General features: G+C 39.5%; 2 protein-coding genes across 14 annotated transcripts in view; one reads left to right on the plus strand and one right to left on the minus strand.

Moving 5' to 3' along the window:
- AFF1 (ALF transcription elongation factor 1) overlaps positions 1–2,111 on the plus strand; it is a 175,758-nt gene extending 173,647 nt beyond the window's left edge. For all 11 annotated transcript variants that reach the window (XM_069093531.1, XM_069093564.1, XM_069093521.1 and 8 more), the window contains one exon: positions 1–2,111. This exon is cut by the window's left edge and continues 2,942 nt beyond it. The gene's annotated coding sequence lies outside the window, so the exon portion shown is untranslated.
- Positions 2,112–11,650: 9,539 nt separating this feature from the next.
- KLHL8 (kelch like family member 8) lies at positions 11,651–54,398 on the minus strand. Of its 3 annotated transcripts, none has more exons than XM_069093622.1 (10): positions 54,198–54,398; positions 36,827–37,172; positions 32,997–33,545; positions 29,469–29,655; positions 28,156–28,299; positions 26,633–26,744; positions 24,084–24,252; positions 23,454–23,613; positions 14,365–14,566; positions 11,651–13,840 (listed from the first exon to the last, which is right to left on the minus strand). In XM_069093622.1, exons 2-10 carry the CDS (start codon positions 37,076–37,078, stop codon positions 13,717–13,719), a joined length of 1,899 nt encoding a protein of 632 aa, XP_068949723.1. In that variant the 5' UTR covers positions 37,079–37,172; positions 54,198–54,398; the 3' UTR covers positions 11,651–13,716. The 3 variants fall into 3 exon arrangements, with proteins under 3 accessions (XP_068949723.1, XP_068949732.1, XP_068949741.1); XM_069093631.1 differs by lacking the exon at positions 54,198–54,398 and adding an exon at positions 53,715–53,855; XM_069093640.1 differs by lacking the exon at positions 32,997–33,545.
- Positions 54,399–61,096: the final 6,698 nt, after the last annotated feature.

The raw sequence follows: 61,096 nt of genomic DNA on the forward strand, positions 1-61,096 counted from the left end.
GAAAAGATGATAGTCTGAGATGGAGCGTGTATGCATGCGTGTGCGTGTGTGTGTGTGTGTGTAGAGACAGGCAAAGGGAATTGAGTAGCATTCAGATACCTTTTGGCAATCATTGGGTTTGTTTGCTTTTTTCCCTAGAACATTCAACCTGCAAAATGTCTGATTTTAGGAGTAGCAAGACTTTAATTTTACTAATCTTTGGAATCTATAATGTATAATCAATTTTTCTTGTAGACATTGGGAACACTATCTTAACGACCACTCATCCAGATCCTCTGGGGCAAAAATGTCAAACTCACAGCTTGAACCTGATTAAAATATAATTGAGAAGTTTACCAAAAACAAATTGAAATATAGTTGAACGTAGATAATCTTAATTTGTGGTTTTCTAGGTCAACAGGTGACCAATAGGAATGTTTCTCTGAGTTTGACACCGTTGCTCTAGGGTATTTAACAATTGTATATAGATTTCCTATTCACCAATACGGGTTTAGTATTATGATTAAATGTAAATTTTTTAAAGAACGAATCAGATAATTTCTTTCCTTCTCTCTTCTCACCCCCACCCCAAAGAGTGAAGAAAGGTTATATCTTTGACAGCTAAGATTATGTGTCAGGAAAAAAGTGGGTCCAATGAAATTGGCCTGATTTTTATAATGAAGGGCTTTCCTGATAAGGGTTTCTTTTTGTTTTTGTGTTTGTCTTTTTCTTTCTGAGAATTTTCCCCACTCAGTGGATATATTTATTGAACCTTTATTGACCAAACTTAATTTTAAAATAGTATATTATTTATTTAGAGTTTGTTTGCTTTGGACCTTTCTCTCCATAAGTCTCATATTTCTGTAGGTGATGAATATGATAAGTTGAAATCTTAGATTAAGGAGAAGAAGCATAAAGCTTATAATACTGAGTTTCTACCTTTTCTACCTTCTCCTCCAACATACCCTTCCTTTCTCCTTTTCACCGTTCCTTGTTCCAGACACTAAATGGTCCCATTGGCAAAACTTGCCTTATTATCTGTTGTACTTCCAATAGCCACTTTCACTCTAGATTAGCAGTACTTAAAGCCTTGCAAGAATGGGGGTCCCCCCCTGCTTTTTTTAAATCATTAATTTTCTCATTGGGAAGTAAAATCATCTGAAAAAGAATTATGCTATTATTTAGATTGTGGTAGCTATGGCTCTGTCTCTGGTAATACTTTTTCCTCTAAGTAATTTCTCCCCCCTTCTCCTTTTACTTTTCTCATCATTCTAATTAAGTGGAAGCAGAGGGCTCCTCCTCGCTCCCAAATGTGTTTTTTATTGTTTTGGAGGGATGAAGTGAGTAGAAATGGGATTGGGAGATTCAGTGGTTCATCTCTGAAAGCCTCTTGTGGTATTTCGGGTCACCAAGCCACAAATACATAGCCCAGTGTGGGAGTATTTTCTCTTTGGTATATTTATCGATTAATTTAGTACACTGGCAATATCTTTAGTTCCTCTTTATAACTAAAAGACAGGCACTGCCTATCACTTTCTAAAAATGTATTCTTGCAATATTGGTGGTTTCTATGTTCTCTTTGGTCTCCATAGGGAATTCCGCCCCATTATGAGCTGTCAACAGGAAATTAGTTATATTGAGAAATGTCTATACAAGGAAATAAGATTGCAAACAACTAAGCCGCATTCGTTAGATCCAGGCCTTTTATTATGAAGCCATATGGTGGCTGACCTAAAGAAATAAAACTTATTTTGCTTAAAAGTTAGCTTTTAAGTGATTAACACAGGCAGTATTAACTTTGCCAATTGTCCAGGCCATCAAGATGTATTAATTAAAAAAAAAAAATTACTGCACATCCCCCTCAAATTAAGTACCTACTATTCATATTTTTTTTATCTTTATTTTTTAGAATTTTTGAATGTGATCGTGTTTTGGGTATTTTGAAGCAAGTTTGCCTTTTTATTTATTACCATTATATCGTTTATGTCTTTGCGCCTTTTTTTGTAACCTTAGCAAATAAATCAAATCTTGGTATTATAATCTGAAGAGGTTTATTTTTAAATAAATAAATTTCCACTTGATGAATGGGGAATCACTGGTCTCTCTTGAAATAATAAAATTTTCATTTAATCTTTATTGTCAAAGTGTCAGCAACCTATTCGGCAGTACTGATTTTGTATGTAGCCTATATTTATGTAGTGATTTCAAGGGGAAGATGTGCAAAAAAAAAAAATTAACAACAGAAATAAATGTACTTTATTTTCTTTAGTGATGAGACTGTCTTCTGGAACTTGTGTTCATATGATTTAGCTGCCATATATTGTCCTGCAAAGGGACACACCAGAACTGTGAGGAAATTTTACTTTTTCTTTTATGGGAGATAATTCCAAAGATGGCATACCATAGATCTTTTGCTCATAACTGCAGTTTTCAAAATTTTTGAATTTACTTGTTATTTTTAAATTCTTTTCTTTTTACAAGAGGATTGTTATAAAATAAAATATTTAGAAAAAAAATACTGGATTTTGGTCCATGTCGTTTTTTTTTTATTCCTTTGTCTGAAGACCCTTTCATAATTGGTAATTTGTTATCTCTTTATTAGAGTACCACCAAAATGGTCCACCATGATCTGGAGACTCAATGTGCCCTTAGAGTTTGCAACTCTCAGGCCAGTTTAGTTTTACTTTGACTTGACGTATGATCCCAGAAGTTGACTATTACATGTTATTTGAGGACCAGTTCAGAATGGCATATCATTATTTGAACTTTAGAAATTGTGGGGGTGGGGGTAGGCGGGGAGAAGAAAAGGATTGTTCGCATGTCAGAGCAACCTAAAATGAAATATATGTCTTTGAAATATGCTATAACTGAGAAGTTACATGTGTATGGGACTTAAAGTGTGTATTGACAGTAACCCTCTGACATTTTGTCTCGGGGTTAACATCAGAGATGTATAGCAACATTCTATAAATTGAAAGAGAAATGTGTATCAAAACCACTTTCAACTCACACCTAGCCTGTAGACAAAGATGACAAAAAATTGCAATAGTCAGTGTTAAAGGGGTTGCCAAAGACAGAAACATTAATGCATTGATAGTGGAGCTATGACTTAGTATAAAGCAATTGGGAACATGCATACCCTTTGACATGGAAATTCCATCACTAGACATTTGCCCCATGGTGGAGGTCATGGACAAAAAAAGAGAGGCCTCATATATACCAAAATATCAATAACAGCCATTTTTTGGGTACCAAAGAACATTGATCATAAAATGGCTAAATTTTGTTATATCAACATAATTGAATATTATTGTGCCGTAAGTAACAATGGATATGAGAACAAAACGCATAAAAACATTTACATGAACTGATGCAAAAAGAAGTAGAGCCAGGAAAACAGTATCATGAAAGTATTCATGAAAGTGCATGAAGGAGCAACTAGGTGATTCAACAGATAGAGTGCTGATCCTGGAGTCAGGGGGATCAGAGTTTAAATCTGGCCTCAGACACATACTAGTTGTGTTATTGGAGGGAATGAAATGAGGCCAGTTTCACAATATATTGAGGGATTAGAGTAGTTAGATGTAAGAGTAATGGAAAGGTAAGAAGGGACCAGGTTTGAAGGGTTTTAAAGGACAAGGAACCACCGGAATTTATTGAGTGATTGTATGTGTGTCAGATAGAGAGAGAACAGATCTGTGTTTTCAGAAGAGTAATTTGACAGCTGTCTGACTTGAAGCAAAGAGACCAATCAGTAGGCTATTGAAATATTCCAGGAATGAGATGAGAGCTTACACCATGGAGGTAGATGTGCCAAAAGAGAGAAGGGGATATGAGAGATGTTACAAATATGCTATCAATAATACTTGGCAATAGATTGCATATGGTAGTTTGCGGGGGGAGGGGGTCTCTTCTAGACTTGCTTCTCCAACTGCCTGAGTGGACATTTCAAAATATATACAATTTAACATGCCCAATACTGAACTCAATGATTTTTGCTGCTAAATCCCCTTTCCTAATTTCCCTATTAACGTAGAGGACACCCATCATAAAGCCTGTACCTTTCTTGACCAGGGCCCCCCTCCCCCCGCCTATTACTAGTGATCATGACCAGGATAAGATCTAGTAGTCACAGGGAGAAGGAAACTCAGAATAGGGTCATGTCATGGAAATCTGGAGAAGAGTATCCAGGGAAAGAGGGTGATTTACAGTCTCACAGTTATGAAGAGAAAAACTGAGAAAAGGCTGTTAAACTTCGTAATTAAGAATTCATTGTCAGGGCAGCCAGGTGGCTCAGTGAGTAAGAGCCCCAGCTCCAGTGTCAGGATGACCTGGGGATCAAATCCCAGCTCAGATACTTAGCACCACATCCAAAAATAACTGGCTGTGTAACCTTGAGCAAGTTACTTAACCCCGATTGCTTTAAAAAAAAAAAAAGAATTCATTGGCAACTTTGGGGAGAGTAGTTTTAGTTGAGGCTGGAAGCCAGACTTTGAGGAGTGATGGAAACATTTGGGAGAGCTGCTGTGATGAGCAGGGCTAATTGAAGACGCATAAATAAATTGCCTTGTCACAAGTGAGGGCCCATTTTAGATTATGTAACATAAACTTGTGGATTGAATCAGCAGCTTTGTGATTTTTCTACAGTTTGGTTCAAATAGTGTGTGAGTAGGAATGAAGGTAGCAGATGCTTTAAATCCAAGGCTAAGGGTTGGCAGGTCCAGATTAATGACAGGATAAAAGACTGGAAACTCAAGAGAAGAGTAAATTCATAGTTTAACTGGTTTCTCAAGGGGCCAAGATGGGGAGAAGTGAGTGTAGTCAGAGTGATGACCTGGGAAAGCACTGGGGTGTTAAGAAATTGGAGGTCACAGTGAGGAGGAGGAATAGGGTTTCAGGGGGAAAAGCAGAATAATATTAGATTGTGATCAGATAAAAGGAATTTCAGAGTGTATGAAAGCAGAAATGGAACACTTGTGGTTGGTTGAGAGCAAAATCAATTTATGGTCTTTCTGTGTAGCTAAGTTGGGGGGAGACATAGGTTGTATCAGATAAATAAGTTGAGGAACTGTGAGATTACACACACACCCATATATACACATACATGTGCATATATACATAGACCATACACACACAAACATACATCTGTATTGGTATCTCCTATGAGAGCAGATAGTGGTGAGAGGAAAATTTTTGAACTAGGAACTGAACTCATTGAGGAAGGAAGAGGCAGGGGGGAGTGTCCTAGAAAATTTTGTGATTGGAGATCAGGCTTGATGAAATGGTCTTCTCTTCCTAAGGCAGGCTAGGAATAGTGGACTAGGGGTGGAAATAGTTGCAGCCAAGCCCCTGAGAGGATATTGCCTTCTGTTACTGTTTTTTCTGTTGATTTAACTGTTTATGTTCAAGGTCTGTTGAGTTTTCTTCTTCCTGAAATCTTTGGTACTTTCAATCTCCCTCTACCTTCTGCCTTCTACAACTCTGCTCTGCCCCTTACTTTATCTTTCACTTTCTGATTCTCCTCTGATTATGGTTTCCCCCGGGGGCTGGATCACAAAGCCCCTCAGTTTCCTCCCACACTGGGTTATTTAGTCTCAGCCCCAAGTGGTTGGTTGGTGAGAACTGGTCCCAGCTGGACGCTGTGCTCTTTCCCTTAGGTTGTGTGGAGTGTGGTGTGGCTTCCCACATGCAGTGTCCTGTTCTGGTGACCTGCCCAGTTCCCTCTGTTCCTTACTTCTCAGATTTGGCATCAGCAGGTCAGGGCTTGTTCCCCCTGCACTGACAGATCAAAGCTTTGCAGCACTGGTACTCCTGGGTTACAGCCCCAAGTAGCCTTTTGCTGTGGAGGCCCATGGAAACTTCCATAGCCTGGGGGGGGGGTATCCATAGTACTGGAAAAAAAGGAGGTGGGACCCCAGAGGTGGGCTTTGTTGTAAGCCTTTTGGGGAAGAGGTGCTGAATGCACTCAAGGTCAGTGTCAGTTCCTGTTATTTTTTTCAACCTTCTTTTAGATTCTGGGTGTCCTAGACCATGGAGACAGCTTAAGTTGCTTCATCTTTGGCATATAATTTGTTTTGGAGAGATTTTGGGGGGATTATCTAGTCTGCCATCTTAATGCTTTGTACCTGGTCTGCATGACCAATTCATACATACAAACACACACACACATATATATACATGCACACACATACATATACACATACCTATAGTCGTGCACACACATATACATCTACATAAACACAGATGTATATGTATGTGTTTCAAAGTGTTGGAGAACTAGGTTTCCCTTAAGAACTCTTTTGGCTGTATCCTCAAACTTTTGGTATGCTTTTTCATTGTACTAATTTGATGAATCAATTATCTGTTGTTCCTGTGATTTTTTTCGACCCAGTAATTCTTTAGGCTTACATCTCCCTTTAAGTTTGACTCTCTCCTTCAAAAGCTATGTACTAATGATGATTTTTATTGTGCTGTAGTCACAGTAATAGGTGGGCTTACTGGTTGTGAAAGTAAAACTTAGAAACCTGAAACCAGACTACAAGTCTGTCAGAGATAATTTCTTAATATTATTAATACATTCAAACTTGGGAGATTCAAATGATAGCTTTGTTTGCTAATTCATTGTTCCTTCTCCTGGAAATATGTATTTTAGCATTCAGAAACTAAAATTCCATAATTTAGTATTGAGAAATTAAATTTCTTTAGAGAAATAAAATACATGAAGTTTAACTTTGGGGTTTCTTTGATTTAAACAGAACTAGAGAACTACTAAGCATAGGTATGACCATCTCACCCTTCCAGTTAAACTTCCAAAGATTAAGTCATCTGGCTTCTAAAGCATTTCCTACCCTGATGCCTTCCTACTTAACATCTTCTTATACTTTGCTCCCCATTGTGTACTCTGCAATCCAGTAACAGTGGCTTGTTGGCTAAGATACTAGACACTCCATTTCCCAATTCCAGGCATTTAAAAAAAAAAGAAATAAAAAGGACTGTCTCCTATTCTGGAATCTCTCTCTTCATCTCTGCCTCCTGACTCCCCTCAAGTCTCAGCCACAATCACACCTCCTTCAAGAAGCCTTTCCTAACACTCCTTAATTTGAACCCCTTCCATTATCACCAATTGTATTATCTGTATATTTATCTGTTCACAGTTGCTTGCATGTTGTCCAGACCTCAAAGGCAGGGACTTTTGTATCCTGTTTTGCATCCCCAAAGCTCAGCACAGGGCAGTAGGCTCTCAATGGGTGCCTTTTGAGTGATATTAACATCACTGATGTACTCTTTGGGGAAACACCTGATTTCCTGGAAAACTAAGGCTAAGATAGAAACAAAAAGGGTCAACATTTAAAGTCCAGGATATAAAAGGGACATTTTATTTAGTAACAGGCATTCTGTCTTTTATCACTACCCTCTAAGACTTTCCCTTTTATTATGGTCAAAGGTGAATGAGGCAGTAATTAATTGGATTAATTATTACTGCCCTGAGTTTGGAAAATTACTGATTCCAGACTAAGACATTGTTTTCTTGGAATGTGACTAAGTACAGATAAGGTTTTGGGACCAAGGACACAAATAACATTCTAAATTAACATTCCTTGGAGAAGAGGCTTTGTGTGCTTCCAAACTGCATTTCCTGCCCAGGGTTTCAGGCCCTTCACGGTCTGAAAATTGACATGGTCAATTTTTGTAAGGTAAAGAGGTAAAAGTAAGCTAAAAGTTTACAGCTTTCCATTACAATTCTCTAACTATGGGCGACTATCATATCGAACTTTTCTAAAATTTTATTCAGATTCTTCTTATGTTTTTAGTAATTTAGTCTAGGTCTGAAAGGGGCAAATTTAAGATTCAAAATTTCAATTATGTTAATTATCAATTAACTGAAATCATTGTGAAAGCTAGATGAGTGGTGGCAACAAGATAGGAGAATCGAGATAAGTGCTCCTGTGTATGTCGTTTTTCTTACGTGACTAGAATATACTCAGAGCCCAGCATCTCCCTTTCTCCCCAGTCGTCTACTCTTGGTTGGATGCAGACCCATTATCCTTACCTGGATACCAAAGATATCCCAGAATCCCATTCCCCTCTGTTCTTCTTGGTCAGGGACCATGGCCTCAGCACTGACCCTTCAAGTCCTTCAGACCCCAGGCACCATCTGGCTTTTCCTTCTGCCATCATGAAACTGAGTCCTCCTTCACATTCTGCCCCATCCGATTAGAATGGGAGCTCTTTTGAGTAAGAACTGCCTTGGCTTTTAATTTGTATCCCCAGAATTTAGCTAAAAAGTGCTTGACATTTAAATACTTTTCCATTCTTTGACAAATGACTGCATGACTGAGTTGTGAAAGCTTTCCTGGCTAATCGCTAGGCCCTTGAGTATTTGAACAGAAAAAAAGGGGGATATTTATAGAAAGATTCTGTCTCAAGTTAGAGGAGTCAAGATGAAGTTACTAGCTAGACTAATGAGCAAATGATGGGATAAGCTGTGAGTCTAGAGCTGTCTGAAGTAGAGAAATAATGGTCTGAAGTATTTGTGATTCATCCGAGGAAATCTTGACTTTCAAATGCTCTTAGTTTCAAAAAGGAGACCGAAGAGCCAACCGATTGAGGTAACTGACGGTGTCACTTAACAAGTTTGAAGCATGGATCACAGCAAAACATTTTTATTACGATGATTTGCATTGTCCGGACACATTTTTTTTAACATAATATTTTCATTAGCATCTTTCAGTTAAGAAATTTACAAAGAATTGTATCTAACCTGTCACATATATGGTATCTATTCAAGGAATAACATCAATAAGGCATTGAAATGATTAACAGTTACTCCTACAGGTTAGGCACAATATTAGGTCCTAGAATAAGCAAGACAAAAATAAAACAATCCCTGTCCTCAGGATTTTATATCCCATCAGTGAAAACATGTACACCCATAATCATACATGAAGTAAATACAAAAAGCTGGGGAGGCACCAGCAGTTTTCCAGGGAAGGGTCATAGGGAAAGGCTTCCTATTAAAGGTGTCACTTGGATTTTGACGAAAGCTAAGAATTCTAAGAGGTAGAAGAAAGGTGTGTGTGTGTGGGGGGGGAGGGAATAGCAGCCTGTGCATAAGTTCTAAGAGGGGAGATGGAGGGAACTTTAACATTGCATGAAAGAAAGTACTATGTATTAAGCCTAGAAAAGGGGGCTAGACCCAGAATGTAACAGGGGTTTAAAATTCCAAATGGCAGAATTTTATTCTAGAAGCAACACCTCTGAAAGATCTCCCAGATCACAATTTTAACAATATCATTTTAGAAGGTATAATACAAGGAAAGAAAAACTACATTAGCCATAGAAACTAGGTTTGAATTCAAACTCTGTGTGACTTTGAGCGAGTCTCAACTTCCTCATCTGTAAAATGAGACCCTCTAGGGTCCATTCTGGTTCTAAATTTAGGATCCTATGATTTTTGATAATGTAGCCGATTCTTTGAGTAGCTCCAGAACCATCAAACACTGGTGAATTGTTAACTTTCTTTCTTGAGATTTGAGTACTTTATGCCTCTCCTATATTTTTGTTTTACTTAATATCGTTATTTCTATTATCTATCTCTGCTATGCTGCAAGGTTTTTTGTGTCCTTCTTGGAGCCCTGATCATGACAGGCACTTTGTAAACATTTGGTGAAGTGGGTTAAATATACCATCATTCTAGGCCTCAAGTAAGATGGGCCCTCAGCAGCATATCTCACTAGGGCAGCTGCTAGGAGTGGGGAGAGGGAGGGGAATGATTGCTGAAAATGAGAACAGAGATGCCACCAATTATACCTGAAATGACTGCACAGGAACACTGGCAATGCTGATTTTCCCATTTGTCAGCTGCGCACACACTGTGCCGCCAGAGGGCAGTGTTTCCCAGAACAAAATACTATCCAGACATTTGTTATTAACCCATGCTATGTGATAAGGGGACCAAAAAATGAAGCTTATAAAAGAAAAGTGGAGGCCTAGGCCTGGGATGTCACTATAACCAAGCAAGATGGAGTCAGGTAAGAATTTTATCGGTCTGGGCCCGAGGCCATCAGAAAACAGAAAGGGCAGGGCCAAGGCTTTCAGAAAAGCTTGTTTTTGTCAGAAGAGAATTCAAGCCTTGAGTTGGCTTTACAAGAAGTACAAGGGCAGTGGACCGTCTCCTGTGTTTGTGGAGTTGCTTATGACTAATGTGAACAGGTATGTGGGTCCTTCTTGGTTCTTCAGGGTAGGGCAGACAAACTCATAATGACCGAATTTCACTGCTCACTGACCAAACAATCAGCATGTTCCCTCTTTGAAGCCTTTCTTGACCAATGTCCAAATTCAATGAACACTTAAAAAGTGCAGGGCTCTGTAACGAATGAGGATAGAAAGGGTGCAGACAGACCCTGCTCTCAAGGAGCTGGTAATTTAATGGAAGATGTGATACAGTCGTGAGAGACCGGCAAAGTGCTACAGGAAATCTGAAGAGGATTTACATCTTTTTTTTTTTTTAAACAATCGGGGTTAAGTAACTTGCTCAGGGTTACACGGCCAGTTATTTCTGGGTGTGGTGCTAAGTGAGCCCAGATTTGATCCCAGGTCATCTGGACTCTGGGGCCGGTGCTCTTACTCACTGAGCCACCTGGCCACCCCTAAGCAATCGGGGTTAAGTAACTTACTCAAGGTTACACGGCCAGGTGTTTCTGGGTGGGTGCTAAGTGTCTGAGCCCGGATTCGATCCCCAGGTCGTCCCGACACTGGAGCCTGTGCTCTTACTCACTGCGCCACCTGGCTGCCCCTATGGATTACATCTTTTTTTGGGGGGAGGCAGGTGTGAAAGGTGAGGATCTATCCAGGAAAGGCAGATTTTCTGATGGAAATGACATTTAAGATTGATTTAAAGGAAAGTAAGGACTTGAAAACCAACACAGAGATGGCAAGTCCGTTCTAGACAGAAGTGATGGTGAAAGCAAAGATTCACAAGGACAGCGTGGTGTGTGCAGGTCAGTTTGGCTGGAAATGTAGAAGGTATAAAGGCAGTCAGGCATGCATAGTGGAGGGGCTCTGTCAGCAGTCTGATTTCTTCCCAGGCCATCACTCCTATACGAACAGCCTCTCCTCCGTTCCCCATCTCGTCCTCTTGGGAAACCAGTACAATTCTATAATGTTCTCGAGGTCCTTGCCCCCTTTAGAAGGCATTAAAAAAAAAGACATCTGAGGTGAAAATAATTAGGCTTTCCAACAAAGTGACCATAGCCCTTGTATACCTCGTCTTTGGGGTACACCCTTTAAATGAGACTTCCAGCCTTTTCAATCTCAAGGTCTTGCTTCATACATGTAGCACAGAGTACACTTCTACACATTTAAGGAGACGTGGATTCACCACCACCCCCTTTTTTCATTGCAACCTTGTTTTGGGTGGTTTTGGTAATTTTGGGGGGATAATCTGAACTTCAGCACATACTACTGAGTTAGTTCACATTAACATTCTTCAGATGTTCAGAAGAATTTTAAATCAAAGAGCTGTGGTTACAGTACCAAAAGTTGAATGGAAAAGACTATATATTCTAGATGACTCTCATGGTTAAAAATCAGAAATGTTACGGCTCACAACGGCCCGACTCCATGCTTCATACAGACAAAAGACAAAACCAGCAAAAACTTCAAAGAAAAGAACAATTAAAAATCCAGGTTTAATAAGAAATACACACAAAAAATCAAGAGTTATGACATGTGGTTAGCACTACATAAAAAAAAAAAGTACTAGATAATATAACAAATAACTATTTGAAGTGAGATCGGGGCTGTCTGGTGACAGTTTTTGCGTCTGCCTCAAATGTTGAATTTTGCCCCCAAAGTAGTGTGTCTACAACCAAGTCCAGTATGCAAGATAGCCTGTAGTGTGACAGCAGTGTATGAAGACAAGCCTGTCGATGTGTTTTCAAGGTCTGCCTGTGAATGTGCTTTGAGTCGTCCTGAGTACTGCAGTCTGAGCATGGGTTCACAGAGACTTGCTTACTAGCTTTCCTCCCCTATGGGATATGGGATTCCTCATACACTTTTTCAAAACTTACCATGCTGGGAAGTGCTGAGAGTCATTTCTCCATGGGCAAAGGAAAATGAGGAATTCCTTGATTCTATGACTTTGGGGAGAAATAACCTTCACCTTATGCTACTGAAAATGATTCTCTTTGGTGTTCTATCACAACGAAATGCTGAATCTTCTGCTTTAAGCAGAATGAGGAAAGTTCTAAACATTCCTCCTAAGAACATGCAGGGAACTTCTATGCTTAATTCAAAGTGGGGTCTCAGTATCTAGCTACTAACCTGCAGATAGAAAATAGAATCTTTAATAAATATCTGTGAACAAATAAATACACATTATTCAATGGTTAAGCCACTTTATGACACAGATGATTTTCATGAAAAGTTGTCAAATCAGTGGGCTCATGCTCCAGCAAAGTTCTCTATTTAAGAGAATGAAACATAACTGGCAGGAAAATGGTGAAACTCTTTATGTTTATTAACACTTGCCTTGTACTGGTTTTATGACAGATTGAACTTAGCAAACTAGAGCCAATGATGAAAATTTGTTCAAAAGTGTTTCATTCCCTAACATGGATGTTTGTTTTGCACATATATAATCTATGCCAAACTGTGTGCCTTCCCAATGAGGAGGACAAGGGAAGGGAGGGAGGAAAAGAATTTGTAACTCAGAAATTTAAAAAAACAAATGTTAAATAAAAACTGTTTTTAAATGTAATTGGGGGAAAAAATAAAATTTTTTAAAAAAAGTATTTCATTTCCTTAAGAACTAAAACCAGATGTTATACCCAGGAAAGAGACAGGTCAGGAGCAGTTTGATGGACAGGAAATACTAAACCTGGGCTTTTAGTCAAGAGCCTGTCAAAGAAGGACAGGAAAAAATGGTTTTCCTGATTCTCTGTCTTTGAACACCATCTGATGATTCCTGGCTCATTCCTAAGATTTCCAACTGGGTGAAATATCAAATAAGACAAATGTTCTAACCACAAACCAGCCCCCTTTTCATTTACTATAAAATAAATCCATCAGTCAAATTTTAAAATCAGAAATATGCATCTTTAGCTTAGTATGACTGAGCTTTAAACTAGCTTTGTACAACATTATACAAGTATTCTTTAAATGCAGCCTAGTGCACCCAGAATAGTGCAAACATGTTTTACTTTTGTAAACATCTGAGAAATTTAAATCATCCAGTAAAAAAAAAAAGGAAAATAAACCTTTTCTGTATAAAGTGGAAATATCCTTCATTAAGAAAAACATGAATACCAAAAGTATTCCAATTTTCTCCTTACTCAGACTGAAAATTCAGTGGGATAATCTCGCTGTCTAACTTTGAAAAAGAAATGACTGCAAAGTACTCTAATGTAACTTTAAAAATTACTCAGATTTAAAAAAAACAACAACAGATTTCAGGTGTTTTGGCACTTGTTCTAAAATAAACTCTCTTATGGAAACGAACGTGGAACAAGACTCTGATATTGCTTGCAACTGTCAAAATGCCAGCATCAGCATTCACCTCAGGACTGATCGTTCCTCACGGTGCACATGTGAGCACCTGCTTATTCAGAGCATCGTACAGTAAATATTTAAATGAGATGTCAGCTGGAATTATAGCCCGTTCCAAGATGATCATACCAAAACTCTAGTTGTCTTTACTTTTGGGAAGGACACAACCATGGATAGCAGGCATTCAAGTCACATACAGTCAACCACATTGCTGGATCCTTGGCCCACATCACGGATCTGAGTACTTAAACAGGAACACACAGCTACACCCGCTCCAGCCCTACAGTGAGACACTGATCCCACAAGCTCCCACCTGGGGATGTAAAAAAGAAATGGCATTATCTTAACAAGCCTCGTTTGCCCCACTCTGAAGTAAGAACGATTTTATCAGAGAAGTCTTAGAGATACTGTCATCCAACACCTTCATTTTATAGAGTAAAAAACTCTAAAGAAATAATCAGTTTCCAAAGGTCACATAAAATATCTGAACTAGAGTAAGTCTGACTCCAAATACATCGTTCCTCCCATCACACCCCAGAAAGAATCCTTTTTGAGCAGTTGTTTTTTATCCATAGTAAATTCTGATGGCAAGAGATAGTTATAATTTAAATTCTTTTTATGCCCCAATAACCCTATGCAATACTGAAATACAAAAAATAACTGCTGAATTAACTGTTATTAGTGAAAAAATGAAATCATATGAATGAGCAGGAAGGAGGATTAAAACAAAATAAAAATCTTCAACATTCAGTTGGGAGGAACAAATCAAGCTGAGATTCTGAAACTAGAGAACACACACATCACACACACACGCACAAAAGAAATAAAGTAAGTTACCTGTTCACCACTGGATCAAAAGCTTCCACAGTATTGAGGTATGCATTGCCATTATGACCACCAACGGCAAAAATTTTGCCCATCACTGTAGCAATCCCCACACCCCCCCTGGGAGTGGTGAGCTCTGCTACATACTCCCATTTGTTGTTTCTAGGGTCAAAACGTTCAACTGAACTAAGAGGAGAATTATCATCAAAGCCACCTATAAAGAGAAAACATTCAAATGCTTAAATGAGCTCAATAACATTTATAGCTTGATTTTTACTAGAGTTAATCAGTGGTCTCACACTAATAACTGATAATAGTACTGCTAATAAGTGATAGTTAACTTTAGCAGCAATCAACTAATAGCTATTGGGTGTAAGTTTAATTACTGCTAATCAAAAACACTGCATTAACAGTCTCGTCTTTCCTGAAACTACAAAGTTTATGGCCTGCAAGTATAAATAATGCTACAATGATAGAGGGACAGTGTGATATGGAGGAAGAAACTCTGGGATTAGAGGCAGGAAAACTGTAGCCCAGTGCTGGGTCCACTATGTAGCATCTGTGTGTCCTTGGGTAAGTCATTTTTCTGTTTTTATCATTTATAGTAGGTTAAAAATAACACTTGCACCATCTAAAGTTCATAAGGGTCTTCTGAAAATCAAATGCAATAATATGTGTAAAGTGATACATGAACTTAAGTTTTGAAAAATAAAATTTTAATGTAATTGTTATTTCACTTACATTTCCTAATGTATCTCCTGCCTGTGCTCATCCTTCCTGTCACCCTCCCCCCCAAGCCATCCCTTTTTTAAAAAGAACAAAAAGTTCAGCAAAACCAATCAACACACCAACAAAGTTTGTTGCTGCAGTAAAGAAACAGGAACACTTGAGTTTGTATTATCTATTATGTAAGGAGTCTAAGAGTTTCAATGGAAATGTAACAGTAGAGAGAACAAGAGGCTGACTTCTTCTTAAGACAGGTAAGGTTTGCTGGGAACAGAAGGAAGATTAGATTAAAAAAGTGAGGAATGAAACTACAGAATATACATAGCAGGAGGATATGGTCAAAGGCTGACTTTAAAGAATAATGGTGAGAAGAAAAATACTCTGGCAATAGTACCATTTCTTTGAATTTTTGGTCATAACTAATAAGATCTTTCAAATTTTTTCTAATCTGCTCAATCTCCATGGGCTTCTTTGAAAAGATTTTTTTTTTTAAGACACATCTAGTTCTAAAATAGAAACAAATTCTCTTAGAATGATTATTTTCTCCTACAATCTGTCTTTTTTGCAATTCAATTTTATAATATCCCTCTTGGTGCACCTATACTTAATGATGTTAGTTTACTGTCTATGGGGCCTTTAACTATGATCTTACTTTGCTGATCTCATTAAATCACTTATTTTCACTTTTGCCCTACATGAAATTATGGGGGCAACTTCTGCCATCAAATTTTAACCCAACCTTTCATTTTTTTTAGAATATTTTCTTATTTATTTATTTAAATTAGTTTGTTTATTTACTTTTAGTTTACAACATTCAATCCCATAGTCCCTTCGGTTTCAAATTTTCTCCCCCTTCCTCTCCTCCCCCCTCCCCATCATGGCGGCATGCACTCGAATATAGGATCTACAAATATCTTCACATTAATCATCAGTCAGGTTGTAAAGAAGGACTATAACTGATGGATAATCAGTGGGAAAGAGGAAACAAAACAAGACAAGACAAAGAAACACAGCAAGTAGTTTGCTTCAATCTGCATCCAGACTCTGGATGCGTCTCTTCTCTGGATGTGCACGTCCCCTTCCTTTCCATCATGAGTCTTTTGGAGCTGTCTCATAGCCTTACATTGCTGAGAGGAGCCCAGTCTACTGAAGTTAGTCCTCACACACACGTTGTGTCTCCAACCTTTCTTTTTTAAGCTGTTTTAAACATATTTCTGGCATACAACAAATAGTGGAGTTTTATTTTCTAATCCACTCTGCCATTAACTTTCGTTTATGAATTAAATCCATTTATATTTAAGGTTATAATAGTTCATAATCTTGACCTCAGTTTCTCCTCCGTTCCGCTTTTCTTTGCCCTATCCCAGGTCAGGTGAGTTTACTTCAAATATTCATTTTTCTTTTCTTTACCTTGTTCATTCTTCCCTCTCTGAGCCCTGATAAAAACACCGTTCAGCATCCTCTCTGCCTCGGTCCTACTGACTAGCGCTCACTGCCTTTTTAAAGAAGTGTTCATCTACCAAATCGTTCCTTGTTTCCTTCCCACTCTAAAGCCTAGTCACCCATTCATGGACTCACCCATCCTTTCTTGGTTGTCTGTATCATTCATACAAAGTAACATTTCTGGGGGAACAAAAGCCTCGCTGTCTCTATTCATCTATTAACATGAGAACAAGTCAAACACCTTCCTATTTTTCCACTTTTTTTGGTTTTATATCTATTTTAGGAGCCTTTTTCTAATAAGCCCAACTTCTCGAACTCTCACCTAAAGAAGGAACAGTAAGTCATTGTGGAAAAGGCGTGCTCCCAAGTTACAGAGCTTGGCCCTACTCCTTGCCCTCACATTTACTGCTTGTCACAGGCCAATACGTGCTTCTTCGGACTTGTTTCTGACCACCCCGGAGCCCCAGTTAACTCCTTCTGATGAGGCAGGTGTATCCAATTTTTGTGGCATGAATATATCGTGGTATAATAGATCTTAGATTGTGCCATAAAAAATAAGGAAATTATATCAAAGACATGAATATACTTATGTCAACAGTGAGATTTCTAAGATGCAGAGTGAGGTGAGCGGAACCAAGAGAACAATTTATACTACAGCATCAAATATCATAAAAACGAGATTCTGAACATATGCTTTTAATGAAAAACGAGAACAATTTATACATCGCTGTAAAAAATCAAATCTGAAAGCTGTAAGAATCAACACAATGACCATTCATGACTCCAGAAGACCAGTAATAATGCTATTCATTACAGAGAGGTGACAGATTTCTCCTAAGTGCGGTGGGGTAAGAAAAAGTCTACAAATAAGGGGAAAGAAACAGTGGGGAGTGTTCGGCAAACACAGAGACAAACAGTTTGGTGCATAAATATATCTAATTTTAACAACTAAACAAGTAGGGACAGGAAGCGAGTACTTACGAGGGAGGGTAAGAGGGGAGGGAACAGGCACAAATAAAACAAACTTCTAATCTTGAAGAGGGGAATAAAAGGAAGGAAAAAAAAGGAAGTATGATCCAAGTGGGTGCCGGACATTACCTCCTAGATAACTGGAGAAAGGCTAAATAAGCTCATTGTAGTACACGAATGTAATAGAATGTATTGTGCCATGCGAGATGATGGAAGACACATTTTTAGAGAATCCTAGAGAGTATGAACTGATTCCGAGAATGATTTAAGTAGAATTAAAAGAATAATTTATAGGACAGCAACACTGTAAAGAAATGCAGTTCTGAACAACTTAGGAACTCTGATGAATGCAATGATCAACCTTTTTTCTAGAGGGTCTATGATGAAATACATTACTTCCTGAAAGGAAGGGTAAAGACACAAGGTACAGAGATATTCCTTTTTTGTACGTGACCACTGTGGAGTCTTTTTTGTTTGACTATATGTGTTGCAATGGTAATTTTCCTTTCTTATCCTTCATTTTTAATTGAGATGAGGAGTTGTCCATAGTTATGGCAAAAAAAGATCCTAACAACATTGCTAAAAGGCATGTAAGAAAACAGGGCCAAGTTCAGAAGAAAGCCCAAATAAACAGGGCAGTTTAGAAAGTAACCTGCAGAATTTATTATAGAACTTCTTTTCACAATAAGCAGTATGAAATGGAGATTCACAGTTTCATAAAGAATCTTTCTGTGTTGTGTTTTGCTGATTTAATTACTACCTCAATACTCTTTGAAGACAGTAAAGTTGTGAAGGGATATAGGTTTCTGAATGGTAGCTCTATATCATTATACAATTTCATCCAATTTCTCAAATAAATCCACTTTTCCAGGTTTCTCTGGATTTTTATGTTTCTATTTTACCGTTTCTACCCAGCTCTAGTTTTTTAGTCAGAAATGCTTGAAGGCCCTTTATTGCATTTAAAATCTACTTTTCCTCCAGAGAATCATTTTACTCAACTCTTCATTGTAACGCCATACGTATTTTTTCCCTGTTGGAATATTATACATCAAGCTTTCCTTCTTCTTTAAAATAGGGTCTATCAAATCTTATATGATCTTGACTTTGTTGCTGTTCAGTTATTGTATTTGTGACTGACTCTTCATGACCCCATTTGGGGTTTTCTTGGCAATTTGTATTTCCTTTTTTAGCTCATTTTACAGATGAGTAAATGGAGGCAAAGTAGGATACGTGATTTGCCCAGGGTCTAGTAAGTGTCTCAGGCTGGATTTGAATTCACGTCTTCCTGACTTCAGGCCACTAGCCACTGTGCCACATAGCTGCCCACGATTATGACTAGTTTTTCGACATTGTTTCTTCTTGGAAAGCTGCAGTATTTTTGCTTTGGTTGTGGGGGCTCTGGATATTGGCTATCACACTCCCAAGACTTTTCATTTCAGAGTTTCTTTCATGAAGTGATTGGTGGATTGGCAGCTTCATTCTGCCCTGTTGTAATAAGAGAGCTAGGAAGTTTTCATTTGTGATTTTTTGAAATACTGTCAAGGCCCTTTTAAAAATAAAATCATGGTTTTAAAATTCTCTCTCCTTGATCTGCTTTCCAGGCCAGTTGTTATCTTATGCTTTCTTCTATTTTTTCAAGTCCTTTATTTTTTTCTAGGATTTATTACTCTCACATAGCCACTGATTTCTATTTGATTGATTTCAGATTTCACAAAATCTTACTCTGCTACAGCTTAGTACTGTCTTCTCTAAGCAATTTATTATCTTTCCAATTTTTATTTTATTTTTTATCTCTTTCCTCTATTCATATAATCCTTGTGGAAAATCAACTTTTTCTCTTGTGACCCTCTGCTTGCAAGGCAGCTAGGTCATGAGATGTGAGATGTGTGGAGGTCTAGGCCCAGAGTCAGGAAGATGAGAGTTCAAATCCATCCTCAGACACTTAGTGTGTAGACATGCTCTTTAACCTCTCTTTGCCTCAGTTTCTTCAACTGTAAAACAGGGATGATGATAATAGCTTTGTCTCCCTGAAAAACTGATCAAATGAGATAAATGCAAAGTGTTTAACATGATACTCTGCAGCTGTTAAATAAATAAGTCATTCTCATTATTGTTAGCATTAATAAAATCATTAATATCACCAACTGTATTAATACAATTATGGTATTACTATTTAATGATAATAACGATAATTGTTAAGAGTTACTATCTCTTACTCTCTAGATCTACCATTCTCTAGATTACTTTCCCCACCTGAATTGGGGTTTTGTGCCAGGTCCAAGCCCTGCCCTTGGGTGGCCTGGTTTGGTAGGCCTTTAGGTCAGCCCTACTTGGTTTTGGCCCATGTCACTTAAGAGTCCTGTGCTGAACTCCACCTCGCGAGTTCAGGAGACCCTGGATCTTTGTGGCTCAGAGAGGCGTCTTCAAAGCCCTTCCATGTCAATCTCAGGACAGAGCGCTGGAGACCTTGGAGCCTCTGGGCAGTTGGGTTGTCCAGCCTTGAACACTGGCTGATGCTATTCCAATTGGCTTTCTAGGTCTCTACTCAATTTACAACCAACTTGGGACTTTTTTTTTGGGGGGGGGGGATATCCCCTATTATTGTTGCCCCCAGACACTGAACCTTGCATGCTTCATGTGTGTCTGGTTGTGCTGGGGATATTTGTTTGCCTACAATGGTCCTGGCTTTCCTTGGGGCCTCCTTCATTTGCCCATGCCCATGTCTGTGCAGCGCCAGCGTGGAAGAAATCACTACACTTTCTCATTAGATTTTTTTAAAAAGATTCAGTTTGGTACAAATTTCAGGTGGGTGCCAGGCAATCTAGCTGCACTAGGCAGCCACTGTGAGGCACACAGACCAGCTCCTCCCACGTGGTCCCATGCCTGACCTCCCTCACCTCTTACCAGAATGCTGAGGCCAATAACAACTCTCTGGGTCATTACAATGCTCAGCATACTACTTCCTTTTTGTTCTCTTTTTATTTGCCCTATCAAAGTCATTTCATTCTGCATGACTTCATAAGTCATTCCTGGTCCCATGAATTACTCATGGTTGTTATTTCTTACTTTTATAATAATATTCCATTAAATTCATAGGCCACAAAATGAGAGGCACTGATTTTTTTTGTTGTTGTTGCTTTTTGGAAGGCACTTGGGGTTAAGTGACTTGCCCAAGGTCACACAGCTAGTTTTGTGTTAAGTGTCCGAGGCCAGATTTGAACTCAGGTTCTCCTGACTCCAGGGCCGGTGCTCTATTCACTGCACCACCTAGCCACCCCTAGCCTGCAATTCTTTACAAGTGTCACCTTGCCCATTAAATCTTTCCTGATTCTCTCAAATGTCCTCATTTCTGTCAAAAGCAGAAGCTTCCTTCCAATCTCCCAGGTCTGAAACCACAGCATTATCCAAACTCCTCACTCTCCCTCAACCTCTGTGTGTGATCAGTCACTCCTCCCTTCCTAACAGTTCTAGCATCTGATCTCTCCTTCTGCTCACAAAGCTATCACCTTATTTAGGCTCTCTTCAGCTCTCACCTAAAGCACTTCAGCAGCCTCCAAAGGCTTCAAGCACCTCATTTAAACACTGCAGCCTAATCAGTTTTCCTTAAGTACAGATCTGACCACTTTGTCCCCTACTCAATCAACTCCAGCGGCTTCCTATTGTCACTAGATAAAATATATACTCTCCTTTTTAGCTACAAAAGACTTGAGCAATCTGGCTCTAACCTGTCTTCCCAGCCACATCAGACATGACTCTCTTTGCTCTTGTGACCAGAGGAGGCTTCTTCACACAACACTCTACCCTGTGTGTGGCCTTTGCATTCACTGGCCATCCCATATCCTCGGACTGCATCCCTTCCTCCCTCAGTCTCCTCTTCTTTTAAGACATAGCTGAAGCCCCATTTTCTGTACGGAGTCTTCCCTGCTGGTACCCACCCTACTAAACCATTCTGTAGTTAACTACTGTGCAGCTGTATTTTGTTGATTCTCTCAGTATGTGGTGTAGATGTTCATACGTGCACTTCTCACCCCCACTAAAATGTAAGCTTCTTGCTGGTAAGCCTCTTTATTGTTTGTACTCACATGTCCGAAGCAGCGTGTACCTGACGGATTGATTCCTCCCTCCAAACAACCTCGTATGATTTTTTGGGCTTTGTACAATGTTTCCTCCAATAGAACGTTTCATTTCTTTGAGTCCCCAGCACCAAAAATCATGCTTGGCACTAAAATGCCTGCCAACTGAGATGCGTCAATACGCTGTGGGCCTCAGACACCAGCTGTCAGGTAATGTTCTACCACAGAATTAACAGCAGTCTCTTAGTTTTGATGGCACTCTTTTTTTACCCGATTTTGGTTGGTTTATCCTCAAGCTTTCCCTGCCACCTTCTTGCCATCTGCTCTATCCTTTTTGATCAGTTTGCTGGAGATAAATGCATGAATGGGGAAAAAAACTGCTAACACACCCCCTCTTCTCAAGGAGCTCATATTCTAACAACAGAGACAAGACACAATGGAAGTTTCCACTGAAAAAGTCCCGAGTGCAAAGCACAGCAGACAGTAGTGCATCTTCTTCAGTATAGTTTCCAATGATAAAATCACATTGGTTTATGACGTGAAACTACCTGACAGTGTGAGAGTCTCTTGAGCTGGGCCCGACTCAGGACAGTGCTCGGGTAGTTCATAACAAAATTAGACACCTATATCATTCCTCTTAATAATGAGATTCACCAGGATCGATCCTAGTCAACAAGGGTGGGCACTAAGAACACCCCAAGTTGAGTCTGACGGAAGCTCCCTTGCCTTGGTCGCCCTCTTGGCTGCTCTCATGCCAAGTTTGAGAAAGGACCTGGGCCTGCTTTTGGGTAAACAGAAAGAGATGCAACAGCCTATAAGTCTTTGTTACCCTGAGCAGCGAGTCTTAAGGAGGACTTTTAAACTTTTTTTAAAGGAAAAACTAGCTTCACTTGTAGAGGATGGACGTTAAAATATTTGCTGCTACCATGAAGGATTTTGAATGAAGAATTTTCTTTCCTGGGTCATTAGCAGCTGTTTGATAGCATACTGAGACCATAGGAGCTTAATATCGGTCACTGGCACAGTTTAGTCCCTCTCTGGCAGCTACCTCAGTGTTTTTTCCTGTCTAGAGCTGGGAAATCTCAGAGGGTGACCACAGTTGGATTTCTACCATCCTCCCTTCCCTTGGCATGGAAGACTGGCTTTGTATGAGAGGGACTCCTCTCCCCTGCATGTTACAGTTGGTCGCCTTCTCAGGGGTAGGTCAGTCCCTTCCGCTACGTTATAGGTACTGTTTGCTGATTTTAAAAGTCAACAGTATTTTATCTCAAGTTTAGAAGTTACACACAACCACCAATGAAAAGAAATTAAGGTTGAAGTGAGTAAAGAAACAGTTCAGAAACATTCATGTATGTAAAAATTCTGTCTTCCACTCAACAGTTGCTTTTTTCTTTTTTGGAAGGGGGAAGGCAGGGTAATTGGGGTTAAGTGACTTGCCCAAGGTCACACGGCTAGTAAGTGTTAAGTGTCTGAGCCCAGATTTGAACTCAAGTCCTCCTGACTTCAGGGCTGGTGCTCTATTCACTGAGCCACTTAGCCGCCCCTCAACAGTTCTTTAGAAATGATTATCAGAAATCTAGGTCTTACTATTTTTGAAATATCATTTGAAAAAGAGAACTGATTTTGTGAGATTACTATCTTCATAAAAAGCAGCAGCAATTCTACTCAAAGTAGCATTTTATTTTTAAGATAATTGTCTTTAAAATAGAGTTTATAACTAGAGAGGGTTTGAAGCTATGAGGAACCGCTCTAAACTGAAGGAAAGAAATAAAACAGCCAACACTGAGCTCCTCCCTATTTAGCTTAACAGAGATAGTGGTTTTGAAACATCGTCATTACTCTTACTACATGAAGTTAAAATGAGAATTACGGAAAGGATTTACTACTTACCCACAACATACAAGCAGCCATGAAGCTCGCTAACACCATTGCCTGCTCTTCGCTGACCCATCTCTTTAACTTCTGTCCATTTATTCAAATGTGGGTCATATCTCTCCACACTAGACAGAGAGGCCAGCCCATCATTGCCTCCCACAGCATAAACATAGTTCTAAATTTTAAAATAGAAATTAAGGCTAGCTTTTGAATTGATTCTACATATTGCCAGTGTGTATATAAAAGTAATTATTTTATAATATATAATCATATTATATATTATAATATATATAATATATATGTATATACACAAAGAGACAGCATGCCATTCAATATTGAAGTAAACAAACACGGGTTTTATGTGATTGATTTTGAAGAATTCCAAAGAACAGGACAATCTGCACAATATTTTTAACCTGGCAGAGCAGTATCTAGGACCCACTAAGCTTCTGGATCTAAAGGATTATCAATGTCAACCATCACAATGAGCAGTCCATCGCTTACAAACATAACAACGTATTCAATGGTAAGTATCTCAAAGATAGAATTTCATTTCAGTGTTTATAAACAAACATAAGATGATTTACGTTGCAGTTGGGCACAATAATAATAATAATTGAACAGAAAAGTCAAACGAGAACTTACTATGAGAGCTACTGAGCCAACCCCCCCTCGGGGAGTATTCATTGGTGCCACCCCGCTCCACTGATCAGACTCGATGTCGTATCTCTCCACATCATTGAAGCAGGTGTTGTCATCTAACCCTCCTATTGCATAAATCGGACCTCCGAGAGAGGCCAAGGCAATTCCCCGTCTACAAAGGCAACAGAGCAAATCACTAGGCATGTGGGTATTTTTCAGGAAGAAAGTTAGAAAACAGTTTTTAAATGCAAATAATTGGTCAATACACTATCTTCCCATCACTAAGATTTCATTATTAATATACATCTCGTCATCATTTATAAATTCACTAAACTACAGAGATACACAGTCATCCCAACATTAAACAGACAATTTTTATATATTTACTCAGACTACTTCCAACAACTATTTACCTACTGTAGATGGACTACACTGAATTTGTGTGTATGTATGTATGTGTGTGTGTGTGTACATATAAAACTATATGTATGAATATTTTTCAAGAGTTGCTTTGAGTTTGAAGAGTTTCACCTAATTACCTATTTAAAAAAAAGTGACTGAAAAATGCCTGTTGGGAAGACAACATGCAGTTAATAGACAACCTATTAAGCTCATTCATCACTATATACAACGTGGTTGCAAATGGAGAAGTTAGGTCCAGAATTAAAAAGCAGAAGATGAGAGATTGCTTTTAAGAAATGGCGAAGTTCATTTACTGACTCCCAAATTCTCCCTGAACCAAAGGTACATTTTTTTAAGCAATTCAATAGATACTTGATAAACAAATACCTGGGCTTTTAAGTTATTATATTATTTTTTAAGTTAACAAGAATATTTTCTCTCTTCTAATGCACTTCGTTCCTCGTAAGGAAAAAAAAAAACCCCAGCCCCAAACCCTTGTAACAAATATTCAAGGTCAAGCAAAACAAATACCCCTTATGGGCCTCTCGAATAGCGGCTGGCCATGGCATCAATTAGTTTTTCAAAGTTGTTCGTTTTTACAATGTGATTATTATTGTATGAATCATTAGCTTAGTTCTGTCCATTTCTCTTGTCTTCCTAAGGTTCTCCGAAACTGTTTCTTTTGTCATTTGTTATGGTATGATAATATTCTATTACAATAATAAACCATTATCTGTTCATTTTTCTCCAAACCTTTTTGTTTCTAAGTCTATGCTACTACAAAAAGAGGGGCTGTAGGTATTTTTCTACATAGGCATACTCTTTCTCCAATTTCTTTGGAGGCATAGTATTATAAAGTATCTCTGGGTCAAAGAGTATGCAATTTAGTGATTTTGTGGGCATGATACAAAGTTGGTCTCCAGAATATCCAGATCAATTTACATCCCCACTAACCGTGAGTTAATGTGCTTATTTCCCCTCAGCACCTCCAATATTTGGCTTTTTAAAAAGTCATCTTTACCAATCTGATGGGTGTAAGGTAGAACCCGAGTTGCCACAATTTTCATTTATCTAATTATTAGTATTTTTGGAGTACTTTTTTTTTTTTAAAGCAATCGGGGTTAAGTAACTTGCTCAAGGTTACACGGCCAGTTATTTCTGGATGTGGTGCTGAGTATCTGAGCCCGGATTTTGATCCAGGTCATCCCGACACTGGAGCCAGTGCTCTTACTCGCTGAGCCACCTGGCCGCCCCTAAGCAATTGGGGTTAAGTAACTTGCTCAAGGTTACACGGCCAGGTGTTTCTGGGTGGGTGCTAAGTGTCTGAGCCCGGGATTTGATCTCCAGGTCTTCTCAACACTGGAGCCGGTGCTCTTACTCGCTGTGCTACCTGGCCGCCCCTGGAGTACTTTCTAATAGGGGTATTGATAACTTGGACTTCTTTTGAAAAATGCTTGTTTACATCCTTGGCACCGCTGAGTGACTGACTCGGACAATTTATCAAATTGGGAAATGACACTTTATTCTAATAAAATAGCATCAGTTCCATACATGTGTTGGAAATTTTTGTTAAAAAAAAAACTGGCTCAAAAGATCGCCCCCTACCCCCAGTTAAATGTTTTCCTTCTAATTTTACCTACATATGGTTTTGCTATAATCACAACAGTTCTTTATATTCTTTTACATCCTGTGACCCTCTCTAGTCTTAATGTGGTTATGAGCTCTTCCCCTACCTATGGATCTGAAAGGTAATTTCTTTCTTGCTTCTGTAATTTGCTCATGATGTCACACTTTGTGCTTGAGTCACGTATCCATTTGGAACTTGTCTTGGGATACTGATCTAGACCAAATTTATGCCGTGTTACCTCCAGCTTTTTTCAGCAGCTTTTTTCCCTTCCCTCAAACAGTCTTTACCTGGAGTCTCTGGGGTTTTGTCTGCCCTCCAACAAAAGCAGTACATTATCCTAGGTGTTCAATAAATGTTGACAAAATGTATCTAAAAGGGTTTTGCATATTTTGCAAAAATAGAAGGGGATAAAACACATTTATATTTTTCTTTTTAAATAATATGAAAAAGTAACTATAATGTTATTATTTTTAAATACTAGTTTTTATCTCCCTCATAGACAAAGAAATTCATATGGACCTACCTCTTTGTGTTCATTGATGCTTTCATCATCCACTTATTAGTGAGAGGATCAAACACCTCCATGGTGCCTAAATGTTCATTTCCATCATGTCCACCGACTGCATAGACTTTGCCTATTAAATAGAAATAACTTTATTTACCAAGTAAACTGGTTTGTTAACGATTTCGACACCAAAAAGTTGCACAAAACATTTAGTGGAATAATTATTTTTATCAACTGTTGATCTAATTTTATCAGTGATGTTAGTTAAATGGCTAAGTACTAATGTATATTTTATTGTATTAAAACTTAGGGCATTTTCACTGCCTCCCCCCCCCACACCAATATCCCTTCTGGCTTTCCTGGCTTCCTTCAAGTCTCAGCTAAGTCCCCACATCTGTCAGAAGCCTTTCCCAGTTCTCCTTCCCTCTGAGATCACTCCCAAGTTGTCCCATACACATACATAGCTTGTCTGGACGTATTTGTCATTAGCTTTGAGAGCAGTGGCTGTTTTTTGCCTTTCTTTGTCTCATTACCACTCAGCACAGTGCATGGCACGTGATCGGTGCTCAACAAATCTGAGCTGATTGAAATAACTAAAGCGTGCAGATCTACATGAAAAGGTCGAAAATGATTTGTGCACTCTCCTTTTGGTACTATGATTCTGAAGAAGTGCAGGCAATTTCGAAGAGAATTAATTTTTAGCAAGTAGGGAAAAAAACCTTCTCATCTTTAAGAGCATAGGAAAGACAAATTCATTACTCAAGTCTGACGTGTATTTCTTATTTATTTTTATTTATTTTTAAACAATCAGGGTTAAGTAACTTGCTCAAGGTTACATGGCCAGGTGTTTCTGGGTGTGGTGCTGAGTATCTGAGCCCGGATTTGATCCCGGGTCATCCCGACTCTGGGGCCATTGCTCTTACTCGCTGAGCCACCTGGCCACCCTGTGACGTGTATTTTTTAAATGTTTTTCTAGCACCTATAAACCAAACAGAATAATTTTTATTTAATTTTTAACTTAAGAAATAAATGGTCTTATTGGGGGCAGCTAGGTGGCACAGTGAATAGAGCACCGGCCCTGGAGTCAGGAGGACCTGAGTTCAAATCCGGCCTCAGACACAACACAAAAACTAGCCGTGTGACCTTGGGCAAGTCACTAAACCCCAATTGCCCTCCAAAAAGCAAAAAAAAAAAAGTCTTATTTTCAATCTAAAACATTTCTACACTGTGGATAACTGACTTGACTGAATACACACACAGCACCTATTAGCTCAAAACAAAATGGCTTTTCACAATGATGAAGTTCCAGTCAGACATTTTGCCTGCTAACCAGGGGAAAAAAAAAGCTATTAATTATATATATTTATACACACACATATATAAATATATATGTATATGCATACATTCATGTTAAAATGCACATTGTACATATACCTGTATATTTATACAGCATTCTTTTTAAGTTAATAGGACTTAGAGATTACATATTTTATGGTAGGCTACAATAATGGAAAAATTTGGTTTAAGCAGTTGTTACCAACCTCCCACAGATATTACACCCACATGACGTCTTCGACTGTTCATTTCTGGTCCAAAGAACCAACTATTTTTGTTTATTGAGTAGCATTCAATGCTTCGAAATGGATCACCTGATCCACCTCGACCACCTACACAGAACAGCACACCTGAAAGAGGAGACATCAAATAGTTTAATCTCAGAATTGTCAAATCAGTGACAGGATTAAAAAAAAAAACTACCTATGAAAGAAACTCAGGTTTTCAGAAATTACAAGGGAAAAAAATGGATTTTTTCAGAATGCATTCAGTACAGTCACATTTGTAAAGCAAATGAAAAAGAAAATCTATTATTTTGGGTCTGTGTTACCACTTCGACTAAGACATCTAATTACAAAAATATAACTAAGGACTTCACCAACAAAGTACAAATTTCCTCAAAGAGAAGCCAATATTTTTAGCTATTTGGATCATCATATCAGATAATTTTCATTCAAAAGTACCCATACTAAAAAAATATCCTATAATACTTGGCAAAAATGTCATTACACAATTTTTTGGAGACCACTGACAGTTCTTAATCTAATTCTTACCTATCCGAATCCAAAGAGAAGAGGTTTGAAAAATAATGCTTCAAGGGGACTGATAACTATTTATAGTGAAGACTACTAATTTTACATGTCTTCAACCAATATTACTTACGTATCATTTATGTTTAACTGAAACATTTTCAAAATGGTCATTCCATTAATTTGTTCTTAAATTCCCATATAAAGTGGTACGTAATGTTAGGAAAGCTTTCAGCATTTTTTTTTACAATCCCTTCTAGTGAACTATACCTTCCCCATATGAGATCACAGATTTAAAGCTTCAAAGGTCTGTGAAGATCATCTAACCCAACCCCCTCACACTTTACAAATCTGGAAACAGAAGCAGAGAGGTCATGTGAATGTTCTCGATTGCACAGGTGGTAAACAGAATATCCAGGATGTAGACCCAGGTGACCTGACAGAGACTCGCCAAAGCTGAGGGTGGGGAGGAACTTCTCCCGATCCTGCCTGCTTCTTCGTATGATACTTGTCTTTCTGTCTCAAACCCCACACTTTGATAAATTGGCAAAAGAGCTCCCAGTGAAACTGAGTCTAAATCTCGTATGGGGAAGGAGGATGAGATGGTGCATATTTACAGGAATATTCAGACATACTTAGTGGTGCTCAGATTAAGAAAATCTGTTCCAAATTATTTTTCAAAAAGTTTAACACTACCAGCCCCGAAGTACATCAATGGCGATCACAGCCCTTCCGTCAGCATTGGTTGATGAAAAGGGAAATTGAATTACCAGCAGTCTGCTTCCTGGGAGTGGTTCGAATGGAGTACTCAAAGTCAGGCACTGCCCTGCTGCTCAAGTGAAGGTGGTAATTTCTTGCTTCATCGAGTAAATCCCTACATTTGAGATTTTGCTTGACAATTTCTTCTTTTGCCACAACACCCATAAGAAAATCAATGGGCAGCAGTGGTAGTCGAACCTGATGGAATTGTGAACAGTTGTAGTATTAAATTGTTACACTGATGTTAAATACTAATTGGACAGCTAACTGCAATGCTGAACGCCCACCTCTGCCATCGTGCCACTCCACTCTGATCCTGACTCTGACCCTGGATCTTCTTGGCAAGGCAACGTCCACCCCACCATCACTCCCTGACATCCTTCACATCCTTACTGTCTGTTCCATTACTATTCCTGCCAGAATCTAATACTGCCTGACCTTTCCATTTGCTATGAAACTGAACCTTCCTTAGGTGTTACTTCATCCAGTTAGAAAATGAGTTTCTTGAGAGCAAATCTCAGTTTTCTATTTGCAAATCCAGTGATTAGCACAAAGTAAGCTAGTCATTTGTGGTTGATTTAAGTCATATTCCCTATTTCTTATGTCTCAGACTGGGTCTCCTTGGGTCAAGTTGTCTGAGACGGAGTTTACACCTCTTCTTAAAACCTGAATTTAAAATTGTTAGACTGGATGAAAAGTTTAATCTTGTTTTTAAAGCTTACTTCTGCAAATTTATCTTAACTTAGTAAACATTTATTGAGTACCTGCACTGTTAGGTGTCAAAAGATAATTTAAAACTCAGTCTCTACCTCCAAGGAGCTCACTACCTGGGGGGTGAGGCAGTGGAGATAAGTTATGTATGTCAACTAAAGTATAAAGGTGAAGGTGACTTTTTTAAAGTCCTATGAAAGTACACAGGACAGGACTGGTCACTTTCATCCCTTGGGAGAGATGCACACAAATAATGGAAAGCAGCTTATATGCATATGAACTGGGCTGCAGAGGATGAGTGGTATCATTCTAAATAGCCCAGACAGGTGGGTCAAGTGATACTATCCTCTCCAAAGTCCATCTCAAAGACAGAGTCTAATCAACTCCTGTGCTTTCAGTTTGGGGTTTTTTTTGGTTTAGGTAAAAGCTTAATGAGTAGAAGGCAAACGTCTCAGGGAAGGAAAATCTCACTTTCCTATTCCGCAACTCTGTTTTGCACATTTCTACTGATCCCACCCCAAATGCTAATCCTCTCTGTCCCTGGCTGCCCTGCATTAATCAGATGCACATTTATTCAGCTCTACTGATCCACACACATATGTACGTATGTGCATGCACAAACACATCTATACTTATCTCTGCATCTACATGTTTTCTCTACAAAATGTTAAGCTCTCTGAGAGCCGGGACCATCCCCTTCTTTGTCCTAACAGCCCTGCAGATAACAGACTACTAAATAACACACAGGAGGCGCTTGATGAACGCTTAATTTACCGTTAAGATAAGAGGTGACTAGGTAATGGTGAGATTATTTTTTAAACCAACAAAACAGAAATTATACAAAAGAGTATTTCCCTCCAAAGATGCCATCCTAACAGCCATATACTCACTCCTACCATTTGCTCAAAGCACTTCTGGAATGTTTTCCCAATATGGATTGATGTTAGCGCCTATGCACATACTTTTAAATATTCTTATTTGCAGCCAATTTTTGTTTTTTGAAGTCAGAATCTGAAGATATTCGGAAATAGTAAAGAATCATCTGATGAGTTAGAGGGGAAGAGAGGAGGGCATAGACATTTACACAGCAGCTACTACAGGCCAGCTACATTGCACTGAACACTTTACAGATATAATCTCATTGGATCCGCACAGTACCTCTGGGAAGTAGATGCGGCTATTTTCCATTTGAGGAAACTAGGGGAGAGGTGAAGTGACTTGCCCAAAGTCACACAACTACTAAATGTTTGAGGCTAAGATGAATTCAGGTCTTAAATATGAGGAGATGGATGACTAGACTAGGTTACACCATGCTCAATTCAAAATACTGTGACCATAAAGAGACGGACTTTTTTTTTTTTCCTTTTTGGAGGGCAATTGGGGTCAAGTAACTTGCCCAAGGTTACACGGCTAGTTTTTTTTTATGTGGGTGTTAAGTGTCTGAGGCCGGAACTGAACTCAGGTCCTCCTGACTCAGGGGCCAGCACTTTACTCACTGTGCCACCTGGCCGCCCCAAGATGGACTTTTCTTGTGAAGATGGTCACTGAATTGTGATAATAATTCCAAAATAAGAGTTCCAGAAAAAGTTCTGAGAAGTATGGGTTTAAGTCCATACATTCCCTCCTAAAATGACTACTTCATAGAACAAGTTTTATTTATGTATATTATTGAATGTATCTATACTTTAAAATTTACTCATAATTAAAAAAACATTAAAAAATTGCTTTTTCAGACTGCCTACAAACTAAAGGTACCCATCATTCAGAAGTTCATAAGGACTCTATCTACTTCCATTGGCATTTAAAAACCCTCTGAAAAATATAATCTTCTGTTAGAGAAATGGTAGCTTAGGAAACAATCATCATCCACAGGACAGCTACACTCCTCTACTGAGCAAGAGTGAGTGCTTAGGGAATGATGAGTAGATAAGTAAACACAGTCTTTATTTTTTTATTTTTATTTTTTTTTTTATTAAGCAATCGGGGTTAAGTAACTTGCTCAAGGTTACAAGGCCAGTTATTTCTGGGTGTGGTGCTGAGTGTCCAAGCCCGGGATTTGATCTCCAGGTCGTCCCAACACTGGAGCCGGTGCTCTTAATCGCTGAGCCACCTGGCCGCCCCTAAGCAATTGGGGTTAAGTAACTTGCTCAAGGTTACACGGCTAGGTGTTTCTGGGTGGGTGCTAAGTGTCTGAGCCCAGGATTCGATCTCCAGGTCTTCTCAACACTGGCGGTGCTCTTACTCGCTGTGCTACCTGGCCGCCCCATAAACACAGTCTTTAAAGCAGCATTTCTCTCCTCTCTAGGGTCAACCAGAATTTTTTGTTGAGCAAAGCAATTCATAAAGACTTAGAAATGGTAACAGTTCTAATTATGCTACATGGTTTCATTTACTCAGGAGAGATTTGTGTGTTTTTTATTGTAAATGTTTTGGATGTCGTAATTCTTTTAACCTCATTCATTTCTGTATACTCAATTTTCTAGAAGTATAGATTTTGATTCAAAACAAGTTTTTGTTTTCATCTTAAAGGATAAAAGAAGGTCATTCCTAACATTTCAGTTTTTAAAAATTAGTGAATGGGATTTCTAGTTGCAGGCTCACAAGAACAAATCTCCACTCCAATAAGTACGTTCATTGTGAACAGCCACAGATAACATGGGCAAAGATCCAATTTGTCAAAACCTTTTTAAGTATTATACTCTTAGCAATGACTACTACATTTCTTCTCATAATATGTATCTTCCCCCCAGAAGAAGAAACACACAGCTATGTTTTCACAATGCTCCTGCTTCTTCCTTCAGGACAATCGTATCTCCATTTTATCCTACCTGAGCAAGTATTTCATCCAACCATGTGGCATGATGCTGAGGATTGGCAAGAAGCCACTTGATGGCGGCACGATAGACCTGCTTTTCATTCTCAATGTTTAGATCACACGAGGACAAAAGCTTATGGAGATGCTGGGGCGAGACACTCACAAAATCTTCACATTCCACCACTTCGGCAAAATGTTCACAGGCATATCGGTCTGCCATGTCCATTAAGTCAATGCGATTGTGACTCTCTGCAAAAGCTCGGACTGCCAAGCAATTCGAAGGATGAAAATGTAACTTCATGTATTCACAACAAGCCCTGGCCACCAGCTCTACCTGCAGAATACAGGCTGCGTACAAGAGAGGCTGGACATTGTCAACTGTCAAAGTGAGCCGGGAAGAATAGACAAACTTCACCAAGTCTTCTATTGCATCACCATCAAAATCCCTGATCTCAATGAGAGTCTGCTTAGCTTCAGCCATTTCAGAAAGAAACATGGCTCTGAAGTAAGGAATCACACAAGCCAGTACCAGTTTATGGCAGGAGATTAGCTTTGAACCAACCTATTGGAAAAAGGGAAATACAAAAATACTCTAAAGTCCGTGATTTATAGCTGAGACAAATGCTGAATTTGGGGTATTTTGTTTTTAAAGATAAAAGTATGTGGTCCCTTCCTTTAGAACTAAGTTAACTATAGACCAATTTTTTCTTCTCCAGTTCAGCCAGCTTATCTTTTAATTTAGCACACAGCTGATCAGAGCTGAGGACTTTCAAAGCTAAAATCTTATTAGTAAGAAATCAGGATTTTTTTTAACTTGAAAAAACTCAATAACTATATTTCTAAATCATTAATAAAGGAGTTAAAAAAAAAAAGCCAAGTTTTCTTAAAAATGTTTAACCCAAAGATTCTAGGGTGTTTTAGGAGAATTTTTCCTTTTAATTATATACAAAACATTTGAAATTGTATGCTTTTTTCAAAAAAGAAATACTACTTAAATCCATTTATACTACAAATATCTCTAAGTCAACTTTGCAAATGAAGTAAGCTATATCATATAGGTCTGGAAGTTATAAAAAATTGCTATGGGAATCCATATTTACTTAAGACTTATAAAACTGTCAATTTATTATTTCAAATTTTCATAAAAACAAAAACTTCTATGTTAAACTATTGGGACAGGAATGTCTATCTGACCAATCTCTAGATTACCATTTTCCTTCTTCCAAGGGAGGCTTCCTAAAGCAGTTTTGTGTGTGGGAAAAACTAAAGAATTGAAATAAAAATACAATTAATGTGCATAAAAAATGTTAAATTCTTTTTCTTTTTCATGTGGAAAATGCTACTTCTGTACACTTGTTCTGAAAGGCTAACCAACAAACAGCATGGCATGGTGGGAAAAGGCCTGTCCTTTGAGGTGAAGGCTCTCACAAATCTAGCTATGTGACCAAAGACAAATCACTTCACTCTCCAGGGCCTCAGGCAACTAAGGCTTTAGAAATGACCTGATGAGTCACCAATCTCTAACCATAGAATTTCCACAAAAGTGATTCACTACATCAATGAAATCATAGGTCTGGACAAAAATAAAACTAAAGCCGACATAAGACAGTTGCCCGAAGAGAGTAACAGACACAAGAATAGCTCTAAGACAGACTACAGTATAAATCCTACAACCCACTAATCATGAATGTGCTGCCATGTGAATTACGAAGATATTAGAAACTATTGTAATTTTTCTTGGAGAAGAAAAGGTAAACAGCTCCTATTTAATTACAAGCTAGAGCTACAAAATCTTCTTCCTATTTGAATTTTATAATATAAATATTTTAGAAAAATACAAAATGCACACTAAGTTCAATAAAATACAGCTAGCAACCTAGACCAAGAAAAATGATCAATTACAAATTCACTTAAACCCCAGAGCAGAATGCTGTTTTCTGTTTAAAAATTTTCTTTTAGAAATGCTTAAAATCTTAAATATCTCTACAACCACTTTCTGAATTACTTGTATATACTATTAAGTGATTCCGTTTTTATGCTAGCAGTGTTAAATTAGACATTACAGAATATGGAATCATAGGATTTAGCAGCACTGTTGCATAACAAAGATTCTAGAGTTACCAGACACATTGTTGTGTTTCTGCTGATTCCTAACCCAAGCTGGACAAACCAATCAGAGGAAGAGCTCTTCATGTGGCTTTTGATGGCCTCTATCATTCCACACGTTTAAATTTCTTGGTAAAAATAAATTTCAACAGAGCCAAAATGGCAGACTTGCCTGAGCTCTCCCAAACTCCTCTCCAAATCACTTTAAAGTAACTTTTCAAAAGGAATTCTGGAGCAGCAGAACAAAAAGATGGGGTGAAGCAATTTTTTTTATCCCAAGACAACCTAGAAGATCAGCAGGAAAGAGATCTATTCTACTGAGGTGGGGTGAGAGTAGAACATAGCCTACCTCCCAATAGTCAAAAGCAGGCCTTGGGGTGACTGAATCAGCAGCAGCAGCTTCTACAGCTCTCAGTTCACAGATGGTAAGAGGGACCACAAAGGGCCCCCTCCCTGAAACTGGGCAGAGGACTCAGTGGCATTGCTCATACTTGGTTCTAGGATGCAATCCTGGGTCACAGTTCAAATATGAGGAGGAGCACTGGCCCGCCAGAGCTTGTAACCACAGTGGGGCTGGCACCCTCCCTGGTCACAGGTCCAGGGTGGAATAGAATGTGATACTCCAGAGATTAAAGGAGCTCGACATGCAACCAAGAAATCACCTACCCAGCAAAACAGAATAATCCTTCAGGGGGAAAAAACTGACATCTAATGAAATAGAGGGCTTTTGAACATTCCTGATGAAAAGACTAAAGCTGAACAGAAGATCCGACTTTCAAACAGAAGGCTCAAGAAAAGCATAAAAAGGTAAATAGGGAAGAAAAAACTAACAATTTCTAATCAACAATGATTTAGAGTATTTTTTCATATGACTATAGGTAGCTCTGATACCTTTTGTCTGAAAATTGCCTGTTTCTATCTTTTGACCACTTGTCAATTAGGGAATGACTTGTATTTTTTTTTTTAGCACTTGGGGTTAAGTAACTTGCTCAAGGTTACACGGCCAGTTATTTCTGGGTGGGTGCTAAGTATCTGAGCCCGGATTCAATCCCAGGTCATCCCGACACTGGGGCTGGTGCTCTTACTCGCTGAGCCACCTGGCCGCCCTGAATGACTTGTATTCTAATGAGGCCTTTATCAGAGACTCTTGCTGTAAACATTTTTTTTCACATTAATGATTCCTGTGTGTTCCCCTCCATCCCATTTTCCCCATTTATCCTTTTCTCTCTCTCTCTCCTCTCACCCTGTTCCTCCTCAGGTGTTTTGCTTCTGACCACCCTTCCCCCCAATCCGCCCTCCCTTTTATCATCCCCACTCCCTTTCTTTTGTCCCTGCCCCCAACCACTTTCCCATAGGGTAAGACAGATTTCTATAGATAACTGAGTGTGTGTGTTATTCCCTTTTAGCCAATTCAATGACATCACAATTCAAGCACTATCTGCCACTCTCTCTCCCTCTGCTGTAAAAGCTCTTCCTTTTACACCTTTCATGTTAGAGAATTTACCCCATTCCATTTTCCCCTGCTCCCAGTGCCTCCCTCTTTTTCACTCCTTGATTTTATTCCTTTAGATAACATCCTATCATAGCCATTGATTCAGCCTGACCAGAGCTCTTACTATGCTGGCATGGCATTCATGAACCCAGGGGTCATCTCCACACCAAGATGAGGCTTAGGTGTAGCGTGGGGTAACAAAACACCTTAAGACTGTCACATAACAAAGAGATATGCAATACCACCTTCAGTGTCACATCACAAAGTTCCCCATCTTCATAAAACTGCAGGAGTGAACCGTGAAAATCCTTCCAGGCTTCATTGGCTTCAAATGTGTAAGAGTCTTCTCCATCACTGTCTCTATTTGAGGACCTGTCCTCCTGCTCCTGCTCCTGCTGTTTTTTTCCCTTTATCAAATGAGTCTTAGCTGATTCTGGGTGCAAAGATTGTGAAGCCATTGGCGATATTCCTCTTTCAGCGCTGACTTGTTCGCACATTTCCCATCGATTTTAAAACATTTGGCGGGAAGAGGAGAGATATAACCTATTAATCTTCACACACTTTTCGTGTTCGGTTCAATTTGTCATTTCCCTGTTAGTAGATAAAGGGAAAAAAAACCCATCATTAGTATTATATTCCCTTGTTCTCTAGATCTGTAGTAATAATACCTTCCATCATCAAAATCAAAGCCAACAAAATATCTCAAGTACCAGGATACTCTATACAGTTCAGATAACAATGTCAAATTAATTATATCAATGACTTCTCACAAGAATTAGTCAAATTATCTTGAATCACAACAAATTAGGTACTTGTTACATGCTGCCATTTGAAAGGAACTGTGCTTGATAAAAACTATGATTTCACGTTTAATCAAAGATTATCCCCGGTGATTTAAAAAGCATTCTTTTATTAGATTTAAGTCCAAATGCAATATTCTTCATAGAAATTTTTCAATCAGAAAAATAAATTTTCTTTAAAAATAATGACCTCGCCTCAATTATCAGTTAATATCATATAGAAAACCTATTTTGTTTGGCCCAGAAGATAGAACTAACAATGGATGGAAGTTGCAGCTGGCTTTACATTTGTAAGTAAAAATGTCTCACTGATTAGGAGACAACAGACCACTTAAGAAGGGGGATTCTGCCCAACACAAGTCTTAGGGAACCCTAGATGATAGCTGGCTGGTCAGAGAGCATCAAAAAGAGACTTTGGTTCAGGTATGGGTCAGACACCCAGAAATGACCAAGTTCCTCTCTCTCTTTGAGAATCTGTAATGTCTACACCTGTGGTGTTAAACCGAAATAGAAATGGGGGTTACTACCATATGCACAAGGGGCCCTTGTGAGCTGTATAACGACTTCATTTGAAAATGTAATATCTATGTTTTTATGTTTTGTTAAATATTTTTCAATTACAACAATGTGGTTCAGGCTGCACTCAGGAGTGCTGTGGGCCACATGTGGGCCTTGTGCTTGGTACTTCTGGTCTATGCTCTCAGAGCTCGATGCCTTCATCGCCATCTTCATGCCAAGATGATGATGAGAGTAGTGTAGGGTAACACAAAAAGCTTAAGATTATCACATAACACAAAGTAACAGATGGGAAGAAAACACAGAATACAACCTTCAGGGCCACATCACAGAGTTCACCATCTTCATAAAATCAAAGGAGGGGAACTGAAAATCTTTCCAAGCTTCACTGGCTTCAAAAGCATAAGACTCTTCTCCATCACCATCTTTATCTGAGATAGTGGAGATGGTGTCATTGTACTTTATAAAAGGAAATGTCTCGGCTAATTTTATCAATTGCTAAACTTATTTATAAATAGAGTCACGAAAAACATGAAACTGAAGGCAAAAATTTACAGCAAGTTTCAGGTCTCATTTCTCAAATACATAGGGAACTGAGAGCAATTTGGAACTATGCCCAAAGGGCTATAAAACTGTGCATATCCTTTGACCCAGCAATGCCACTACTAGGTCTGTATCCCAAGAAAGATCATAAAAATGAGAAAAGGACCTCTGCGTACAAAAAATATTTATAGCAGCTTGTTTTGTGGTGGCAAAGAATTGGAAACTGAGGGGACACCTGTCAATTACAAGCTGTGGTAGAATATTATTGGGCTGTAAGAAATGAAGAAGTGGATGGTTTCAGAAAAGCCTGGGAAGACACATATGAAATAATGCAAGGTGAAGTCAGAGAAGCAGGAGAACACAATGTACAAAATAAACAGCAATATTGGAATAATAATTAACAGTGAAAGACTTAACTCTAAAAAGCACAATGATCCAGGACAATTCCAAAGGAATATATAAATGTGAACTATCGATTGGACTGTATTCCTGTGCTTGTTGTAAAAAAAAAAAGTACTTGTCTAATTTGAACCGAATAGATACTTTTGATTATTTTTAAAAATGTAAACAAGAGTTAAAAGCAGCATGCTATTTCTGACTGACAAGACTCATGAAACTGTATAATCCATAAAGACCTTCCTTCTGTTGCCAATAACCATTTACATATCCTATAGTTCTTCTGATCCAGAAACCACAGTAGGCTTTAAAAATTCTTAAGAATCATTTTTATTTTTTCCTACAGTCAGTATTTAAAAATGTGGTAATTTAACTGAACAGTTTTTTTAGCATCTTATAATTTATATAATACACAATTTTAAAGCTTATTTAGTAAAATCTGATTCTACCAAGACAAAGACAGATTTTTAAAAATTCAACAAAATTTCTGTTTTAACAAAGAAATTATAGTGATTTGTCTTTCATAACCAGAAGCAAACAAAACAATTTTCCCAAGTAATTTTTCTTTTTTGTAGGGAGGAAGTCAGGGCAGTTGGGGTTAAAGTGATTTGCCCAAGGTCACAAAGCTAGTAAGTGTTAAATGTCTGAGGTCCTCCTGATTCCAGGGCCGGTATTCTATTCACTGAGCCACCTAGCCACCCCTCCCAAGTAGTTTCTAACTCAAGCTACATATTTATTTTAAACTTATATCACTCATGTAATTTTACTATTATTATCAAAATCTTTCTTTTCCCAAAGGGAGTGTAATTTTGATATTTAGCTAGATGAACAGCAACATAGGAATTGAAGCCCAGAGAAAGACTTTAGCTAAAGTTGTGCCAACATGTTATACCCAATTCAATGCAACTTTCTCATTTTTCAAATCTCTAAATGTAATATTAGTAATCTACCTATGTCAATGATTCAGTGTGTGCTGAGAATAGAGAAAAGGGGATTTTTAGGAAACTTCTGATTAATGGACCTATTACTTTATCCATAAGAAATCTTGTTTTCAAATTCTTGAGAACTAGGATACTCCTTTGCCTAATGAATGCTTCATGTACATTTCAATCTAGCTAGATAGGTTTTTGAAATGAAAGTACATAACTACTTCTGCAGTCCAGGGGAACTCTGAGCTAGGATAACAGAACAGCTCTGCTTTCATTAATCTGAACTGTTAATATAATCTGCAAAGATGACGAGTTGCAGACAAGACTGATTTAGTTTCTGGGCTCTTTCAGTGCTAGAGCATCACAACGTGATTCTAATGTCTTGTTCAAAATTTGTTAAATGAGAACCTAAGATATTCCTGTATCTTCTTTATCTGTTGCTTTTCAATCCTCAATGGCACCACTTTTAAGATTAGATTACAAGTCTTGTAACTAGCCTCTCCACTTCCTTTCATCCTTATGCTAACCAGTTCAAATACCACCTCCTTCAGGAAGGCATCTTTCAAGTAAGAAGTGATCTCTTCCTTCTCCGAGCTCTATGGTATTATGAACATCAATCAATAATTATCTATTACGTGCCAGGCACTATACTAAGCCCTATGATACAATGTCAAAAGACAGTCCCTGCATTTAAGAAACCCAGTCTAATGGGGGGAGACATTAGATAATGACATAATCCACAGAGAGAAGGCACAATTAACAATCAAGGAAGGCTTCTTATAGTTGATGGGATTTTAGCTAGAACTTGAAGGAAGTCAGGGCAGTGGAAATCTGGAGAGCAGAATATTCCAGGCATGGGGTACAGCTAGTGAAAATACCCAGAGCTGGCAGATGAATTTCTTGTATGAGGAACAGCAAAGAAGGCCAGTGTCACTCGATCATGGAGTACATGAGGGTGGAGGGAGGAGGTGAGGCTAGAAAGGCTAGAAGACTAGAAAGGTCCAGGAGAGGGTTTCCAGATTGTGAAGGGCTTGGAATGACAAACAGAAGAATTTGTATTGGATCCGGAAGGAGAGAGTCACTGGAATTTAATGAACAGGAGGGTGACATGAATGGATCTACCCACTTTCCCAGGCATCCCACTCTATTCTGGTTTATACTTGTGTACAGACCTTAGTTCCTCTAAATGATGACCCCTTCTTTGACAGTACTGGCCTTATCTTGTTAAGATCTATATTTTCTTAATGCTCCTAAGTGTTCACTAAATGAACTAAAATATGGTACAAAAAACTCCAAAGTCAAGTAAAAATTATTTCTTCATTGTCAGCATTTCTGTCACCCTCCATTCTCGGGTAGAAGTAGACTTCAAGTATTACAGACTTACTTCATTTTCTACTGATAGGATACTTTGAAAAATAAATGCCATTTCACATCCAATAATATCACACAATTCTGGACACAACCATACTCTGCTTTACAATGAATTACTATAAATAAGCAAATACCTTTTTAGAAAATGAAACAGGGCAGCCAGGTGGCTCAGCGAGTAAGAGCACCGGCCCCAGAGTCGGGATGACCTGGGGATCAAATCCGGGCTCAGATACTTAGCACCACACCCAGAAATAACTGGCTGTACAACCTTGAGCAAGTTACTTAACCCCGATTGCTTTAAAAAAAAAAAAAGAAAATGAAACAGAAGAACCAAAAATTTAATGTTTTATTTCTTAATTGTAATTAATAGAAAAGACAGTAAATAAATCAAACTCAGTAGCTACAAGATCATTTTTTATTTTTTGCTTTTTGAAGGGGGGAAAGGCAGGGTAATTGGGGTTAAGTGACTTGCCTGAGGTCATATGGCTAGTAAGTGTTAAGTGTCTGAGGCCAGACTTGAACTCAGGTCCTCCTGACTCCAGGGCCTCTATTCCACTGTGCCACCCAGCCACTCCTAGGATCATTTTAGAAAGGCAGATTGTCACAGTAGAAAGATAGTCAAGGGAGACTTCAGACCCTGCTCCTTATACATATTGCTGCTAGGTGACCCTGCCCAAATCTCAGGGTCCCAAGAAACTGTAATATTTCAGAACAGGTACAGACCTGCACTGGTTGAACACTGAGGAAATTCCTCACTGGGATTATGAAATTTCTGAGTACAGGGACCCTGTTTTTGTCTTTCTACGTATCCCCAGAGTTTAGCATAGTGTCTGGCATATAGGAAGAACTTAATAAATGCTTACTGAATGACTAAGAATTCCCTATACAGATGAAATCACAGATTCAGACATTTTTCTCCCCTTTCCTTATCCACCCAAAAAGATTTCTTTATAGAATGGATTTGGAAATACATTTAACTGGAAGACAGTCTTTTCTTGGTCCAGACGTGTGCAGAATGCCCTCTTTTCACCCATGCAAGATGGATAACTCATAATCTAAAAGTACCTAGGACACTGAAAGGTTACCCATGTATACCCAGGCCACTGTGTAAGATGCTGGATTTGAACCTAGATCTTCCTGACTCCAAGAACTGTCCAGAAGTCTCTGGATAATAAAAACATTTTTTAGTTGAGATAAGAAAGAGCAAAAGGTAGTTAAGGGTTAAAGCAACAATGATTTGAACTTGGCTTTCAGAAATTTATTCCCACAAATTAGGAGCATGACAGCAATACTACTTTAAAGTGACTATTAATAACTGTAAACAGGCTAATTATATTAACATACTATTTTCAAGTTGGTACTGTTGGTGATACCAACACAAATCAACTGCAGATTCATTCTGCTACTAAAAGTAATCCCACCAAGGCAGATCAACAAAATTCTGTTAGTTTTAAATGAAATGCTTTATTAACTTCTAGTTTGTATCATTCATTTCCGCAAGATTTTGAGTTACAAATTTTCTCCCCGTTTTCCCCCTACACACCACCCCAAAATAGCGATCCCACTGGATCTCCCCTCCTCCAATCTGCTCTCTCCCATATCTTCTCCCATAGCCCCTCTGCCTTTCCAGTAGAGCATGGTGGATCTCTATGCCCCAGTGCCTGTATATCTTATTTCCCAGTTACATGTAAAACAATATTGATAATAGTATATATATATATGAACATTTGATTTTAAAACTTTGAATTCCAGATTCATTCCCTTCTTCCCTTGTCTCCCACCTTTACTAGGAAGATAAGCAGTTCAGTACAGGTTGTACATGTGTAGCTAATGCAAAACAATAACATAGTAGATATATTGTAAAAGACTGACTATATTTCCCTCCCTCCTATCCCACCTCCCACTTGTTCTATTCTCTACTTTGATCCCGTCCCTTTTCAAAAGTGGGTGCTCCCAACTTCCCTGCCCCCCAGCCTGCCCTCCCTTCCATCATCTCCCCTCTCATTCCCTTCCCCCCTACTCTCCTGTAGGGTGAGATACCCTATTTAGTGTGTATGTCATTCCCTCCCCAAGAGAAATTGAATGAGAATAAGGTTGACCCATTCCCTTTTGCCTTCCTATTCTTCCCCTCCATTGTAACCATTTTCCCTTGCCTCTTCTTTATGAGATAGTTTACCCCATTCTGTCTCTCCCCATCTCCTCTCATTATATTCCTCTCTCACCTCTTAATTTCACCTTTTAAGTATCATCCCTTCCTGGTAAATTGGTCCTGTGCCCTCTATCTATGTATAACTGTAAACATATATACACACGTTCACATATATATTCATATGCCCATATACCCTCATATATAGACATATATATATATATTTCTATTCCCTTCAAATATTTTCATAGTGAGAAAACTTTCATCAATTACAATTATTGTTTTTCCATGTAGGAATGTTAATAGTTCAACTTTCATAAGTTCCTTATGATTTCTTTTCCCTGTTTACCTTCTCATGCTTCTCCTGCTTCTTGCATCTGAATGTCAAGTTTTCTATTCAACTCTGGTTTTTTCAGCAAGAATGCTTGAAAGTCCTCTATTGCACTGAATGACCACATTTTCCCCTGAAACATGATACTCAGTTTTGCTGGGTAGGTGATTCTTGGTTTTAAACCCAGCTCCTTTGACTTCCAGAATATCATATTCCAAGCCCTTTGGTCCCTCAGTATAGAAGCTGCCAGATCCTGGGTTATCCTGATTGTGTTTCCACAATATTCAAATTGTTTCTTCCTGGCTGCTTGTAATATTCTCTCCTTAATCTGGGAATTCCAGAACCTGGCTATAATATTCCTAGGAGTTTTCTTTTTGGGATCTTTTTCAGGAGGTGATTGGATTCTTTAAACCTCTATTTTGCCCTCAGATTCCAAACATCAGGGCAGTTTTCTTTGAGAGCTTCCTGGAGGATGATTTCTAGGTTCTTACTTTGATCATGGCTTTCAGGTAGTCCAATAATTTTAAAATTATCTCTCCTGGATCTATTTTCCAGGTCAGTGGTTTTTCCCATGAGATATTTCACATTGCCTTCTATTCTTCCATTTCTTTGGATCTGTTTAACAGCATCTTGATTTCTCATAAAGTAACTAGCTTCCATTCCTCCAATCTAATTCTGAAGGAATGATTCTCCTCAGTGAGCTTTTGAGATTCTTTTTCCATCTGGCAAATTAGGCTTTTTAAGGCATTCTTCTCCTCATTGCCGTTTTGAGCCTCTTTTGCCAATTGAGTTAGTCTATTTTTTAAGGTGTGATTTTCCTCAGTTAGGCTGTTGACTCTCATTTCATAATTTTCTTGCATTGTTCTCATTTCTCTTCCCAATTTTTCCTCCACTTCTCTTATCTGCTTCTTAAGGTCCTCTATGGCCTGTAACCAGCTTGTATTTTTCTTTGGAGCTTTTGGTGCAGGAGTTCTGACTTCACTGTCTTCCTCCTGTTCCATGCTTAGATCCTTTTTGTCCCCAAAATAGGAACGTAAAGTTGGATTGCTCTGCTTGGTTTGCTTCCTTTGCCTGTTCATGTTACCACTCAATTACTTCACTTTTGAGCTTTTTGCTACAGTAGGACTCTGCCACCAGACAGGGGAGCTTTTGTCCCAAATGCTGGGGTTTTTCTCAGCTGCTGGAGCTATTAGTTGGCTGTCCTCTCTGAGGCCTCCACACGCTCTGGCAAGCTGGTCACACACCCCAGCACCTCCACCATAGACAGCAATCCAAATCCAAGCAGGTTAAAGCAAGAGCAATTACCCCTCAGACTGGTCGCTTGGTCCTCCTACAGTCTGCAGGCCAGGAGCTGAATCTGCCACGTGGCGGCAGCTGTAAGGCCACAGAGCCTCAGCTTGCCCCAGGGGCAAAAGCCAAAGCACTCTGAATTCCCAGGTCCCAAAGTCCACACTCCACTGACCTCTTACTTTGTCCTTGGCATCTACAGGTTGATAATTCTGGAAACTGCCACTGCTGCTGGTGATCTGAAGTCCCTCCACCCAGCAGCTGGTCAGGCCACCCTGGGGCTAAAACCTTAGGCTCAAGCAGGGGCTGGGCTTGGCTCCCAGAGCGCTGCGCTGGCCACTACCTGCTGGCCTGCCAGGCTATCCTCAGCGGGAGGTTAGCTTCTCTGTGTCATTTTGTGGGTTCTTTAGCTCTAAAATTTGTCTAGAGTCATTTTTTTTACATGAATTGGAGGTGGCAGGAGCCGGAGTGGCATGGAAGTCCCGTTTCTACTCCTCCATCTTGACTCCACCCCCCCAATTCTATTAGTTTTAACAAACACTTACAGTCCTGTGATTTCACTGTCATGGATAATATCTCCAACAGTGCAAATTGCAATCCATCCATGCCTGAACATCCTATGCAGCTCTAATCAGCAACTTCTTACATATTCACCACACAAGGACCCCAACATGCTGAGGCCTTCCTCAAGGTCTTCTAATCTGGAGATTCCAAGGGAGCACACAGGAGATACATTCTCACCTTTGCTACGTGCTCGGCACATCTTTTTATGGTTGTATATTTCCCCGATGACTTCTTTCATCCACTTCTACTGAAAACATCTCATGTGGAATGTGCTAGTCTGTTCACATCTATCACGTCCCCCTCCACTGCCAGTAGGAGGATCTTCAACATTGATTTTTCGGAGTCTACAGACAGTACTCGATGACTTCTAGTCACGCATCACACCAGAAGAATGCTGTTTATAAAAGGAGGGTTTTCTTGAACAAGGACAGTAAGTTACAGTAGGTCTAAGTCTAAAGAAATCTGAAGGGAATATCCAGTTTCAGGTAACAACTAGTTAGTGACAATGCAAGGCAGCACTCAAGACAAGGCCTTCTGATCCTGTCTGGTACACTTTCTACCACAGCATGCTTCCTTTTAATAATGATCAACAGCATCTGAATGAACATAAAAATTTCACTGAAGAGAAAACAGGCAAAGTGAGCACAGACCTTCCCCACCAAGTCAGCCTATTCTAGGCTATTTCCTAGAAGAGACATTATCAGTTAACATAAACAGTTTCCTGTCAGTCAGCTGGGGGCCACAAAGGTTATCAAATATGCATTCTGTTTGCAAAGGTTTTCATATGTGTGGGGCCAGCTGCAGCAGAATGTGATAAAACCAGACTTCCATAGTAAATGCTAGGATTGAAGGGGCAGAGGAAGATCCAAGATTTCCTATCAGGAGATCCTACCATACTACTTTCTTTCATAGATTTTAAAATCGAGGCATACTGGACTGCTATTCTAATCCCAACCTTTCCCCTGCCTTTGTCCATGTTGTGCCCTGTGTTTTGTAAAGACTACTTCCCTTCACCTCTCAATCCCCATTTCCACATTTCGAAGTAGCTTTCCATTCTCCAAGGCCTAAATTGGGTACAAGTTCCTCCCAATGAGATTAGTGTGTATAATATTCATCTGCCTTGCCAAATGTTTACTGAATTTGAGAAGTAAAATCAGTGGTCAGGGACTGAGAACCATTTAAGAACCACTCATTTAAATCTTTCCTCAAATTGATACTACAGATGTCATCATTCTAGACTCCTCACTCCAACCAACCCAACATATCCCATCCGTTGCCAATCTTGTCATTTCTACCCTCATCACATCTCTCATTCTTGTCCCCGTCTTTTCATGTACACAGCCCAAACCCTATTTCAAGGCACTACCTTGTGTACCCAGACTATGCCAATGGTGTTCCAACTAGTCTCCTTACCTCATCTCTCCTCATTCCAATTCACCCTCCAAATAGCTACCAAGGTGATTTTTTTTTAAAAGCAATTGGGGTTAAGTAACTTGCTCAAGGTTACATAGCCAGTTATTTCTGGGTGTGGTGCTAAGTATCTGAGCCCGGATTTGAACCCCAGGTCATCCCGACACTGGAGCCGGTGCTCTTACTTGCTGAGCCACTTGGCCGCCCCCAAGCAATTGGGGTTAAGTAACTTGCTCAAGATTACACGGCCAGGTGTTTCTGGGTGGGTGCTAAATGTCTGAGCCCTGATTTGATCCACAAGTCATCCCGACAGTGCAGCCGGTGCTCTTACTTGCTGTGCTACCTGGCCGCCCCCAAGGTGATTTTTTTAAATGACAGGTCTGACCATGTCAACTTCCCCACTCCCTCTACTCAATGAACCCCAATGATTCTCTATTACCTCCAAGGATCAAATATAAACTCTGTTTAGCATTTGGAACTCTTTATTACTTGGTGCCTTTTCTTATTTTTTCAGTTTATGATTTAATTACACTGGCCCCTTTGTTATTCTTAAACTTAACACCCCATCTCCTGTATCTTAGCTTCTACATTAGCTGGCCTTGATTCATGGAATGTTCTCCCCTTCACTTTCCCCAGCATTTCCCTGGCCTCCTTCAAGCCTCTGCTCATACCTCACTTTTTTTTTTCACTTTTTGGAGGGGGGAAAGGTAGGGCAATTGGGGTTAAATGACTTGCCCAAAGTCACACGGCTAGTTTTGTGTTAAGTGTCTGAGGTCAGATTTGAACTCTGGTCCTTCTGACTCCAGGGCCAGTGCTCTATTCACTGCACCACCTAGCCACCCCTCAAACCTCACTTCTGCAAGACTTTCCTGGTCCCCCCCACCTATTAGTACCTTCACTTCTCAGATTACCTTCAATCTCCTCTGTATATTACTTGCATGTACCTATTATTTACATGCAATTTCCTCCATTAGAATTTAGCCTCTTGAGGGCAGGGTCTGTTCTCTGCCTCTCTGTGTCCTTAGTGCTTAGCACAGTGACTGGCACACAGTAAGCACTTAAATGCCTAACTATCCTGAAGGAACCAAAGGCTGGTTTCCCAGCAACTCTAGAAAGATTCAGAAAGGTAATGGGAATTGGAGAGGTGCACCAATCTGCAGACAAATCCTTCCATATACCAGCATTTAGGAGAGACCTTCACCCTCCTCTGAAGAACATTTAAACAAATGACTCCTTGTCTTGAGCTTCTAAAGGCTCAATGCAGTAAGACTGCATCTAAGGGTCAAATGCCCAATAGCTACAGTTAGTGATGCAGGAGAACCCACTATGTGCTCTCTGCTCCCACAGCCTTTAGAAAGGTGAGGAGTGAGTCCAAAGGTCTGAGTAAACCTGGAAGGACCTCTAGAAAAAGAAGGCATCACAAAAATATCCAAACTTCTCTAGACAGCTTTTAAAAGGAACACAGGTACTTGCCTTTTTGAGCCTCTTTTGCCAACTGAGTTAGTCTGTTTTTTTAAAAATTTAAAAGATTATTTTAAATAATCTTTTAAAAACCCATGAGACAAGAATTTAAAGTAATACTAATTAGCAATAGCTGTCATTTATAAAAAACATTGAAGTTTTACAAAGATTAACTCATTTGGTCCTCACAATCACTCTGTATGTTAAGTAGGACTGGTAAAACCCCATCTAAGTGATGAGAAAACAGGCACAGAGAAACACAGCTACTACCAAGTTTTTTCTGCTTCTAAATCCTTTATTCTTCCCATGCTAACATACTACCTCCAGTTATCAATAGAGAGGTATAGTAAATAAAGAGCCAACCTTAAAGCCATTAGACCTGAGTTCAAGTCCAGTTCCTGACAAATACCAACTGTATGACACTGGTCATTTAGCCTCTAAGCAACTTACTCAAGAACATTAAGTTGCGTAAAAGGTGCCAACTTGCGTAGTGGTAAAGGGAGTTTCCTCAGTGAAGAGTTCTCTCTATTAATGCAAACCCAGGTTCAGTCCCCTTTTCTATGCCTATTACTTGTCAATAGTTTCAGAGAGGTTTTCATCTGCTTGTATCTGTATTGCCAGCATTCTGATACATCATATGTATTACACAAATGGTACATGTTCTTTGTGACCAATAGATATGATTTTTATAAGGGAGACAAAGAGTAGCGGAAAGAAGAGAGGATGCCAGAAGTCAAGAGAACTGGCCGTGAGGCCTTTAAAGTAAGCTAGTTACCATCTTTGAGCTGTGGTTTCTTCATCTGAAAGATGAAGGGGTTGGACTAGACTCCCACCTCTTAGATCTTAGAGTAACTTGAACCATTTAAAATTATTATGGAAGCATAATGGAATAAATGATAAAAGCAACAGCCTTGAAGCCAAGAAGACCTGAACTTTCTAGGTATGTATTTTCCTTTTTTTTTTTTTTTAAGCAATTGGGCTTAAGTAACTTGCTCAAGGTTACACGGCCAGGTGTTTCTGGGTGGGTGCTAAGTGTCTGAGCCCGGATTCGATCTCCAGGTCATCCCAACACTGGAGCCGGTGCTCTTACTCGCTGTGCTACCTGGCCGCCCCTATGTATTTTCTCATTGTGGAATTCTGCCGTTTGATTGAGAATGTTAGATTATTTATGAAAAATGACTGGGGCCAGAGAGATTTTCACAGACAGAACAGATCTCTCTCATACTCTACAATGAGATGTTTAGAGTTAGAAGATAATTAACAAATTTGTTTCAGGCACAGTTATGCCAAAAAACACAAGAGCAAATTGAGTATTTCTTTCACATTAAGCTGGAAAGAAATATTAACCAGACTGACTTTGGAGAATAACTACTATGCTAATGTCCAATTTTAGCTCAATTCTTGAATCCCTGTATATTCTTACTCAAAGAATATTAAAAAAAAAAAAAGGGGCAGAGAGATAGTACCCTGTAAAACAGATTGTTTTTTTTTTCGGAGGGGGGGAAAGCAAGGCAATTCAGGTTAAGTGACTTGCCCAAGGTGACACAGCTAGTAAGTGTGTCAAGTGTCTGAGGCTGGATTTGAACTATGGTCCTCCTGACTCCAGGGCCAGTGCTCTATTCACTGCACTACTTAGCTGCCCCCAGAGTTGCTATTTTTTTTAAACAAAAAACATGTGAAAATCAAATAGGTACAAAATTATTCTGAGATGCTTAAAAGATAACTAGTTATAATTTTTCACTTAGTCACTTTCAAAAAATTAAATATTCACAAATATTTCTCACAGCAGATCTTAACCGGCAAATTAGGCAAGTTGCATAATAAAGCCCTTATTACTGAAAATTTGCATGATAAGGATTTCCCTTTCTCATAGTCAGAACACAGTAGAATTGTTATCTAAAATCAAGTCAAAAAACATTTATTTAGTGCTTCCTTATGTACTAGGAACTGTGCTAAATGCCGGGAATACAAGTAAAAAGAAAGCTAGGCTCTGCCATTAATAAATATAAGCAAAAAGATTGTCATTCTAATGGGGAAAGACAACATAAAATGTTTTGGGGATGGGAAGTGGGGAAGTCCCCACACAGGAACATGGATGAAAAATCTGAAGACTCAGGAGTGGAGATGGTGGACAAATGAAGGCATAATCATGGCTGGCCTTGGCACTTCCTCAACTGGAGGTTCCAAGCGGAACTCCCCAATAAAGGATTAAGGGACCATAAAATCAAAAGGATCTTCCAGGATGAGAAGACTGCTTCCAGGCTGCAAGAGTTGAGGCATCTCCCAGGATGAGAAGGTTCCTGAAACACGGTGAAGAAAAAAGGTCCTTAGATTCAGGAGAAGAGCCCAGAGAGGAATGAAGAAGCAAGCACAGATGGTCCAAACCCTTCCTTAAAATGAAGTTTCCAGGAGGAAGTGACCAATCAACAGGGGTGAATAAACCTTCTAGGTTGACATGGTGACTGTGTCTTAAGTGCCCAATGTAGAAAACTATAGGCTCTTCAGAGTCTATTTATCTTAACACTACAAAACTAGACGGCTAAACACAGAGATCTGCAATTTATTCTATGTATGTCACTAAAATGAGTCTAGTGTTCAATTTTAGGTGAAAATGTTTGCCAGTTTCCACCCCTTCATTCCCAACACATACTGTCCAATGTTGTCTTGCTGCCCAAGCTCATTAAGAACACTGTGACTGGCAACATTTGCCCATTAAATCCTCACTAGGCTTTGTGATCCAGAAATGAGTTGGCATGAAACCACACAGTTCTATATAGCCTAGCAACCTATCCCTAGGGAAATAGATAAGTTTCATACAACAGTTCAGATTTCAGTGATAAAAGTTGAAATTTAACTTAGTTGACATTAAGTCTAAGATTCTCAAATTTCAATTAGGTATATTAAAGAACCTCCAATTTATCAACTATACTATTTTTAAAAATGACCTAATTCATATAAACAAGTTTTAAATTTCTAAAAGAGGAGGAAGAAATATTTCTTGAAGACATACTGGTCTGTTTTTCATTTAAAACAATCATGAAAGCCATATAATTATTAACTAGTATTTAACATTCACTAGATGCCTCTATAATGCATGTCACAGAAAAAGGGAATGTTCCTTTTCCTGCAAGGGCTAATCAAGTTTCCAGTATGAAAAAAGAAGCCCTGTTTGTCCTTTGTTATTGGGTTTCTCAAATATAGTAGTCTTAGAAAATAAACCATGAGAAAATGTATAATGCGGGATCAGTCCTATCATGGTCCTATATGAACATAAATATCACATTTATGATTAGTTTACAGATGTTATATCCTAAAACATAACATTTCAATACTAGAAAGAAAGTGGAGAGTAAATGCTGTCATTCATTTAAACAACCACCCCAAGATAGGGCAATGAAATAGAGAAGTTTACTAATGGTCCTTCCAATTCCGTTATTATTAGAACAGGACTGACTCATGTGAACTAAAAAGTCACTGGAATTCTGATAACATACTACAAATGCATTTCTTTGACGAAAAAATAAATGTTTTCCACATTAACATAAACTAAATCCACTGGAAAATGAACAATATCAAGAGTTTTCTTTTAGAAAATATAGTTTATAGAAAGGAAGACAAAATCCCCTCAAGTAGGACTCAATGCATCTTATACGACTTTAACTGTATTAGAAGCTATGTAGTATGTACAAAAAATAAGAGATTAAAAACCTTTTACTTGATATTGATTCATTTCAACAGGTTAATACAGAATAAATAAATTTAAGAAAGCAGAGACTTACTGTAACATGGTAGAAATAAAATCATATTCAAGTACTGATAAATACAATCATGTATATTTTCAACTCCCTAATAAACATGTCTTCATCTTCAAAATAAATGACTCTGTGGTATATCCAAATACAGAAAACCAAAACAAACCTACATGTGATTTTCCTTAAACATAGAAATCTCAGAAAAACTTTTTTTTTTGCTTTTTGGAGGTGGGAAGGCAGGGCAATTGGGGTTAAATGACTTGCCCAAGGTCACATAGTTTTGTAGGGTTTTTTAATTTTTTTTAAAGCAATTGGGGTTAAGTAACTTGCTCAAGGTTACATGGCCAGTTATTTCTGGGTGTGGTGCTGAGTATCTGAGCCCGGATTTGATCCAGGTCATGCTGACACTGGAGCCGGCGCTCTTACTCGCTGAGCCACCTGGCCGCCCCTAAGCAATTGGGGTTAAGTAACTTGCTCAAGGTTACACGGCCAGGTGTTTCTGGGTGGGTGCTAAGTGTCTGAGCCCGGGATTCGATCTCCAGGTCATATCGACACTGGAGCTGGTGCTCTTACTCGCTGTGCTACCTGGCCGCCCCTTGTGGGTTTTTTTTTTAAATTTTTTTTTTTGGAGGGGAGAGGGTAGGGCAATTGGGGTTAAGTGAGTTGCCCAACCGTCACACGTCTAGTTTTTTGTGTTAAATGTCTCAGGCCGCATTTGAACTCAGGTCCTCCTGACTTCAGGGCTGGTGCTCTATTCACTGCGCCACCTAGCCACCCCCAGAATAACTTTTTAAAAGTCCAAATTCATATTCCTATAAGGGTTATACTTAGCTGTCGTAATGACTGCTCTATGTTTCAAATACTACATATCTATTAATCAATGATTTAGTTCATAAAGCTCCCTGAAAATGGAACAAATTTTTTCTCAATGAATTCAGTGTCTTAGAATATTTAACTGATATCAGGACACTTCTATTTATCAAGTGCTGAGAGATTAAACTGCCTTAAATGTCCAGGATGACCTTAAAGGTAACTATAGGTAGTTGGGAATGTTACAGCGGAGTCTATTTTACATCAACATTCATAGCAATTAGTAGCTATTTTTTTTTTTTTAAAGAAACTGGTCAACAAAAGCCTCCTGGGCGCTGAGAGCTGAAAACTTGCGTTTTATCCCTGGGGTTTCAGAATCCTTTTTACAATATTTCCCTATTTCGATATAATTGCTTTCATTTGTCAATCTGCGTATGCTGTGCGTTTTAAAACATTCTGACAAGGGTCTGTCTACAGGCTCCAAGAGCGGCCGAGCGGATCCGCGAGACAAAATGAGCTGATTGTATCAGGTATACATTTGTATCTAGTCGTATATGTATGTTACATGTAAATTTCACATGAAATTGTGCGCAAGATTAATTCCAGGTAACGCTTCAGGAGAGGCGTCAGCGGCTCCAGGCAATCGCGGGAGGTCTGCACCTCTCCTGCCTCACTGCGGGAGGAGAACCAGCATCCCGGGTGCAAGCCGGGCTCGGGGACCGGCTCCTGGGACGCTGACCCCAGGCCCCCCGCAGCCCCGCGGCGGGGGGTCCTCACCCTCCCGGCCCCCGCCCCTTCCCGCACCCGCGGACTCTACCTTCATGCGTCTCCCGGGCTCCGGAGCCCGTGTGGGTCCCTGTTTGCTTGGCTCGCTTTACAGATGAGGAGACTGAGACAGGCGGGGTGAAGGGACTCGGCCAGGGTCACCCAGCTAGGACGCGTCGGGACCCCGGCCCTGCCTCCCAGCCCCCCGCCCCCGCGCGCCCCAGCCGCCGCCGAGCCTCGAGGCCGCTCCAGGCCCCGGGCTCCGGGGGGCGCTCTCGGATCGCCCCCTCTCCTTCCAGAAGCGCCCCCTCTTTCTCAGATGCCGAACGGACCCTCGGCGGCGTCCGTCCCCCCTTCCCAGCAGGGGGCCGCGACGGCGGAGGCCGGGGGCGGCGAGGCTGACGCAGCGGCCACGGCACCCCCCCCCTCCCCAGGCCAGGGAGATGGGGGGCCGCGAGTCTCCCCTCAGGGGCACAGCGGGGTGCGCGAAGGGGACAATGGTAGGGGGATCGGGGCAGACCGGAGGCCTCGTTACCTAGCTTGGTCTGATATGGGTCCACCCCCCTCCTCCTCCCCGGCTCCTGCGCTCTTCCACAAGAGGCGGCGCCGACTTCACTGGGACACAGGTTCCGAGCTGGGCGCTCGGGAGCTTCCGTGGTCAGGCCGGCGGGCGCCGGCGAGTCGAACTACGGCGGGGGACGCGCGCCTCAAGCGCGCGCCCTAGCAGCCCCGCCCCCTGCGTCACCGCGCATGCGCGGGCGGGCCTGCTTGGGCGGAGAGTCCTCTGGGAAATGTAGTTCCTCTGCGTCCTCCGCTCTTCCCTCTCCCAAGGCGACGTGAGAGAGGCACGTGCTGGGCGCGGAGCCCAGGATTCCCTAACAGCTTCCTCTGCAGTTGTCGGAAACCTTCGAGGCTGGCCGGTCCTCCCCGCCTCATTGAACAACATAAGAACTTGCATACATATGCTACTAGATATAGAAATATTGCAACTCTCTCTACCTATCCATATGCATCTATATGTGCATGTGTACTGTGCGTCCAGGGGCAGGCAGCCGCAACGAAAGTAAAATTGTCATGAAGGGAGAGTAAACACAGCTGAAGAGGGCTGGAGAAGCTGCCTCCCGTGTTCCCTAGGCAGGCTGTTTCCTGAGTGTGTGTTTATGTATGCATGCACGTATCTTCATGACATAAAGCACCAACCTCTGGAGAGTCAATAAAAAAAACCAATATAATCAGTCCTTGTCCCCAAGGAACTTACAGTCCTTGGGGAGACAACAGTACACACTGAAGGGCACAAAAATGTATTTGTAGAAGGTGTAGTGAGTGAAACCAAACCAATGTCAGTGTCCATCCCCCTGGTGCAGGACCTCATCACCCCACGTCTGGACTAATGCCCTGGCCTGGTCATTGGTCAGCCTGGCCCACGTCTCTTCACTCCCATCCTTCCTCCGCTCCGCTATCCTTGACCTTTTAAAAGCACAGGTCTCAGCACATCACCCTCTTGTTCAATAAACTCCACTGGTTGCCTCCGAACCTCCAGGCTCATCCTGTGTTTGAATTTCATAACCTGACCCACTTCTACCTTTCCAGTCTTTTCACACCGTATTCTGATTCCCATCGTCCCTGATCCCGTAACCCTGGCCTCCCTGGTATTGTTTTCACAAGACCCTCCAACTCTGGATCTAGGCACTGTCACTGACTTCCTCCCGTGTCTGGAATTCTCTCTTCTCCTCCCTGCCTCCTGGTTTAGCTAGCTTCCTTCGAGTCTCAGCTAAACTCAACTTTTCCCATTCTCAAGAAGTCTTTTCCCATCCTAATGTTAGATCCTTCCCTCTAATATCACCCCCCCCAAATTTATTCTGTATATATCTTGTTTGTTTGCATGCTTTCTCTCTCCCCCCTCATATTAATAATCAATACTTGAATTAGGACCAGAATTTTTTCAGAAGTAGGTCATTCAATTTCTGAAGGCCATTGCTGATAAACTTTCTCCTCAATCTTGTTCAGATCCCACCCATGTCGGGAAGCCCACTTTGTTCTACAGTGATTAATTCTTTGAATTGATTGCCCAAGACTGGGCAATTTAGAAGTAAATGGACACGATCAAATTTGATTAGGATAGGTCCTACCCCTCATTGCAATATTCATTCCCTTATTGTTAACCAATCAGAATTGATTGCCACCCTCAGGAACACCTACTCTTCCAAGGGCATACAAACTGTGAGTCCACTGCCATGAGGTCTTTGGCATTTAAAAGTTCTACTGACCTCTTTTATTAATAAAATTATTGGCATTATTAATAAAATGACTGATTACCCAGGCATTATATCTCTTGAACTTTTTAAATGTCAGACACCCTTGAGGTTAAGGGTGCTCTAGACCCCAAAATACCAACACACTGGGTCCTGCCAAATGAATTCGACTCAAGTCTTTTCTCAGCCAAAGAAAAGTAAAGTTTATTAAAAGTTTGCTTGTATTGGACACAGAGTAAGTCTGTGCTAGAAAATTCTATGACACCCTCACACCTCATGGAGCAAGATGGGATCTTATATACAGAAAAAGCTGTGGGAGGAATCTAGTGGCGGCCTAGGGGAGGAGTTTGGGGAGGGTCTTCAGGAGGAGTTAATGAGGTCAAGTAACAGTTGATTTGGGTATAGATATTTTGATAGGCTCAAGGGTGGGAAGTAGAGGGACAATGGAGGGCCAAGACAGTAACAAAGGTTTGGGCAGAGCCACAATGAAAGGCTTATGGCCTCATGCAAATGCCTCATCAAATGGGACAAATCAATCAGAGCTCAAGGGGGTTCCCAGAGCCTGCACCTCATAACCCCCACCTTCTGTTCTTGAATTTAGGGATTCTTTTTTTTGCCTTTCTTTGAATCCCCATTGCTTAGCATACCGCCAGATGAATAGAAAAGTGCTTAATAAATACTTACTAATATATTATTAATTAAAATTATTAATATTAATATATTATTATAATATATTAACAATAATTGATATATAGGAAGTGTTTAATAAATACTTTCTGATGATTTGAATCAGGCAAAAGAGGAAGTGGCTAAGTTGACAGGCTTTTTGGAATGCCTCTAAAACCAGAGAGCCCTCTCTCCACACCAGGCTAGCTGAGTAGAACCAGCTAGAGTATCCAAGCAAGTGCCATAATCTCTAAGATATTTTCCTTACAAATTCTCCCAGAAGTAAGTTGCCTCGTGTCCTCCAACTGAAGCCCTGTGCACATGTACCAGATTCCCTTTACATATACAGAAAGGATATATATGTGGCTTTTCCATGGTTTTGTTCCCTAAGCTATCCATCTTCCCTTCCTTGACTACCCGAGTGTTTTCATATTTTATGAGGACGGGCTTTTGTTTCAAACTTGTAATTTTAATTTCTATATCTCATTTACTCAAACTCTGTTTACATGTAACCTCTGACTTTGTGGGACATGCACTGGCAAAGTGGGCCCCCTGGGAGGTGAGCAGCTAACTCAGATTCCAAGAGTAACCCTTTGGGTCTGCATTTCTTAAACTCTGTAGTTCATCCTCCACCAGGATGTGCTTGTGACCCTCACGACTTTGTCACCATGACTGAGCTATTTTCTCATACAGAACCTTGCTCCCACACCTGGGGCTTTCTCACACTGGAACATCTCTCTGCCAAAGTGATCTATCTGCCTCCTCCCACTGGCAAGTTCCTTCCAGGAAGCTCCATTCTGGAGACAGTCCAAGGCTGGCCATTCCTCATTCACCTCTCAGATCTGCTTTAGACTCTTTAGACCTCCCTCTCATTTCCAGTTGCCTTTCATGTGCAGTCATCCCTCATTAGAAGCTCCTTGAGGACAGAGGCTGTCTTTTTTTGCTTGTATTTTATACCCAGCACAGCGCCTAATATACAATAAGTGCTTAATAAATGCCTCTGGTTCACGATTCCCCCACCAGAGTGCTTCCCACATAAACAGTCAGTCAGTAAGATTCAGCTCTTTGGGAAACCATTTACTCCAACAGCATAGGAAGTATAGTTATTACAAAACGTCCTCATAATCTCTCTTCTACATCATATATAAACAGGGGAGAACAGGCAAAGACAGAATACAATGATGGTAAGGCACATGTGCAAGATGTAATAATGACAAAGGCCACTCATAACCCCTGTCACTGCATGGCCTTTTCAGAGTTTCTCAAGGCCCTGAGGTCTGCTGTTCTCTACAGTTTGACTTTCAATTTCCATGACTAGCCACTTGAAGGCAGTTCCTTGATCAAGTGACTGTCCCTATGAATCTGTATAGGTCTGGACTGTGGATCTTTGTATCTCATTGGGTGCAGTGTCTCTTACTGATCTGGTAGGAGCTTGGTTTCAAAGCTAAGAGGTCAATATAGGAAGAGAAGAGGAAAAAAAAATCCCACTGTCGCTCGCTGAAATTCATCAAGATCTTTAGCTATTGAAAGTTCCCAGGGACACGGCCAGTTCCTTTGCTTGGCCAATCCCAAACCATTCCCCTCTTGACCTAATTGAAAAGTATTTGTACCTCACAAAGGAATGAGGGCATAAATGGATATTTTAGAATTAATTTAACATTTCATTAGCATAGAGGCAGTTAGATGGCAAAATTGGATCCAGCATCAGAAAGACCTGAATCCAAATTTGACCTTGGACAACTACACTGGCTGTGTCTACCTAGGCAATCCACAGTTTTCTTCTCTAACTTTTATTAATATTAAATTCTTGTCCTTTGTGAGGGAGTGAGGTGTGAGGGATAAGGGACAGAATCACATCACTCTTCTCTTAAATATAAATTAATCCATAATGTTTATAATTTCAAGAAAGCAAGTGCTTGAACCATATCCAAGGTCAGCACTTAAAAATCATTACACAGTATAAGTTATGGGAAGACATAAAACATCTATTTTCCATAAAATGCATGAACTCAGCAATTCAATAAACTAATGGGGGAATTGGTTAGATAGAGTGACAATAAGGTAAAAAAAACAAACAAACCCACAAAATCTTATCAAGGAAAAGAAGAGGAATGCAATGTTAGGATTTCAGAGTAATGAGTGAATGATAGATGAAAAAGTATTTGTGTTTACTCTATGCCAGGCATTGCACCAAAAATATAAGCAAGTAAGACAGTCCTTGACCTCAAGCTTACAGAATAATGAAAGGAGACATATGAAGGGAAGTGGTGAAGGTGGCATGTTTTGACAATGACCAAAAAGTGGCAGGGCAGCCTGTTATAGGGAAGGGAAGGTGAGTGCTCACCTAGGAGAGTCCAGGGTCCAGGGGCAGAGATTAAAAATTGATTGGACATTAAATAACTTAACCCTAAAATTTGGTAGGTCCCAGCAATACCATTAGTAAGACCATGCCTCACAAAAGATCAAAGAAATAGAAATAACACCCATATTTACAAGGTATTTATAGCAGGATTTTTTTGTAATGTCAAGTAACTGTAAGCTATGAGGTTATTGTATATGAATACAATAGAATACTATTGTATTATAAGAAATGATGGAAAGGACAGTTTCTGAGAAGGCCGGAAAACCTTGTCTAAGAGAATGGATGGAGAATGAACTGCACAGAATCAGGAGAAATTTTTATATAATTATCAAAACAAATTTGAAAAACTTAAGAACTCTTATCAATGCTATAACTGATCAATATTTTAGCATGCTACCAACCTCCTTACAGATAGGTGATGGCCTCAGGGAGCTGAATGAGACATATAATTTTGGATATGACCATCTGGGAATTTGCTTTGCCTGACCTGACTATGTATATTTTCCAGGAAGATTTTTTTTTTAATTGGGAGAGATGAAGTAAGGGAAGAGAAAATAGATTGTGTTCGTTGAAAAAATTTTAATTGGATTGATTAAAAAATTAGATAAATAATATTTTCATTTAAGATAACACTTTTTTTTATATAGCCAAAGCAGTCTTTTGAGGAAAATGTATGTATCTTAACACCTTCATAAACAAAAAGAGAGAAAGACTAGATCAATGAATTGAATACATAACTTTAAAAAATGACTAAAAAAATTCAATAAATTTTAAAACCTCAGATAAATATCAAAATATAAATTATGAAAATCAAAAAAGTGATTAATAAAATTAAAAGCAAAAAAAAAAAGGAATCAGTAAATAAACCTAACAGGGGATTGGGGGTGGGGGGGGGGTGTGCAGGAGTAAATTGCTAGCAAACTTGATTTTAACAAGAAAGGAGAAAACCAAATTTACCAACATCAAAAATGAAAAGTCACAACAAATGCTGCAAAATAAAAGAAATCATTAAGAACTACTTTGCCTAAGTATAAGCCAGTAAAATAAACTTAAATGAAACAAACACTTACAAAACCACAAAATGTACAAAATTAACAGAACAAGAAATATGGAACATAACTCAATCTCAGAAAAAAAATTTAACCTTGGACCCTTTCCAGAAGGATGAAGAGTAAAGCAGGGATGTCTATTATCTCTTCTGCTATTGAGAGCACTAGCATAGGTAAGGAGAGGGAAAATAATACTTTTTAACAGATGATGTTAGTCAATTAGAGAACCCTAAAGAGTCAACTGAAAATTAAAACAATAATTTCTGCAGAATTGCAAGATATAAAACTAATTTGCTCAAATTTTCAACATTTCTGCATATTACAAACAATGCAAAGCAGGAAGAGATAGGAAAAAAATCCACTTAAAAGAACAGTGATGCATAAAACACTTGAAATTCCTTCTACCATTATATACACGGGGAATGTAATGAATACAATTATGAAACATTCTTTGCACAAATACAGACCTAAATAATTGGAGAAATATTAAATTCTCATGAGTCAGCTAAGCATTATAATAAAAAAGAATAATATGATAATAATAGCAATATTGCCTAAATAATTTAGTGCTATACCAAATTAGTAAATGATTACTTTATAGAACCTGAACAAATAATAATGAAATTCACCTAGAGAAACAAAAGGAAAGAATTCAAGCAAAGTTAATGAAAAAAACACGAATGAAGGAGACACAAAGCAGTAATCTTTTTCTTTTTAAAACTTCATTAAGTTTTCTATTTCTTGTTTTAGAAGCAAAGGGGCTTTGCACAAGCTGATACTAGTATTCATATACACTAGAGCTTTGGACTGGTTTCATTTCTCACCTGGGAAGTTTGGACCTCACCTGGGCCACCTATTGACCCTCTGCTCTCTGGGTCTCATCATATTAATTCAGAAATTAATGGATCCGGGGTGGCCAGGTAGCACAGCAAGTAAGAGCACCGGCTCCAGTGTTGGGATGACCTGGGGATCAAATCTGGGCTTGGATACTCAGCACCACACCCAGAGATAACTGGCCATGTAACCTTGAGCAATTTACTTAACCCCTATTGCTTAAAAAAGAAAGAAAGAAAGAAAGAAAGAAAGAAAGAAAGAAAGAAAGAAA

The sequence above is a fragment of the Petaurus breviceps genome, unplaced genomic scaffold (assembly GCF_028583685.1).
Source record: "Petaurus breviceps papuanus isolate PSGF00001 unplaced genomic scaffold, PetGlider_PUasm1.0 126, whole genome shotgun sequence".
NCBI lineage: Eukaryota > Metazoa > Chordata > Mammalia > Diprotodontia > Petauridae > Petaurus > Petaurus breviceps.

What these genes read in the sequence shown, in the direction of transcription:
- KLHL8 (XM_069093622.1), bottom strand. Translation starts at nt 37,078, where the DNA reads ATGTGCGAACAAGTCAGCGCTGAAAGAGGAATATCGCCAATGGCTTCA. An exon ending in GGGTGTAATATCTGTGGGAG is followed by an intron (nt 26,745 to 28,155) that starts GTTGGTAACAAC and finishes TCTATTTAATAG; the next exon opens with GCAAAGTCTATGCAGTCGGT. An exon ending in TGGCTGCTTGTATGTTGTGG is followed by an intron (nt 14,567 to 23,453) that starts GTAAGTAGTAAA and finishes TTCTCTTTATAG; the next exon opens with GTGGCTTTGATGATAATTCT.